This window comes from Mus musculus, chromosome 2 (assembly GCF_000001635.26).
Source record: "Mus musculus strain C57BL/6J chromosome 2, GRCm38.p6 C57BL/6J".
NCBI classification, from domain to species: domain Eukaryota; kingdom Metazoa; phylum Chordata; class Mammalia; order Rodentia; family Muridae; genus Mus; species Mus musculus.
Genome location: NC_000068.7, coordinates 112,102,024 through 112,174,112, shown reverse-complemented (window position 1 = coordinate 112,174,112; position 72,089 = coordinate 112,102,024). Strand labels below are relative to the sequence as shown.

The following is a 72,089-nucleotide window of genomic DNA, read 5'->3' as shown; positions in this document are numbered from 1 at the left end:
AATCTCCATTATACAGGCATATCTGAAAGGAGTCCTAGTCCTAGTGAGGATCCAGTGCTGATGGTGTAGAAGAGGCCAGAAGCCTAAAGCCAGACCAGTGACTCAGTGCAAGCAAAGAAATGTGAACAAAAGGGTGGGACAAAAATGGGACATACTGTGACACACTACAGCTTCCATGAGATCTTTTTCTCTTTTAGAGAAGAGGTTGCAAGGGCGTGGGTGGGGCAGATATGAAGGAATGGAGAGATGAGTGGAACTGGGATGCATGATGTGAAACTCACAAAGAGGAAATTAAAGAAAAAGAAACCTCAAAAAAATATAAAAAAGTGCTTTCTCCAGGCCAAAAAAAAAAAAAAAAAAAAAAAAAAGCGATTGATATGCTTCTCATATAGTATACTGAAAGTTAAATCTTTAATGTACTTGGAAAAACATATTTGTTATATTTTAAAAATATAATTTTGGCCAGATGGTGGTGGCATACACCTTTAACCCCAGCACTTGGGAGGCAGAGGCAGGCAGAGGACAGCCAGGGCTACACAGAGAAACCCTGTCTCGAAAAAAACCATATATATATATAAAATTTTGTAGGCACATCTTTTAGATGATCCTGAACTAAAAGAATTTTGGATATTAAATGTGCAATTCTTAAGAAACTGTGGTTTTTACTGGAGGATCCCACAATACCTCTCCTGGGCATATATCCAGATGTCCCAACCGGTAAGAAGGACACATGCTCCACTATGTTCATAGCAGCCTTATTTATCATAGCCAGAAGCTGGAAAGAACCCAGATGCCCCTCATCAGAGGAATGGATACAGAAAATGTGGTACATTTACACAATGGAGTACTACTCAGCTATTAAAAAGAATGAATTTATGAAATTCCTAGGCAAATGGTTGGACCTGGAGGGGCATCATCCTGAGTGAGGTAACCCAATCACAAAGGAACTCGAAAAATATGTACTCACTGATAAGTGGATATTAGCCCAGAAACTTAGTATACCCGAGATATAAGATACAATTTGCTAAACGCATGAAACTGAAGAAGAACGAAGACCAAAGTGTGAACACTTTGCCCCTTCTTAGAAATGGGAACAAAACACCCATGGAAGGAGTTACAGAGACAAAATTTGGAGCTGTGACAAAAGGATGGACCATTTAGTGATTGCCATATCCATGGATCCATCCCATAATCAGCTCCCAAACACTGAAACCATTGCATACACTAGCAAGATTTTTTAAAAAATGCCAATTCTTTTTTTTTTATTATGTATTTTCCTCAATTAAATTTCCAATGCTATCCCAAAAGTCCCCCACACCCTCCCCCACTTCCCTACCCACCCATTCCCATTTTTTGGCCCTGGCATTCCCCTGTACTGGGGCATATAAAGTTTGCGTGTCCAATGGGCCTCTCTTTCCAGTGATGGCCGACTAGGCCATCTTTTGATACATATGCAGCTAGAGTCAAGAGCTCCAGGGTACTGGTTAGTTCATAATGTTGCACCTACAGGGTTGCAGATCTCTTTAGCTCCTTGGATACTTTCTCTAGCTCCTCTGCTGAAAGGACCCAGATATACCTGTCTCTTGTGAGACTATGCCAGGGCCTAGCAAACACATAAGTGGATGCTCACAGTCAGCTATTGGGTAGATCACAGGGCCCCGAATGGAGATCTTCTTTAATTTCTTTCTTCAGAGATTTGAAGTTTTTATCATACAGATCTTTCACCTCCTTAGTTAGAGTCACGGCAAGTTATTTTATATTATTTGTGACTATTGAGAAGGGTGTTGTTTCCCTAATTTCTTTCTCAGCCTGTTTATTCTTTGTGTACAGAAAGGCCATTGACTTGTTTGAATTAATTTTATATCCAGCTACTTCACCGAAGCTGTTTATCAGGTTTAGGAGTTCTCTGGTGGAATTTTTAGGGTCACATATATACTATCATATCATCTGCAAAAGTGATATTTTGACTTCATCTTTTCCAATTTGTATCCCCTTGATCTCCTTTTGTTGTCGAATTGCTCTGGCTAGGACTTCAAGTACAATGTTGAATAGGTACGGAGAGAGTAGACAGCCTTGTCTAGACCCTGATTTTAGTGGGATTGCTTCAAGCTTCTCACCATTTACTTTGATGTTGGCTACTGGTTTGCTGTAGATTGCTTTTATCATGTTTAGGTATGGGCCTTGAATTCTGATCTTTCCAAGACTTTTATCATGAATGGGTGTTGGATCTTGTCGAATGCTTTTTCTGCATCTAACGAGATGATCATGTGGTTTTTGTGTTTGAGTTTGTTTATATAATGGATTACATTGATGGATTTCCGTATATTAAATCATCCCTGCATCCCTGGAATGAAACCTACTTGGTCAGGAAGGATGATTGCTTTAATGTGTTCATGGATTCCATTAGCGAGAATTTTATTGAGGATTTTTGAATCTATATTCATAAGGGAAATTGGTCTGAAGTTCTCTATCTTCGTTGGATCTTTCTGTGGTTTAGTTATCAGAGTAATTGTGGCTTCATAGAATGAGTTGGGTAGAGTACCTTCTACTTCTATTTTCTGGAATAGTTTGTGCAGAACTGGAATTAGATCTTCTTTGAAGGTCTGGTAGAACTCTGCACTAAACCCATCTGGTCTTGGGCTTTTTTTTTGGCTGGGAGACTATTAATGACTGCTTCTATTTCTTTAGGGGATATGGGACTGTTTAGATCGTTAATTTGATCCTGATTTAACTTTGGTACCTGGTATCTGTCTAGAAATTTGTCCATTTCGTCCAGGTTTTCCAGTTTTGTTGAGTATAGCCTTTTGTGGAAGGATCTGATGGTGTTTTGGATTTTTTCAGGATCTGTTGTTATGTCTCCCTTTTCATTTCTGATTTTGTTATTTAGGTTGCTGTACCTGTGCCGTCTAGTGAGTCTAGCTAAGGGTTTATCTATCTTGTTGATTTTCTCAAAGAACCAACTCCTCATTTGGTTAATTCTTTGAATAGTTCTTCTTTTTTCCACTTGGTTGATTTCACCCCTGAGTTTGATTATTTCCTGCCATCTACTCCTCTTGGGTGAAATTTCTTCCTTTTTTTCTAGGGCTTTTAGATGTGTTGTCAGGCTGCTAGTGTGTGCTCTCTCCAGTTTCTCTTTGGAGGCACTCAGAGCTATGAGTTTCCCTCTTAGAAATGCTTTCATTGTGTCCCATAGGTTTGGGTATGTTGTGGCTTCATTTTCTTTAAACTCTAAAAAGTCTTTAATTTCTTTCTTTAGTCCTTCCTTGATCAAGGTATCATTGAGAAGTGTGTTGTTCAGTTTTCACCTGAATGTTGGCTTTCCATTATTTATGTTGTTATTGATGATCAGCCTTAGTCCATGGTGGTCTGATTGATGCATGGGACAATTTCAGTATTTTTGTATCTGTTGAGGCCTGTTTTGTGACCAATTATATGGTCAGTTTTGGAGAAGGTACCATGAGGTGCTGAGAAGACGGTATATCCTTTTGTTTTAGGATAAAATGTTCTGTAGATATCTGTCAGGTCCATTTGTTTCATAACTTCTGTTAGTTTCACTGTGTCCCTGTTTAGTTTCTGTTTCCACGATCTGTCCATTGACGAAAGTGGTGTGTTGAAGTCTCCCACTATTATTGTGTGAGGTGCAATATGTGCTTTGAGCTTTACTAAAGTGTCTTTAATGAATGTGGCTGCCCTTGCATTTGGAGCATAGAAATTCAGAATTGAGAGTTCCTCTTGGAGGATTTTACTTTTGATGAGTATGAAGTGTCCCTCCTTGTCTTTTTTGATAACTTTGGGTTGGGAGTCGATTTTATTCGATATTAGAATGGCTACTCCAGCTTGTTTCTTCAGCCATTTGCTTGGAAAATTGTTTTCCAGCCTTTCACTCTGAGGTAGTGTCTGTCTTTTTCCCTGAGATGGGTTTCCTGTAAGCAGCAGAATGTTGGGTCCTGTTTGTGTAGCCAGTCTGTTAGTCTATGTCTTTTTATTGGGGTATTGAGTCCATTGATATTAAGAGATATTAAGGAAAAGTAATTGTTGCTTCCTTTTATTTTTGTTGTTAGAGTTGGCATTCTGTTCTTGTGGCTGTCTTCTTTTTGTTTTTTTGAGGGATTACTTTCTTGCTTGTTCTAGGGCATGATTTCCGTCCTTGTATTGCTCCTTTTCTGTTATTATCCTTTGAAGGGCTGGATTCGTGGAAAGATAATGTGTGAATTTGGTTTTGTCGTGGAATACTTTGGTTTCTCCATCTATGGTAATTGAGAGTTTGGCCGGGTATAGTAGCCTGGGCTGGCATTTGTGTTCTCTTAGTGTCTGTAGAACATCTGTCCAGGCTCTTCTGGCTTTCATAGTCTCTGGTGAAAAGTCTGGTGTAATTCTGATAGGCCTGCCTTTATATGTTACTTGACTTTTCTCTCTTACTGCTTTTAATATTCTATCTTTATTTAGTGCATTTGTTGTTCTGATTATTATGTGTCGGGAGGAATTTCTTTTCTGGTCCAGTCTATTTGGAGTTCTGTAGGCTTCTTGTATGTCATTCTTTAGGTTTGGGAAGTTTTCTTCTATAATTTTGTTGAAGATATTTGCTGGCCCTTTAAGTTGAAAATCTTCATTCTCATCAACTCCTATTATCCGTAGGTTTGGTCTTCTCATTGTGTCCTGGATTTCCTGGATGTTTTGAGTTAGGATCCTTTTGCAATTTGTATTTTCTTTGATTGTTGTGCTGATGTTCTCTATGGAATCTTCTGCACCTGAGATTCTCTGTTCCATCTCTTGTATTCTGTTGCTGATGCTCGCATCTATGGTTCCAGGTTTTTTTCCTAGGGTTTCTATCTCTGGCGTTGCCTCACATTGGGTTTTCTTTATTGTGTCTACTTCCCTTTTTAGGTCTAGTATAGTTTTGTTCATTTCCATCACCTGTTTGGATGTGTTTTCCTGTTTTTCTTTGAGGACTTCTATCTGTTTGGTTGTGTTTTCCTGTTTTTCTTTAAGGATTTGTAACTCTTTAGCAGTGTTTTCCTGTATTTCTTTAAGTGAGTTATTAAAGTTCTTCTTGATGTCCTCTATCATCATCATGTTATATGCTTTAAAATCCGGGTCTAGCTTTTCGGTTGTGTTGGGGTGCCCAGGACTAGGTGGGGTGGGAGTGCTGCGTTCTGATGATGGTGAGTGGTCTTGATTTCTGTTAGTAGGATTCTTGCGTTTGCCTTTCGCCATCTGGCAATCTCTGGGGCCTGTGCAGAATACACTCGGCGAGGTCCCGGAACCAAGATGTCTGCTGCCGATGCTCTGGCAAACCTTTCCCGGGCCAGTCGGATCTTTAACCTCTGGCTGGGAAAGTGGCCAGCTGTCTGGGCCCGAAAAGGGGGCTGCCTTAGAAGCTCCGTGGCTCCCCCCTGTCCCAGAAGCTTTTAGCTTCTGTATTCCGTACTCTCACCTGTGCAGAATACACTTGGCGGGGTCCCGGAACCAAGATGTGTGCTGCTGATGCTCAGGCAAAGCTCTCCCTCTCCGCTCGGACCTTTTTCCTCTGGCTGGGAAGGTGGCCGGATGTCTGGGGCCTGTGCAGAATGCACTCGGTGGGGTCCCAGAACCAAGATGTCTGCTGCCGATGCTCAGGCAGAGTGCTCCCTCTCTGCTCGGACCCCTTTCCTCTGGCCGGGAAGGTGGCCGGATGTCTGAGGCCTGTGCAGAATGCCTCTCCTGTATTTCTTTAAGGGAGTTATTTATAACTTTTTAAAAGTCTCCTATCACCACTCTGAGAAGTGCTTCTAGATCTGTATCTTTCTTTTCCAGTGTGATGGTGTATCCAGGACTTGCCATGATGAGAGAATTCGATTGTAATGATGCCAAGTAACTTTGGTTTCTGTTGCTTATGTTCTTATGCTTGCCTCCTGCTATCTGATTATCTCTAATGCTACCTGCCCTTGCTACATCTGACTGGGGTCTGTCCTTCCTGTGATCCTGGTTGTTTCAGAACTCCTCAGTATTCAGCTGTCTCTGTGATTCTGTGATTTTGGGATCCTGTGATCCTGAGATCCTGGGTGTGTCAGAGCTCCTGGGATTCAAGCTACCTCTGGGTTTCCTGAGATCCTGGTGTGGCCAAGCTCCTGTGATCCTGTGATCCTGAGGCTTTGTGCTTCCTTTAAAGATCATAAATCATTTTGGGTGCTATAATAGAGCAATCTCACAGGTCAGGCAATGAGAGATTGGCCAGCAGGAAGTACATGGGGGTTGGAGTGAGCAGTCACATGAACACAATGAGGAGATTTCCCATCAGACATGCCATGTAAAACATAGAAAAGAAAAAGAAGCAAAACTGGATTCCTCATCTATTGGAGAGTCTCAAGAACACAAACTCAGACACAATAGAGTGATTCTCTTTTATCCATTGATGTGGAGAACGAAGTTGTATCCATGAAAACCTGAAAAAGGCATTGAAGTGAAAAAGGAAGCTCTGTGTGGAGTTAGTAATTGTATCAGTTTCAAACTGTAACACATTCCTGCATAAAGCCAATACACCTCAGCATAACTTCTATGTGCATCTGTATAAGTTTGTCAGTTACTCAATGCATCTATCATTTTGTGGAAGATGTTTTCTGGCCTTTTGTATTGGAATCTTCTCTTGCTTCTATTCCTATTATTCGTAGGTTTGGTCTTTTCATTGTGTCCAGGATTTCCTAGATGGTTTGGATTAGGAGCTTTTTGATTTTTGTATTTTCTTTGACTGTTGTGTCAATGTTTTCTATGGTATCTGTGCCTGAGAATCTCTCTCCTATCTCATGTATTCTGTTAGAAATACTTGCATATGTGACTCCCAATCTCTTTCCTAGATTTTCCATCTCTAGGGCTATCTCCCTTTGTGATTTATTTATTATTTCTATTTCCATTTTTAGTTCCTGGATGGATGGATTAGTTTCCTGTATTTCCTTAAGGGATTTGTTTCCCCTTTAAGGGCTTCTACCTGTTCATCTGTATTCTGTATTTCTTTTTTTTCCCATTTTATAAGGTATTTAGCTCATTTACATTTCCAATGCTATACCAAAAGACCCCATACCCACCCACCCCCACTCCCCTACCCACCCACTCCCCCTTTTTGGCCCTGGCGTTCCCCTGTACTGGGGCATATAAAGTTTGCGTGTCCAATGGGCCTCTCTTTCCAGTGATGGCCGACTAGGCCATCTTTTGATACATATGCAGCTAGAGTCAAGAGCTCCAGGGTACTGGTTAGTTCATAATGTTGTTCCACCTATAGGGTTGCAGATCCCTTTAGCTCCTTGGGTACTTTCTCTAGCTCCTCCATTGGGAGCCCTGTGATCCATCCATTAGCTGACTGTGAGCATCCACTTCTGTGTTTGCTAGGCCCCAGCATAGTCTCACAAGAGACAGCTACATCTGGGTCCTTTCGATAAAATCTTGCTAGTGTATGCAATGGTGTCAGCGTTTGGATGCTGATTATGGGGTGGATCCCTGGATATGGCAGTCTCTACATGGTCCATCCTTTCATCTCAGCTCCAAACTTTGTCTCTGTAACTCCTTCCATGGGTGTTTTGTTCCCAATTCTAAGGAGGGGCATAGTGTCCACACTTCAGTCTTCATTCTTCTTGAGTTTCATGTGTTTAGCAAATTGTATCTTATATCTTGGGTATCCTAGGTTTGGGGCTAATATCCACTTATCAGTGAGTACATATTGTGCGAGTTCCTTTGTGAATGTGTCACCTCACTCAGAATGATGCCCTCCAGGTCCATCCATTTGGCTAGGAATTTCATAAATTCATTCTTTTTAATAGCTGAGTAGTACTCCATTGTGTAGATGTACCACATTTTCTGTATCCATTCCTCTGTTGAGGGGCATCTGGGTTCTTACCAGCTTCTGGCTATTATAAATAAGGCTGCTATGAACATAGTGGAGCATGTGTCCTTCTTACCAGTTGGGGCATCCTTTGGATATATGCCCAGGAGAGGTATTGCTGGATCCTCCGGTAGTACTATGTCCAATTTTCTGAGGAACCGCCAGACTGATTTCCAGAGTGGTTGTACAAGCCTGCAATCCCACCAACAATGGAGGAGTGTTCCTCTTTCTCCACATCCACGCCAGCATCTGCTGTCACCTGAATTTTTGATCTTATCCATTCTGACTGGTGTGAGGTGGAATCTCAGGGTTGTTTTGATTTGCATTTCCCTGATGATTAAGGATGTTGAACATTTTTTCAGGTGCTTCTCTGCCATTCGGTATTCCTCAGGTGAGAATTCTTTGTTCAGTTCTGAGCCCCATTTTTTAATGGGGTTATTTGATTTTCTGAAGTCTACCTTCTTGAGTTCTTTATATATGTTGAATATTAGTCCCCTATCTGATTTAGGATAGGTAAAGATCCTTTCCCAATCTGTTGGTGGTCTTTTTGTCTTATTGACGGTGTCTTTTGCCTTGCAGAAGGTTTGCAGTTTCATGAGGTCCCATTTGTCAATTCTCGATCTTACAGCACAAGCCAATGCTGTTCTGTTCAGGAATTTTTCCCCTGTGCCCATATCTTCAAGGCTTTTCCCCACTTTCTCCTCTATAAGTTTCAGTGTCTCTGGTCTTATGTGAAGTTCCTTGATCCACTTAGATTTGACCTTAGTACAAGGAGATAAGTATGGATCGATTCCCATTCTTCTACACGATAAAAACCAGTTGTGCCAGCACCAATTGTTGAAAATGCTGTCTTTCTTCCACTGGATGGTTTTAGCTCCCTTGTCGAAGATCAAGTGACCATAGGTGTGTGGGTTCATTTCTGGGTCTTCAATTCTATTCCATTGGTCTACTTGTCTGTCTCTATACCAGTACCATGCAGTTTTTATCACAATTGCTCTGTAGTAAAGCTTTATGTCAGGCATGGTGATTCCACCAGCGGTTCTTTTATCCTTGAGAAGACTTTTAGCTATCCTAGGTTTTTTGTTATTTCAGATGAATTTGCAAATTGCTCCTTCTAATTCGTTGAAGAATTGAGTTGGAATTTTGATGGGGATTGCATTGAATCTGTAGATTGCTTTTGGCAAGATAGCCATTTTTACAATGTTGATCCTGCCAATCCATGAGCATGGGAGATCTTTCCATCTTCTGAGATCTTCTTTAATTTCTTTCTTCAGAGATTTGAAGTTTTTATCATACAGATCTTTCACTTCCTTAGTTAGAGTCACGCCAAGATATTTTATATTATTTGTGACTATTGAGAAGGGTGTTGTTTCCCTAATTTCTTTCTCAGCTTGTTTATTCTTTGTATAGAGAAAGGCCATTGACTTGTTTGAGTTTATTTTATATCCAGCTACTTCACCAAAGCTGTTTATCAGGATTAGGAGTTCTCTGGTAGAATTTTTAGGTTCACTTATATATACTATCATATCATCTGCAAAAAGTGATATTTTGACTTCCTCTTTTTCAATTTGTATCCCCTTGATCTCCTTTTGTTGTCGAATTGCTCTGGCTAATACTTCAAGTACTATGTTGAAAAGGTAGGGAGAAAGTGGGCAGCCTTGTCTAGTCCCTGATTTTAGTGGGACTGCTTCCAGCTTCTCTCCATTTACTTTGATGTTGGCTACTGGTTTGCTGTATATTGCTTTTATCATGTTTAGGTATGGGCCTTGAATTCCTGATCTTTCCAAAACTTTTATCATGAATGGGTGTTGGATCTTGTCAAATGCTTTTTCTGCATCTAACGAGATGATCATGTGGTTTTTGTCTGTGAGTTTATTTATATAATAGATTACATTGATGGATTTTCGTATATTAAACCATCCCTGCATCCCTGGAATAAAACCTACTTGGTCAGGATGGATGATTGCTTTAATATGTTCTTGGATTCGGTTAGCGAGAATTTTATTGAGTATTTTTTTTAAAAGGATTTATTTATTTATTATATGTAAAGTACACTGTAGCTGTCTTCAGACACTCCAGAAGAGGGTGTCAGATCTCGTTACAGATGGTTGTGAGCCACCATGTGGTTGCTGGGATTTGAACTCTGGACCTTCGGAAGAGCAGTCGGGTACTCTTACCAACTGAGCCATCTCACCAGCCCTCTTATTGAGTATTTTTGCATCGATATTCATAAGAGAAATTGGTCTGAAGTTCTCGATCTTTGTTGGGTCTTTCTGTGGTTTAGGTATCAGAGTAATAGTGGCTTCATAAAATGAGTTGGGTAGAGTACCTTCTACTTCTATTTTGTGAAATAGTTTGTGCAGAACTGGAATTAGATCTTCTTTGAAGGTGTGATAGAACTCTGCACTAAACCCGTCTGGTCCTGGGCTTTTTTTGGCTGGGAGACTATTAATAAGTGCTTTTATTTCTTTAGGTGATATGGGACTGTTTAGATGGTCAACTTGATACTGATTCAACTTTGGTACCTGGTATCTGTCCAGAAATTTGTCCATTTCGTCCAGGTTTTCCAGTTTTGTTGAATATAGCCTTTTTTTTTTAGAAGGATCTGATGGTGTTTTGGATTTCTTCAGGATCTGTTGTTATGTCTCCCTTTTCATTTCTGATTTTGTTAATTAGGATTTTGTCCCTGTGCCCTTTAGTGAGTCTAGCTAAGGGTTTATCTATCTTGTTGATTTTCTCAAGGAACCAACTCCTCCTTTGGTTAATTCTTTGAATAGTTCTTCTTGTTTCCACTTGGTTGATTTCACCCCTGAGTTTGATTATTTCCTGCCGTCTACTCCTCTTAGGTGAATTTGCTTCCTTTTTTTCTAGAGCTTTTAGATGTGTTTTCAAGATGCTAGTATGTGCTCTCTCCTGTTTTTTCTTGGCGGTACTCAGAGCTATGAGTTTCCCTCTTAGAAATGCTTTCATTGTGTCCCATAGGTTTGGGTACGTTGTGGCTTTATTTTCATTAAACTCTAAAAAGTCTTTAATTTTTTTTTTATTCCTTCCTTGACCAAGGTATCATTGAGAAGAGTGTTGTTCAGTTTCCACGTGAATGTTGGCTTTCCATTATTTATGTTGTTATTGAAGATCAGTCTTATGCCATGGTGGTCTGATAGGATACATGGGACATTGTCAATATTTTTGTATCTGTTGAGGCCTGTTTTGTGACCAATTATATGGTCAGTTTTGGTGAAGGTCCCGTGAGGTGCTGAGAAGAATGTATATCCTTTTGTTTTAGGATAAAATGTTCTGTAGATATCTGTCAGGTCCATTTGTTTCATAACTTCTGTTGGTTTCACTGTGTCCCTGTTTAGTTTCTGTTTCCACGATCTGTCCATTGATGAAAGTGGTGTGTTGAAGTCTCCCACTCTTATTGTGTGAGGTGCAACGTGTGCTTTGAGCTTTACTAAGGTGTCTTTAATGAATGTGGCTGCCCTTGCATTTGGAGCATAGAAATTCAGAATTGTGAGTTCCTTTTGGAGGATTTTACCTTTGATGAGTATGAAGTGTCCCTCCTTGTCTTTTTTGATAACTTTGGGTTGGAAGTCGATTTTATCTCATATTAAAATGGCTACTCCAGCTTGTTTCTTCAGACCATTTGCTTGGAAAATTGTTTTCCAGCCTTTCACTCTGAGGTAGTTTCTGTCTTTTTCCCTGAGATGGGTTTCCTGTAAGCAGCAGAATGTTGGGTCCTGTTTGTGTAGCCAGTCTGTTAGTCTATGTCTTTTTATTGGGGAGTTGAGACCTTTGATATTAAGAGATATTAAGGAAAAGTAATTGTTGCTTCCTGTTATTTTTGTTGTTAAATTTGTCATTCTGTTCTTGTGGCTGTCTTCTTTTAGTTTTGTTGAGGGATTATCTTCTTGTTTTTTCTAGGGCATGGTTCCCGTCCTTGTATTGTTTTTTTTCTGTTATTATCCTTTGAAGGGCTGGATTCGTGGAGAGATAATGGGTGAATTTAGTTTTGTCGTGGAATACTTTGGTTTCTTCATCTATGGTAATTGAGAGTTTGGCTAGTTATAGTAGCCTGGGCTGGCATTTGTGTTCTCTTAGTGTCTGTATAACATCTGTCCAGGCTCTTCTGGCTTTCATAGTCTCTGGTGAAAAATCTGGTGTAATTCTGATAGGCTTGCCTTTATATGTTACTTGACCTTTTTCCCTTACTGCTTTTAGTATTCTATCTTTATTTAGTGCATTTGATGTTCTGATTATTATGTGTCGGGAGGAATTTCTTTTCTGGTCCAGTCTATTTGGAGTTCTGTAGGCTTCTTGTATGTTCATGGGCTTCTCTTTCTTTAGATTTGGGACGTTTTCTTCAATAATTTTGTTGAAGATGTTTGCTGGTCCTTTGAGTTGAAAATCTTCATTCTCATCCACTCCTATTATGCATAGCTTTGGTCTTCTCATTGTGTCCTGGATTTCCTGGATGTTTTGAGTTAGGATCTTTTTGCATTTTCCATTTTCTTTGATTGTTGTGCCGATGTTCTCTATGGAGTCTTCTGCACCTGAGATTCTCTCTTCCATCTCTTGTATTCTGTTGCTGATGCTGGCATCTATGGTTCCAGATTTCTTTCCTAGGGTTTCTATCTCCAGCGTTGCCTCACTTTGGGTTTTCTTTATTGTGTCTACTTCCCTTTTTAGGTCTAGTATGGTTTTGTTCATTTCCATCACCTGTTTGGATGTGTTTTCCTGTTTTTCTATAAGGACTTCTACCTGTTTGGTTGTGTTTTCCTGTTTTTCTTTAAGGATTGTAACTCTTTAGCAGTGTTTTCCTGTTTTTTTTTAAGGACTTGTAACTCTTTAGCAGTGTTCTCCTGTATCTCTTTAAGTGAGTTATTGAATTCATTCTTTATGTCCTCTACCATCATCATGAGATATGCTTTTAAATCCAGGTCTACCTTTTCAGGTGTGTTAGGGTGTCCTGGACTGGGCGAAGTGGGCGTTCTGGGTTCTGATGATGGTGAGTGGTCCTGGTTTCTGTTAGTAGGATTCTTACGTTTACCTTTCGCCATCTTGCAATCTCTGGAGTTAGTTGTTATAGTTGTCTTTGTTAAGAGATTGTTCCTCTGTTGATTTGGTTACCCTCAATCAGCAGGCGTGGGAGACAAGCTTTCTCCTCTGAGTTTCAGTTGTCAGAGCAGTCTGCAGGCAAGCTCTCCTCTTTCAGGGAAGGTGTACAGTTATCTGGTGATTGGACCTCCTCCTGGCTGAAGGTGAAGGCCCAAAACAGGATCTTTCCCAGAAGCTGTGCTGCTTTGGCCAGGAAGGTGGCCGGTTGTCTGGAGTCGAAGATGTCGCCGCCTCAGAAGCTCTGTGGCTCTCGCCAGGAAGGTGGTCGGCCGTCTGGAGCCGAAGATGGCGCCGCCTCAGAAGCTCTGTGGCTCTCGCCTGGAAGGTGGCCGGTTGTCTGGAGACGAAGATGGCGCAGCCTCAGAAGCTCTGTGACTCTCGCCCGTCCCAGAAATGGCTGGCCTCTGTATTCCACACGGTCTCCCGTGCAGCCTGCCCTCCGCGGAGTCCTGGAGCCAAGAAGGCTCCCGCCGGCCCCTGTGACACAAACCTCTCAGGCCGGGCAGACCCCCATGCTCTCACCAGGAAGGTGGCTGGCTGTCTGGAGCTGAAGATGGCGCCGCCCCAGAGGCTCTGCGACTCTCGCCCGTACCAGAAACGGCTGGCCTCTGTATTCCACACGGTCACCCGTGCAGCCTGCCCTCCGCAGAGTCCCGGAGCCAAGAAGGCTCCCGCCGGCCCCTGTGACACAAACCTCTCAGGCCGGGCAGACCCCTGTGCTCTCACCAGGAAGGTGGCCGGCTGTCTGGAGCTGAAGATGGCGCCGCCTCTGCCCTGTATTTCTTTAAGGGAGTTATTTATATCCTGTTTAAAGTCTTTTACCATCTTTATGAGATGGGATTTCTATTTAAAAATCTTGCTTTTCAAGTATGTTAGGGTATGCAGGGCTTGCTGTGGCAGGAGAACTAGGTTCTGATGGTGCCAAGTGGTTTCTGTTGCTTATGTTCTTGTGCGTGTCTCTTCCAGTCTGGCTATCTCTGGTGTTAACTGGCCTTGCTGGCTCTGACTGGAACCTGTTCCTCCTGTGAGCCTATGAGCCCGAGAGTCTGTGAACCCAGATTTGATGGGGCACATGATCTGCTCCCTGGGCTTAGTTGCAGATCAGAAGGAACATGTGTCACCAGCAGGGCAAGAGGGCAGGAGCTCCTGTGTCCTCTGCACCCTGGGAAGGGGGGGCGAGTACCTCTTAGGCCAGGTCGGGTAGGGTGGGTTGGGATCGGGTATCTCACCTGTGAGCCTTGTTGTGATGGACCTCCTGGGTTTCAAGCTGTCTCTGGGTGTGGGTGGATGGGTGTGGGGTGCCAGATCACAGTATTTGCCTCAGGGCACAGTTGTGGACTGGAAGAAGTATGTGTCTCTGTCGAGGTGGGAGGTCCTGTGTCCTCTGGGGTGGGGGCTGGGGGTGTCTCTGTTAAGCTAGGCATTAGGGAGGGAGGGGCTGGAGCATACAATCTGCCATTGGGCACAGTTTTGGATCAGAAGGAAGATGTATCTCAGGTGGGACGTCCTGAGTCTTGAAAACACTGATTCTTAAAACTACTCACTTTTGCCACAAATACCAGCAAAGAATTGGCAAAGAATTCACACGTTTCACTAACATGAAATAATATATTCATGTTAATCCAAACATCAGTGCCTTGCCACTCCTACAGAAGAAATGTAGAGGAAGAATTGGAATATTCTATGGTAGATGGTTCATCAAGAGGAGTTGCATGGTCAGATTTTCAGAGAATCTTTGGTAGATTTACCAAGAGGCTCAATTCTGAGATGGAATCAGGACATTAAAGATAAGAGAGTAACTAAGAAAAGTGAGATTAATCGACACAATGCAATGTTAGAAAGAACTGACAGAAGACTGACGATGCAGTTCACTGCTTGTCCAATGCAAGCGAAGTTCAATTCCTAATTCAGAGTGCTAGGGATTTATTATGTTGTCTAAATGAATGCTTAGCTTCTTAGAAATACTGGGATTAATTTCCAATGTGTTGTGTGTCCAGTGTGATGTGCTAGGTGTCTATTGTATTGTGCTGTGTGTTTGTGTGTGTGTTTGCATTTGTGAGTGTGCTTGTGTGTGTCTGTGTGTGTTTGTGTATGTATGTGTGAGTGTAGGTGCATATGTATTTGTGTGTATGTACGTGTCTGTGCATGTGCATGTATGTATGTATGTATGTATGCATGCATGAATGCGTGCATGTAGGTGTCTGCAAAACAAAAAGCCAGATCCAAGAAAATCCAAATCATACCAAAACAAGGAAAAAGGAACCTAGGAAATGGATAACAGAATCTAGATATTTTTTGCAACTAAGGTTGATAGTTATGCCAAGTTGGAGACAAGCAGAAGAGTCAGGGCATTATGGGAAACTGACAATCTTATTATTATGCTATACATACAATTTTTCTTTCAGTATTATTGCCTGGAGTTTAAGACAGAAACCCACACTGGAGCCTTTGGAGGATGTTTCAGAGGAATGTTGAAGTAGTTGGCTCTAGAAAGGAGTGCCAGCTCATCTATTTCCAAGTTCACAATGCTCTGATACTGTAGCTGAGGTTCAATGGAGTGATTATACAAGACATCAATGAAAGATACTAATTGAAGCTCTCAGCATTGTCCTTCTGCTGATTTTCTCATAGTTTCTTGCAAGGAGTGCTGCAGGTAATTTGGGAACCCATGCATGGCAGGTCTGTTTCTTGTCAGTTGTATAACCCAAACATGACAAAACAGTGTATTCAGGTGACACCTGGTTTGAATCACCTGGTAATACAATTAGTGAGGAAACTTCCCTCAAGTTTGTCTTAACTGCAAAGATTATATGTAAAGAAATCATATGTTATATGAAAAGCATAATATATTTCTCATCTTGTTTTAATATTTCTATTTTTAATAGTTTGTAATTATTTTCTATCCTAATTTCTGTACTTTTTACATAATTATAAGCAAGGCCTACAAAATATTATTTTGTATTTTATTGATAATACAGTATTTTCACCTTTTAGCTACAAAATATTCAAAGTATTCATACGGACCCTACAAGTCACACATACTTCTTTGTCAAAACAATGACTAGACAAAGAGAAGATGTAACATTTTTCATATACATACGTGCAATAGTAATCTACATTGTATAGTCTCAAAAATATGCAGTCTAAAATTATTAGATTTTTCCTGTTTTTCTCTGTAATTGACCACAAAGCTTAATTTTCAATTATAACTTCATGTAAAACTGTTAGAAATGGTCAAATCTGCCTGTCAGTGAACTAATTCAGATGATAGAAGTCTTGAATTCTTGAATTTATCCAGCTTAAAAAAATATTTATTTTGTTTATTTCTGTTGCTGTACAGATACCGAACAATTCTCAAGGCTTGAACTGAGGTTGCTGTGCAGTTTAGAAGCGCTACCTCTGTCTCTGAGGACTAGTGTCAAAGAGAAGTTTCTAACATTTGAGATAACAACACGTGTTCAGTGTGTGAGGTTCCAGAAGTTGCCATCTCTTCCATAAAAGACACAACATCTGATGTAAACTATATTTTAGGATGAATTTACTGCTTTTTAATATGTTCAGCATTCAAAAGTTCTTTAGCAAAATCTAATCAGATCTGCAGAGAATACTTGATGAGGTACTTCACAGTAGCTTTTTTATTTTATTTTATTTTATTTTATTTTATTTTATTTTATTTTATCTTATTTTATTTTATTTTATTTAATTTTTGAGACAGGGTTTCTCTGTGTAGCCCTGGCTGTCCTGGAACTCACTTTGTAGACTAGGCTGGCCTCGAACTCAGAAATCTACCTGCCTCTGCCGCCCAAGTGCTGGGATTAAAGGCATGTGTCACCATGCCCGGCTCACAGTAGCTTTTTAAAACACTAAGTTGAAGAGACTTTTGAAACTTTTTAAGCACTAAATAAAAATATTTAATTAAAATATATTCAGTTAAACTACAGATACATATTTAATTTCTTCTCATACCCTCTTATGTCTGACAACTCTTCACTATCAAATTAAAGGCCTCATCTTCTTTTATTATTTTCACATAGACATAAATTTTACACACACGTACAGACATATATATCTATATGTATATACATATGTATCTATAAATATGTATATATGTGTATGTATACATGCCATATGGCATGTAAACTTCTGGGTCCATTCAATTTTGCTTGTATATGTTTCTTCAGAAGAGCATGCAGTACAGTATAAAAAATGATTTATCCTCAAGAATGTTTTAGTTTAACTCAAATCTCTTAAACTGCTAATAAAAAAATTTTTGAAATGTAAAGCCCTAATAAATAGTCTCCTCATCGCAACCTTCATCTCATTATTTCTAAGTGTATAGATGAGAGGATTCATAAAAGGAGTGATAATGACATCGAAAATTGCTAAAAATTTATCTATGGGTAAAGTCGGGAAAGGCCACACATAGACAATAATGCAAGGACCAAAGAAGAAAACGACCACAGTGATGTGAGCTGAGAGAGTGGAGAGGGCCTTGGAGGAAGCACCTGAGGAGTGTTTACGAACTGTGACCAGAATGAAGATGTAAGACACAATCAGGATGAAGAAGGTGGCCATGGAGATGAAACCACTGTTGGCAGCGACCAGGAACTCCAGTCTGTATGTGTCTGTACATGCGAGTTTGATGAACCGAGGAAAATCACAGTAAAAGCTGTCCATTTTATTAGCTCCACAGAAGGGTAAATTTACAACAAAAGCCAATTGGGCCACAGAATGGATAAGGCCAATGATCCAAGCAAGAGCCAAAAGAACAATGCACATTCTGAGACTCATGATGGTCAGGTAGTGGAGGGGCTTACAGATAGCAATGTACCTGTCATAGGCCATGACTATGAGCAACACCATCTCTGTTCCCCCAACAGTGTGGATGAAGAACATCTGAGTGATGCATCCGTTCAAGGAGATGACTTTGTGCTTTCTGAAGAGGTCATAAATCATCTTTGGAGTAGCGATGCTGGACACACCTGTATCAATGAAGGAGAGGTTTGCCAGCAGGAAGTACATGGGGGAGTGCAGGTGGTGGTCTGAGATGATTGTGAGCACAATGAGCAGGTTCCCCAGCATGCTTGCCACATAAAATACTGTGAAGAACAGAAAAAGGAGAATCTGAATTCTCCATGAATTGGTGAGGCCTAGCAACAAAAATTCTGATACCATTGAGTGATTTCCTCCATCCATCAACTTGTGCAAGCTTGACCATGAGTTGACTATCACCTGAAGGGCACAAAAGAGGAAAATTAAGTTTTAACTAAAGGGTTTTCTTGGTTGTAAAGCAATGACTCAAATACAAAACCCCAAGACAACCTGCTGCTTTATAGTGGTATTATACAGAATCACAGAGAGCTGAGGTACAGAATTTTCCTATGCTTACATATTTTGGGTGACCTGATCACTTAAACCTAAATTTACTATTATAGTTTACAACTACGAGAGGAAAAATAGAAGCAAAGCACTTGAACATCTAAGGTGAGTCAAACAAGCTGTACAGGTTCTTGTCCTCACCACTTTCCTCATGAGAAATTAGTACTTTACCTGGATGCACAGTAAAAGAAATTTGTGCTTTCAGCCCTTGTACCTTGCTTCCTTAATTTGTTCTGGAATTTATTTTGTTTAAATGATTGATACATTTTGTTTTCCTGGCTTTGCACTATTCTCATAAATGAAAATTATACATTTAAAAATATTAAATATCTGTTTGCTTAACCTAGTGCTTTTCAGTAATTAAATTTTCTTTGATAATTTTATACATGTACGCAAATGCATATTGGCCACCCTCATTCCCATCTCTTACTATCTTCTATCCACCCATTCATATCTTCTAACAAATTCCTTCATTTTCATATACATTTGTTTTGTTTTGTGATCCACTTAGTTTAATCAGTTTTACCTGTTTAGCTATAGGTCTGGTGCTCTGTTTTGGAAGTCAGTGTGCTCAGCAGTGTGTACACAGCTGGAGACAATGATTCTTCCTTTCCGGAATCTATCAATAGCTAGTAAGAGTAGTGTCCCATGTCCTTCTCTCCCTTCCATGGAGGTTGTGTGCAGGATTAGTCTGAGGCCCACTGCAGATGACTGATTGATTACCAAAAGAATACAAATACTAAGGAAGATAAATATACAACTTTATTTTGATCCTGAACAATGACTCACACTGAAGAGTAAAAATGTCATTATTTTTTGCCAAAAAGATATTACTTAATCTATCACTTTCCTAAAGAATTATGAGAAAATGAGAAGCTCTAATCATGTGAGAGCTGTAATTCTCAAAGGGAAAAACAGGAATTCCTTTGACCGATGATTCGAAGTAAGAAATGAAGACTGTACAAAGGAAAGAAGCTGAAAGTAGAAGTTAGAAAATACTGCTATGAAAAACTAAAAGGGTAATAAAAAGAAAGGAATATGGAATATAAAATTGAAAATTTTATGCACTTCTCTAAAGCTTTTTTTTTTTTGATAAGTGTCCTACCTTTAGTTTATAGCCAGCTTGGAGCCTCCTGAACATCTTCTCCAAAAGCATGAGCAAACGTCACACATGCTCATTTGATCCTCTTCTCTCTGCTTCTACAACACACAAAGGAAACATGTCAAGAATAAATTGTAGCTTAATATGAGGTCAAATAATTTATGACCAATAGTTGTAGGCAGATTCTCTGTCCATAGGTAGGTTGTACTGATATCTGCTCGGCTGTGAACCGAGCACATGTCTTTTAGTTACATGGCAATGCTTTAAGTGGGAGAGATTCTCCAGGTTTGGAGGAGGATAACTTCACATTCTGACTGAGAGCATCACCTTTTCCAAAACAAAGAGCTTTATGTTGTTTTTCCCAGTAAAAGTCTTCTAATTAGTGTGGTCCACTGAGTCTACACTGTCACCCAGGGAATAAAAAGGACAAAAGACATGAAGAACAAAAGCAGCTCATACATAGATGTTCAGAATAATTTTTTGCCTCAGAATGAGTGATTAAAGTAACTGATGAGAAAGCCAACACCTCAGAAATCTGAGAGGCAGAGATGCTAGAAAAAAGAGCCTGCCACCTCTTGTAGAATTAGCAATGAAAACTCATTAAATAAGAAACAAGGGTAGGCCAAGCTGCCAGTCACTTTGGCAATCTATGTCTTCCAGTTCCATACAGTTGCAAGTCCCAGACCTTAGGCTGTAGATATTTCCTATCAGAAAGATAGTCAAATAATTGAGTGCTCATTATTAAGGAGTAGAGTATTGTTATGCCTCAATATTTTCAGACAACTCTGTGACTATATTTAAGAAGACTTTCCCTCCACATTTTATTTTACTTTTTTAAATTTTTTTTTCCCATTTTTATTAGGTATTTAGCTCATTTACATTTCCAATGCTATACCAAAAGTCCCCCATACCCACCCACCCCCACTCCCCTACCCACCCACTCCCCCTTTTTGGCCCTGGCGTTCCCCTGTACTGGGGCATATAAAGTTTGCGTGTCCAATGGGCCTCTCTTACTTTTTTTATTTTATTACATTATATTTTATCTTATTTACATACAACCAAAATTTTATTAGGATGTTCATAACATTGCAAGTAAACAAATTTTATTTCGAGAATTATGGAAATTATTTTTCCTTGGATATTTTCTTTTATATTTCAAATGTTATTCCTTTTCCTTATTCTCTGCCCCCCAAATCCTCTATCTCATCTCCCCTCCCCCTGCTTCTATGAGGATATCCCCTGATCCACCTACCCACTCTCACCTCCCCACCATGGTATTCCCCTACATTGGGGCCTCGCACCTTCACAGGACCAAGGGCTTTTCCTCCCATGGATACCCAACAAGGCCATTCTCTGCCTTGCGGCTGGAGCCAGGGGTCGCTCCATGTGTACTCCTTGTACCTTAGTGGTTCTCCACTTTTCTAATGTGTGGCCCTTTAATACAATTCCTTATATTGTGGTGACCCTAACCATAAAGTATTTTCATTGTTACTTCAAAATTGTATTTTTTTAACCTTATGAATCCTACTGTAAATATCTGCTTTACAGGATATATTTTCATTTAACACAATTAAAGCATAGTGATTAACTACAAATCAATATATAGTTAAAGATTGTGAAATATTTATTTCTAATTACAATACATAAAACTTTGTCTTGGTGTAAGCATGAGTTTTAGTATAACAACAAGAAACTACATTGCTACATTTTCAACATTATGTGTAAAAATTCTGCTTCAGTGTTAACGTTGAGATTGCTTCTTTCTCACTAGAACAGAAATTCTTCACAGAGCTTTTGCAAGAGCACAAGGAAGATCATCTACCACAGATCTACTGCATGGTATTGGTACAGTGACAGGCAGGTCACTGGAACAGAATTGAAGACCCAGAAATGAACCCACATACCTATGGTCACTTGATCTTTGACAAAGGAGCTAAAACCATCCAGTGGAAAAAAGACAGCATTTTAGACAAATGGTGTTGGCTCAACTGGCAGTCAGCATGTAGAAGAATACAAACCAATCCATTCTTATCTCCTTGTACAAAGTTCAAGTCCAAGTAGATCAAGGACCTCCACATAAAACCAGATACACTGAAACTAATAGAAGAGAAAGTGGGGAAGAGCCTCTAACACATGGGTACAGGGGAAAATTTCCTGAACAGAACACCAATGGCTTATGCTCTAAGATCAAGAATTGACAAATGGGACCTTATAAAATTGCAGCTTCTGTAAGGAAAAGAACACTGTCAATAGGACAAAATAGCAGCCAACAAATTGGGAAAATATCTTTACCAATCTTACATCCAATAGGGAGCTAATATCCAATATATATAAAGAACTCAAAAAGTTAGAATTCAGAGAATCAAATGACCCTTTTAAAAATGGGATACAGAGTTAAACAAAGAGATTTCAACTGAAGAATATAGAATGGCTGAGAAGCACCTAAAAACTGTTCAACATAGTCACCAGGGAAATGCAAATCAAAACAACCCTGAGATTCCACCTTACATCAGTCAGAATGGCTAAGATCAAAAACTCAGGTGACAGCAGATTCTGACAAGGATGTGGAGAAAGAGGAATACTCCTCCATTGCTGGTGGGATTGCAAACTGGTACAACCATTCTGGAAATCAGAATGGCAGTTCCTCAGAAAATTGGGCATAGTACTACTGGAGGACCCAGCTATACCAGTCCTGGGCATGTACCCAGAAGATATGCCGACATGTAATAAGGACACTTGCTCCACTATGTTCATAGCACCCTTATTTATAATAGCCAGAAGCTGGAAAGTACCCAGATGTCCCTCAGCAGAAGAATGGATATGGAAAATGTGGTACATTTACACAATGGATTACTATTAAAAATAATGAGTTCATGAAATTCTTAGGCAAATAGATGTAACTATAAAATATCATCTTGAGTGAGGTAACTCAATCACAAAAGAACACACATGAAATGCACTCACTAATAAGTGAATATTATCCCAAAAGCTCAGAATACCCAAGGTATAATTCACAGACCATATGAAGATCAAGAAGAGGGAAGACCAAAGTGTGGCTGCTTCAGTCCTTAGAAGGAGAACAAAATATTCACAAGATAAATATGGAGACAAAGTCTAGACAGAAACTGAAAGAAAGGCCATTCAGAGACTGCCCCACCTGGGGATCTATCCCACATACAGACACCACACCCAGACACTATTGTGGATGCCAAGAAGTCCAGGCTGAAAGGAGCCTGATATAGCTGTCTCCTGAGAGGCCCTACCAGAGCCTGACAAATACAGAGGCAGATGCTCATAGCCAACCATTGGACTGAGCATGGGGTCCCCAATGGAGGAGTCAGAGAAAGGACTGAAGGAGTTGAATGTGTTTTCAGTCCCATAGGAAGAACAACAATATCAATCAACCAGACTCACCTCCCAGACTTCTCAGGGACTAAATCACCAACTAAGGAGTACACATGAAGGGACCAATGGCTCCACCTACATATGTAGCAGAGGATAGCCTTGTTGGGCATCAATGAGAGGAGAGGCCCTTGGTCCTGTGAAGGTTTGATGCTTCAGTGTTGGGGAATGTTAGGGTGGTGAGGCAGGAGTGGGTGGGTGGGTGAGGGAACACGCTCATAGAAGCAGGTGCAGGGGTGATGAGATAGGGAGTTTCCAGGCATGGGGGAAAAACCGTGAAAGGGGATAACATTTTAAATGTAGTGAAGAAAATATCCAATAAAAATGCAAGTTACAAACTATTAGAGAGGTTTAGCAATATGAATTAATATTCAGATAGTCAATCTCATGGTCATTTTAGATATTAATTTAATTAAGTACAATAGCAAATCAGATAACAAATCATTAAGAATAAAGAATATTTGACAATTCAGATATACTATAGATCAGAAGTTGGTCTTCAAAAACTTCAGAGACCCACAGAATATGGCATATAAATTGTTTCATTATTAAAAGATCTTGTGTTTATGAGAAAGGGCTGCTCTTGACAGTACCCCCTCTCCACTTCAAAGAAGATGATGAGCACTACTAACCTCCATAGGGAGTTGCTTCAATATGGCATGCTAGCCAGTGGGCAAAGAAAAGGCCTATGTTTCAATTGCAGGTAAATACTTTCCAGAAAGGACAAATGGACACAGGGAAGTTGACTATCAAGCTCTTCCAAGACAGGGTAAGCAAGTACTTCATAATTACTGCTTCACAAAATGTTTTTAAGATATTCTGGGCCAGAAGCCTTGAGATCTATGCTCCAATGTCATAGAATTTGGGGACTATCCAGGCAATGAACTGTTTCTGTCATTTCTATAATATTTGGATGCTGCATTCCTGCACTTCCTTTATATCTAGATAATATTTATTCCTTCAGAGGCTGAGAAGGAATTGAAGACTAGATAGTCAAAGTCTTACTATGAGATTAAATTGTTTAGGATTTAAGAAAATGTTTTAGGTTTAAGAAGATGTTTTTAAGCCAATCCTTGGACTGAGCATGGGGACCCCAGTGGAGGAGTTGGGGGAATGACTGAAGGAGCTGAAGGAGTTTGCAATCCCATAGGAAGAACAACAGTGTCAACCAACCGGACCCCCCAGAGTTTGCAGGGACAAAACCACCAACCAAAGTGTATTCATGGAGGGACTCATAGCTCCAGCTGCATATGTAGCAGAGAATGGCCTTATCTGGCATAAATGAGAGGGGTGGCCCTTGGTCCTGTAAAAGCTTGATGCCTCAGTGTAGGGGAATGTTAGGGTGGTGAGGCAGCAGTGGGTGTGTAGGTGGGTGAGTACTCTCATAGAAGCAGGGGGGAGGGTGTGGTTAGGAGGTATTTGGAGGGGAAACCGTGAAGAGGGATATCATTTGAAATGTAAACGAATAAAAAAAAAACCAATAAAAAGTTAAAAAAGATGTTTTTAGGATGATAATGCAAATTAGAATAGACACTGAGTTAAGAACAAAGCTTTAAACAGACTAAAATAGGATAGAAAATTGAATATTTTTTAATAATTTTTTTATTAGGTATTTTCTTCATTTACATTTCCAATGCTATCCCAAAAGTACCCCCAATGCCCTCCTCTCCACTCCCCTCCCCCCACTCCCACTTCATGGCCCTGGAGTTCCCCTGTACTGAGGCATATAAAGTTTGCAAGACCGATGGGCATCTCTCTCCAATGATGGCCAATTAGGCCATCTTCTGATACATATGCAGCTAGAATCACGGGCTCTGGGGTGGGGGTGGGGGGGCGTGTACTGGTTTGTTCATATTGTTGTTCCACCTATAGGGTTGCAGACCCCTTTAGCTCCTTGGGTACTTGCTCTAGCTCCTCCATTGGGGGCCCTGTGATCCATCCAATAGCTGACTGTGAGCATCCACTTCTGTGTTTGCTAGGCCCTGGCATAGCCTCACAAGAGACAGCTATATCTGGGTCCTTTCAGCAAAATCTTGCTAGCATATGCAATAGTGTCAGCATTTGGAGGTTGATTATGGGATGGATCCCCGGGTATGGCAGTCTCTAGATGGTCCATCCTTTTGTCTCAGCTCCAAATTTTGTCTCTGAACTCCTTCCATGGGTGTTTTGTTCCCAATTCTAAGAAGGGGCAAAGTGTTCACATTTTGGTCTTCGTTCTTGAATTTCATGGTTTTTTTTTTTTTTTTTTTTGATCAATGCCAAATAAACTTTATTAACTGAAGGAAGAATGCTCCCCTAGAGAGTTTTTTTTTGAAATAAAGGTTTATATGATTTAGAATTTTAGTAAGAAAAGAAAAATTCAAGTCCATTCATTTCATATTTATAACCACACTACATCAATTAACTTTTAAAATTCTTGCTGGGAAATTCTTGCACTGTGAAGAATAGTATGCCAGGTCAGCCCACAGGAATCAGTTCCCATGGGAACTACAAGGCCATGCCATTTAAAGAAATCATTTTATTTCTATAATCCTCCATTTTCTAGTTCAGAAAATGGGTAAAGTCTCCTAGGGTATAATTAATATAAAACTAATATGATGCTTTATAAAAACTCTTTGTTGAAGATATAATGCATGATACAGTACTTGCTTACTAAGTGAGTTTGATGCCTTGACTTTGATAACCAGCATGTCAACCAATTCAAGTCAAATCAAATAAAAATCACAACAACAACAACAACAACAACAACAGCAACCCTACAGTACACTACACTACACTATACTACACAAAACAAAACCATTTTGCTAATGACAAAACACTATTTAGGACAAGCTTATTACTTACATGCTGATCATTTTATTACTAAAAGTATCATCCATACACAACATAACAATGCAGTTGTAATACAAGCTACATTTTATTGACAGCAAAAAAAAAAAACAAAACAAAAAAAAAAAAACCCAAAAAAACAAAAAAAACAAAAAAACCCAAACAAACCAAAAAAACAAAAAAACCAAAAACCAAAAACCAAAAACAGGTAAAATCACCACTGGCACTTGAATCTTTTTTTTTTTAATTGGGTATTTATTTCTTTTAAATTTCCAATGTTATCCCAAAAGTCCCCCACACGCTCCCCCACCCACACCCCAACCCACCCACTCCACTTCTTGGCCCTGGCATTTCCCCTGTACTGAGGCATATAAAGTTTGTACGACCAATGGGCATCTCATTCCACTGATGGCAGACTAGGCCATCTTCTGACTCATATGCAGCTAGAGACATGAGCTCCGGGGGGGTATTGGATAGTTCATATTGTTGTTCCACCTATAGGATTACAGATCCCTTCAGCTCCTAGGGTACTTTCTCTAGCTCCTCCATTGGGGGCCATGTGATCCATCCAATAGCTGACTGTGAGCACTCACTTCTGTGTTTGCCAGGCCCCGGCATAGTCTCACAAGAGACAGCCATATCTGGGTCCTTTCAGCAAAATATTGCTAGTGTATGCAATGGTGTCAGCATTTGGAAGCTGATTATGGGATGGATCCCCATACATGGCAGTCTATAGATGGTCCATCCTTTCATCTCAGCTCCAAACTTTGTCTCTGTAACTCCTTCCATGGGTGATTGTTTTCAATTCTAAGAAGGGGCAAAGTGTCCCCACTTTGGTCTTCGTTCTTCTTGAGTTTCATGTGTTTTGCAGATCGTATCTTGTATCGTGGGTATTCTAAGTTTCTGGGCTAATATCCACTTATCAGTGAGTACATATCATGTGAGTTCTTTTGTGATTGGGTTACCTCACTCAGGATGATGCCCTACAGGTCCATCCATTTGCCTAGGAATTTCATAAATTCATTCTTTTTAATAGCTGCAATAGTCACAAATAATATAAAATACCTTGGCGTGACTCTAACTAAGGAAGTGAAAGATCTGTATGATAAGAACTTCAAGTCTCTGAAGAAAGAAATTAAAGAAGATCTCAGAAGATGGAAAGATCTCCCATACTCATGGATTGGCAGGATTAACATTGTAAAAATGGCTATCTTGCCAAAAGCAATCTACAGATTCAATGCAATCCCCATCAAAATTCCAACTCAATTCTTCAACAAATTAGAAAGGGCAATCTGCAAATACATCTGGAATAACAAAAAACCTAGGATAGCAAAATCTCTTTTCAAGGATAAAAGAACCTCTGGTAGAATCACCATGCCTGACCTAAAGCTTTACTACAGAGCAATTGTGATAAAAACTGCATGGTACTGGTATAGTGACAGAAGAGTAGACCAATAGAATAGAATTGAAGACCCAGAAATGAACCCACACACCTATGGTCACTTGATCTTCGACAAGGGAGCTAAAACCATCCGGTGGAAGAAAGACAGCATTTCCAACAAATGGTGCTGGCACAACTGGTTGTTATCATGTAGATGAATGCGAATCGATCCATTCCTCTCTCCTTGTACTAAGGTCAAATCTAAGTGGATCAAGGAACTTCACATAAAACCTGAGACACTGAAACTTGTAGAGGAGAAAGTGGGGAAAAGCCTTGAAGATATGGGCACAGGGGAAAAATTCCTGAATAGAACAGCAATGGCTTATGCTGTATGTAAGATCGAGAATTGACAAATGGGACCTCATAAAACTGCAAAGCTTCTGCAAGGCAAAAGACACTGTCAATAAGACAAAAAAGGCTATCAACAGATTGGGAAATGATCTTTACCTATTCTAAATCAGATAGGGGACTAATATCCAATATATATAAAGAACTCAAGAGGGTGGATTCCAGAAAATCAAATAACCCCATTAAAAATGGGGCTCAGAGCTAAACAAAGAATTCTCACCTGAGGAATACCGAATGGCTGAGAAATACCTGAAAAAATGTTCAACATCCTTAATCATTAGAGAAATGCAAATCAAAACAACCCTGAGATTCCATCTCACACCAGTCAGAATGGCTAAGATCAAAAATTCAAGTGACAGCAGATGCTGACGAGGATGTGGAGAAAGAGGAACACTCCTCCATTGTTGGTGGGATTGCAAGCTTGTACAACCATTCTGGAAATCAGTCTGGTGGTTCCTCAGAAAATTGGACATAGTACTACCGGAGGATCCCGCAATACCTCTCCTGGGCATATATCCAGAAGATATCCCAACTGGTAAGAAGGACACATGCTCCACTATGTTCATAGCAGCCTTATTTATAATAGCCAGAAGCTGGAAAGAACCCAGATGTCCCTCAACAGAGGAATGGATACAAAAAATGTTGTACATTTACACAATGTAATACTACTCAGCTATTAAAAAGAATGAATTTATAAAATTCCTAGGCAAATGGATGGACCTGGAGGGCATCATCCTGAGTGAGGTAACACAATCACAAAAGAACTCAAATGATATGTGGATATTAGGCCCAGAAACTTAGTATACCCAAGATATAAGATGTGAGGAGCTGCCCTCACATTCGCCATTACAAGATGGCGCCGACATCCTGTGTTCTAAGTAGTAAACAAATAATCTGCACATGTACCGGGTAGTTTTCCACTCCATGTGCTCTGCCTTCCCCGTGACAACAACTCGGTCGATGGGCTGCAGCCAATCAGGGAGCAACACGTCTGAGGCGGAGGACAATCCTCCATAAAAGGGACGGGGTTTTGCCATTCGTCCCTCTTCTCCTCTTGCTCCTGAAGAAGTAAGCAATAAAGCTTTTGCAGCAGAAGATTCCGGTTGTCCTGAGCGTGTTCTTGCCGGTGGGGACAAAAGCTCAGGATAATAAGATACAATTTGCAAAACACATGAAACTGAAAAAGAACGAAGACCAAAGTGTGGACACTTTGCCCCTTCTTAGAATTGGAAACAATCACCCATGGAAGGAGTTACAGAGACAAAGTTTGGAGCTGAGACGAAAGGATGGACCATCTAGAGACTGCCATATCCAGGGATCCATCCCATAATTAGCCTCCAATCGATGATACCATTGCATACACTAGCAAGCATTTGCTGAAAAGACCCTGATATAGCTGACTCTTGTGAGACTAGGCCGGAGCCTAGCAAACACAGAAGTGGATGCTCACAGTCAACTATTGGATGGATCACAGGGCCCCCAATGGAGGAGCTAGAGAAAGTATCCAAGGAGCTAAAGAGATCTGCAACCCTGTAGGTACAACAACATTATGAACTAGCCAGTACCTCGGAGCTCTTGACTCTAGCTGCATATGTATCAAAAGATGGCCTAGTTGGCCATCACTGGAAAGAGAGGCCCATTGGACATGCAAACTTTATATGCCCCAGTACAGGGTAATGCCAGGGCCAAAAAATGGGAATGGGTGGGTAGGGAAGTGGGGGAGGGTATGAAGGACTTTTGAGATAGCATTGGAAATGTAATTGAGGAAAATATGTAATAAAAATAATATTAAAAAAAAGAAAAAAGAGAAAAAAAATCCAGTGTGTCATTTATCATACATAGTCATTTATATGAATGTGGTTATGTGTGTATGTGTGTGACTGTGTTTGTGTGTGTATATATGTATGTGTGTGTATGTATATGTATGTGTTTGTGTTATGTGTGGGCCTGTGTGTGTGTATGTCTATACGTGTTTGTATGCAAAATAAGAAACTAAAGCTGACAGCAACTAAACCAGAACAAAATAAAATGCAGAGTCTAGAAAAGAAGGAGCAGAATCTAGGTTTCCTTTGCAACTAAGACGGATTAGTTATGCCAAGATCAAGGCAAGCAGAAGAGCCAGCGCTCTATAGGAAAGTGACAATCTTATTAGTATGCTATACATGTAATTTCTCTTTCCTTATTATTTCCTGAAGTTCAAGACAGAAGCCAGCATTGAGCCTTTGGAGGATATTTCAGAGGGGTTTTGAAAAAATTGTCTCTAAAAAATTTTGTCAGTGCAGCTGTTTTCTAGTTCATGATGCTCTGATACTGTAGCTGAGAGTCAATGGAGTGTTTGTGCAAGACATTAATGAAAGATACTGTTTGAAGCTCTTAGCATTGCTTTTCTTCTGTCTTTCTCATAGATTTTTTGCAAGAAGAGCTGTAGGTAATTTGGGAGTCCATACATGACAGGTCTGCTTTATATCAGTTGTGTAACCCAAACTTGAAAATTCAGTATATTCAGGTGACACCTGGTTTGAATCATTGGTAACATAAGTTGGGAGATACTCTCCCTAAATTTTGTATTAATTATAACAAGTATATGTAAAGTAAACAATATATTATATGAAAAGCATAATCCATTTCTTCCTCATTTTATACATCTATTTATTAATAGTTTGTCATGCTTTTTATATTATAATTTCTTCATTTTTCTTCTTATATAGTTCTAAACAAGGTTTATAAAATATTATTATTTTGTAGTTTACTACTAAATCAGTATTTTCACATTTTAGCTAGAAAATATTTAAAAACATTTATAATGACTTACAGGTTGCACATATTTCTTTGCAAAAAAAAACTAGAAAAAGAGGGAGTGTAATATTTTTCATATACATATGTGCAATATTAACCTACATCTTCTAGTCTCAAAAATATGTACTATCTAAAATTATTAGATTTTTTCCTCTGTAATTGACCACAAAGCTTACTTTTCAATTATAACTACATGTAAAACTGCTAGAAATAGTCAAATCTGCCTGCCATTAACTAATTCAGATGATAAAAGTCTTGAATTCTTGAATTCATCCAGCTAAAGATCTTTATTTTGTATATTCCTGTTGCTGTACAGATACTGAGCATTTCACAAGGCATGAATTAAGGTGGTTGTGCAGATTAGAAAGAGCTATCTCTGTCTCTGAGGACCAGTGCCAAAGAGAAGTTTCCATCATTTGTGATGATAACAAAGCATGTTCAGTGTGTGAGATTTCAGCAGTTGTTGTCACTTTCATATGGCATCTGACAGAAATCATATTTTAGGTTCGATTTACTGCTTTTCAGTACTTTCAGAAACCAGAAATTCTTTAGCAAAACATGATCAGGTCTGCAGAGAATACTTGAAGAAGCACTGCACAGTAGATATTTAAAACATTAAGTTGAAGAGACTTTTCAAATAGTTTTTTTGTAAATTAAAAATATTTAATAAAATATATATTTAATTAAGCTACAACTACATTATTTATTTCTTCCATTTTCTCCTTTGTATCCCTCTCATGTCTGACAACTCTTCCATACCAAATTCAAGGGTTCAGTTCTTTTACTATTTTCACATGTACATATAAATTATACACACACACACACATGTATACATACTATATAAAATGTACATACAACATGCTGAGTCTATTCAACATTGTTTGCATGTATATTTGTCTAAAGAAGTCTACTCAGTACAGAATAAAAATGTTTTATCCTCCAGAATGTTTAACTTCAATTTGAATCTCTTAAGCTGTCAATGAAACTTAAAGCCCTAGCAAAGAGTCTCCTCATTGCAACCTTCATTTCCTTATTTCTCAGTGTATAGATGACAGGATTCATAGAAGGAGTGATAATGGCATCGAAAATTGCTAAAAATTTATCTATGGGTAAAGTCGGGAAAGGCCACACATAGACAATAATGCAAGGACCAAAGAAGAAAACGACCACAGTGATGTGAGCTGAGAGAGTGGAGAGGGCCTTGGAGGAAGCACCTGAGGAGTGTTTACGAACTGTGACCAGGATGAAGATGTAAGACACAATCAGGATGAAGAAGGTGGCCATGGAGATGAAACCACTGTTGGCAGTGACCAGGAACTCCAGTCTGTATGTGTCTGTACATGCGAGTTTGATGAACCGAGGAAAATCACAGTAAAAGCTGTCCATTTTATTAGCTCCACAAAAGGGTAAATTTACAACAAAAGCCAATTGGGCCACAGAATGGATAAGGCCAATGATCCAAGCAAGAGCCAAAAGAACAATGCACATTCTGAGACTCATGATGGTCAGGTAGTGGAGGGGCTTACAGATAGCAATGTACCTGTCATAGGCCATGACTATGAGCAACACCATCTCTGTTCCCCCAACAGTGTGGATGAAGAACATCTGAGTGATGCATCCGTTCAAGGAGATGACTTTGTGCTTCCTGAAGAGGTCATAAATCATCTTTGGAGTAGCGATGCTGGACACACCTGTATCAATGAAGGAGAGGTTTGCCAGCAGGAAGTACATGGGGGAGTGCAGGTGGTGGTCTGAGATGATTGTGAGCACAATGAGCAGGTTCCCCAGCATACTTGCCACATAAAATACTGTGAAGAACAGAAAAAGGAGAATCTGAATTCTCCATGAATTGGTGAGGCCTAGTAACAAAAATTCTGATACCACTGAGTGATTTCCTCCATCCATCAACTTGTGCAAGTTTGACCATGAGTTGACTATCACCTGAAGGGCACAAGAGGGGAAATTAATATTTATGCAAAAGAGTTTTCTTGATTATAAAGTAATGAGCCAAATACAAGAAACTAAAACAACCTGGTGTTTTACAGTGGTATCATACAGAATCACAGAGAGATGAGGTACAGAACTTTTCTATGCTTACATATTTAGGGTGAGTTGATCATTTAAACCTAAATTTACTATTATAGTTTACAACTAAGAGAGGAAAAAATAGAAGCAAAGTACTTGAACATCTAAGGTGAGTCAAACAAGCTGTACAGGTTCTTGTCCTCACTACCTTCCACATGAGAAATTAGTTCCTTCCCTGGAATTTGTGCTTTCAGCTCCTATGCCTTACTTCCTTAATTTTTTCTGGAATTTATTTTGTTTAAATTACTGATACATCTTGTTTTCCTAGTTTTTCAATATTTTCATAAATGAAAAAATATCAAAAATATTAAAAATATTTTCTCAGTTAAACTAGTGCCTTTTCCTTAATTAAATTCTTTCTTAGATAATTTTATACATGTGTACAATGCTTACTGACCACTCATCCCCATCCCTTATCATATTCCACCCATCCCATTCACACAGCCAACAAATTCTTTTAATGTTAATATATATATATATATATATTTGTTTTGTTTTGTTTTGTTTTGTGACACCCCAGATTTTAATCAGGTCCACATGTGTAACTATGTGCCTGAAGTTCTCTTTTTTAGAGGCTGGTGTGCTCACTAAAGCGCAGACAAGTGGGGGTATTTGCTTTTCTACACTTCCTTTCCTAGGATCTATCAATTGCCAATAAATAGTACCCTAAAAGTCTCTGATCTTTCCATGAAAATTATATTCAGGGTCAGTCTGGGACCCAATGACCTGATTGGCTGCCCCCCAAAATACAAAAGAAGATAAATATACAACTTTACCATGAGCTCCAGAAACAACTCTGAAGAATAAACATGTCAGTCTCGTTTGTGAAAAAGATAATGAAGCTCTTCCCTGAGTTAGTCAACTGAATCTGTCCTCAGTTGATGGGAACCACTCTCTCAAAGAACTAAGAGAAAATGAGAAACTTCAATCACGTGAGAACTTTTAATTCCCTAAAGGAAAAACTGTTAAGTGGCAGGAATGAAAACTACGAAGCACAGAAGCTAATAACAGTAGAAAATATAGTTATAAAAAACTAAAAGGGTAAGAAAAATAAGAAGGGAATATGGAACATAAAATATGAAAATATTATGCACTTTTCCCATGTAATGCCTTTTTGTGATAAGTATTCTACCTTTCTTTTATAACCAGCTTGGAGCCTCCTGAACATCTTCTCCAAAAGCATGAGCAAACGTCACACATGCTCATTTGATCCTCTTCTCTCTGCTTCTACAACATACAAAGGAAACATGTCAAGAATAAATTGTAGCTTAATATGAGGTCAAATAATTTATGACCAATAGTTGTAGGCAGACCCTCTGTCCATAGGTAGGTTGAACTGATGTCTGCTTTGTTATGAACTATGTGTTCACACTCGTGTTTTATTTACGTGGTAGTGCTTTAAGTGGGGAAGTTCTCCAGGTTTGGGGGAGGATAACTTCACATTCTGACTGAGAGCATCACCTTTTCCAAAACAAAGAGCTTTATGTTGTTTTTCCCAAGTAAAAAGCTTCTAATTAGTTTGGTCCACTGAGTCTACACTGTCACCCAGGGAATAAAAAGGACAAAAGACATAAAGAACAAAAGCAGCTCATACATAGATGTTCAGAATAATTTTTGCCCCAGAATGAGTGATTAAAGTAACTGATGAGAAAGCCAACACCTCAGAAATCTAAGAGGCAGAGATGCTAGACAAAAAGTCAACTACTAATTCAAGAATTAGCAATGAAGACTCATTAAATAAGAAACAAGGGTAGGCCAAGCTGTCATTCACTTTGGCAATCTATGTCTTCCAGTTCCTTACAGTCCCAAGTCCAGAACTTAGGTTTTATATAGTTCTTATCTGAAATATGGTCAAATAATTGAGTGATAATTCCTAAGTAGAAGAGGTATTGCTATGTCACAAAGTTTTCTACCAACTCTCTGTGACCATATTTAACAACAGTGTATTTAGATAAAATACTGTTTCTATCAGTACACAGATAAATGATCACCAATTTTTATGAGATGCAAAGTAATGGAAACTCATACAGAGTTGGTGGAAATAAAGACTAGTTTAGATGCTAAGTGAATATGTGGAGATTCCTCAAATAATATTGGAATGTCAATAAGATGCTTACATAATCATATCAATTGCTGAATTATTAAAATTACAATGCATTGTAACTAGTAGAAAGAAAGAATTTATTAAGTATTGGCTATATGTTCTACATTGGATGCTACTTCTTGCTTTCCTTCACAATTTAGGTTATAGGAGAATGTGGCAGTGGCCTTGAAGTTTGACAATTGTATGTTGTTATAGGAATTATCTTGGAACAGTAATATCTGAAGAATGATGGAAATTATAGAAACATAGGAAACATTTCTTTAGGAAAATGATAGAATGTACATAACTGTTGTTAAATATGGTCACAAAGAGTTGGTAGAAAACTTTGTGACATAACAATACCTCTTCCACTTAGAAATTAGCACTCAATTATTTGACCACATTTTAGATAAGAAATATATATACAGAAACTGTAGGAAATATTCTGAAAATATATATTCCAATACACTAGAAAATATAGGATGACAAAATATTTAGGGATGCCAGACCTACTGACATTAAACCTGGAGGGTGCCTACAACCTAGGTAAATATCTGGGCAATGAGATTGAAGCAATAAAGAATTTCCCATCTATGAAATGCACAAAGCCAGGGGAATTCACTGATGTATCCTATAATTCCATTATTGAAGGCCTAATACCAATGTGTTTCAGACTATTTTATAAAACATAAATGGCAAGAACATTTTCAGATCCTTGTTCAAAGTTAGTATTATCCTAATATTAAAACTAGAGAAGGACACAACAAAGGAAATTTTAACCAATTTGTTCTTTTTGTTCAAGAAGCAAAAATGTAAAAAAATGGCACTGAAAAGAAATCCAAAGGAATTATAATATGAACAACTTATAATTTGCGAACATGAAAATTGTCTTTGAAAATATAACATCCCATCTTAAAGCTAATTCCTGAAAAAACCTAGAAATAAAAAAATATACTTGAGAGTATGATCAGCTTTCTACAAAAGCTTGAGAGATAACATTGTATTAATGTGGAAGAAGTAAAAATAATTCTATTTTCAGGTATATGAATAGATCCATCTATCTATCTATCTATCTATCTATCTATCTATCTATCTATCTATCTATCTATCTATCATCCATCTATTTATAGAACAGCAAATATTCTCAATAGTGGTGGTGAAAACACCCTGGAAAGAAGCCTCTTTAATACGTGGTAAGGAGGGGGAGGGAAAAAAAGGGGGGAAGGATCAAGTATGGGAAGAGAGAGAAGTCCAGAGGGTCAAGAAAATGAGCAGAAATATGTAGCAGTGGGGGTGGGGTGGGGTGAGGAACCACTAAAAAGTCCCAGATGCCAGGGAAGTGAGAGATTCCCAGGACCCAACAGGGATGACATTAATCGAAATACCCAACAAAGGGGAGATAGAACCTGGAGAGACCACTTCCAGTAGATAGGCATGGCCCCCAGTTGAGGGATGGGGTCACCTACCCATCTAAAAAAAATAACCCAGAATTGTTCCTGTTTATAGGAAACACAGGGACAAAAAAATGGAGCAGAGCTTGAAGAAAAGGCCATCCACAGGCTGCCCCACCTAGGGATGCATCCCATCTGCAGACACCAAACCCTGACACTATTGCAGAGGCCAAGTAGTGCTTATTGACAGGAGCCTGGTATAGCTATTCTCTGAGAGGCTTTGTCAGCACCTAACTAAGACAGATGTGGATGCTTACAGCCATTCATTGAACTGAGCCTGGGAACCCCAATGAAAGAGTTAGGGGAAGGACTCAAGGAACTGAGGGGGATTGAAGAACACCAATATCAACTAACTGGAACTCCCAGAGCTCCTAGGGACTAAACCACCAACCAAAGAGTATACATGGATGGGTCCATGGCACTAGCTACATATGTAGCAGAGGATTGCCTTATCTGGCATCAATGGGGAGGCCCTTGTTCCTGTGGAGGCTTGATACTCGAGTGCATGGGGATGCTAGAGCGGTGAGGTGGGAGTGGGTGGTTGGGTTGGGGAGCACCCTCATAGAGGCAAAGGGGAGGCGGGATGGGATGGGAGGTTTGAAGCAGGGAGACAGGGAAGGGGGACAACATTTGAAATGTAAATAAATAAAATAACCAAAAAATAAAATAAAAGAAATATTGCTCCCTATTTTTTTTAAATAAGCAGTGCTTGAAAAACTAGATATCTCCATGAAGAATACTTGAAGTAGATCAAGTTTTTTTCATTTGTAAAAAAATCAATTTAAAATGAACGAAAGGCATTAATTTAACAATTGAAACTTATAGAGGAAAATATGATATATATATATATTCAAGATATATACACAGGCATTGAATTTTAAAATATGATCTCTATAGCAAAGGAAAAATTAGAGTAGTAGAAGAAATGGAACTAAATCAAATATATAGTTTCTATACAGAGTGAAGATGCAGAACCCAGAATGGGAGAGCTTTGACCTATCTACGTCTTAAAGAGAATCAATAGTCAAAACACACAAAAACTTAATATTAAGCCAAAAAAGAAATGATTTCACAAAAATGCAAACCAAGCATAGGGTACCTTCTTGCGGATTGTTGGCCAGAAAGGTCCTAGAAGCCCCCAGTCAGTATACCTTGCTTGAACAATATAGAGAAATGAAACTGGAATTAGGTTGAAAGGTTACTCCATGTACTTAGGTTTCACAGTGAGAGATGATTTTATGGAGGCTGCTAGGAGAATAAAGGCATCAACAGTCTTACCCAGCTTGAATGTTATGAGCTACAATATTGGTCTGCTATGTAAGATTGGTTTCCTCATGCAATAATGACCTGTTGTTACAGAGCTAACCAGCTGTGTTTGGATTGAAGGTGACCCCAAAGGAGGAAATCCATACTGTATGCTGTTTTGCTGTTCATTTTTATATGTGCAGTTTTTTTAATTTCTTTTTTATTTTTATTTGTTTAGATATTTTCTTTATTTACATTTCAAATGTTATCCCTTTTCCTAATTTCCCCTCTGAAAATCCCCTCTCCCCTCCCTCTGCTCCCCAACTCACCCACTCTCATTCCTGGAACTCACATCCCCCTATACATAGAGTCTTCACAGGACCAAGGGCCTCTCCTCCCATTGATGACTGAGTAGGCCATCCTCTGCTATATATATAGCTAGAGTTACAAGTTCCACCATGTGTCTTCTTTGATTGGCTCTGGGGGTACTGCTTAGTTCATATTGATGATCCTCCTGTGGGACTTCAGACCCCTTTAGCTCCGTGGGTACTTTCTCTGGTTCCTTCATTGGGAACCTTGTGCTCCATACAATGGATGACTGTGAGCATCCATTTCTGTATTTTCCAGGTAGTGGCAGAACCTCCCAGGAGACATCTATATCAGGCTCCTGTCAACAGGCTCTTGTTGGTATCTGCCTAATGTCTGGATTTTGTGGTTGTTTATGGGATAGATCCCCAAGTGGGGCAGTCTCTGGATGGTCATTCCTTCAGGCTCTGCTCTGAACTTTGAATCTGTAACTCCTTCCATGGTTATTTTGTTCTCCATTCTAAGAAGGAACGAAGTATTCACACTTTGGTCTTCCTTCTTGAGTTTCATGTATTTTGCAAATTGTATCTTGGGTGTTCTAAGTAACTGGGCTAATATGCACTTATCAGTGAGTGCATATCATGTGTGTTCTTTTGTGATTGGGTTACCTTACTCAGGATGATATCCTCTAGATCCATCCATTTGCCTAAGAATTTCATAAATTCATTGTTTTTAATAGCTGAGTAATACTCCATTGTGTAAATGTACCACATTTTCTGTATCCATTCTTCTATTGAGGGACATCTAGATTCTTTCCAGTTTCTGGCTATTATAAATAAGGCTGCTATGAACATAGTGGAGCATGTATCCTTATTACAAGTTGTAACACCTTCTGGGTATATGCCCAGGACTGGTATTTCTGGATCTTCTGGTAGTACTGTGTCCAATTTTCTGAGGAACCTCCAAACTAATTTCCAGAGTGGTTGTACCAGCTTGTGATCCCACCAGCAATGGAGGAGTGTTCCTCTTTCTCTATATCCTTGCCAGCATCTGCTGTCACCTGAATTTTTTATCTTAGCCATTCTGACTGGCGTGAGGTGGAATCTCAGGATTGTTTTGATTTGCATTTCTCTGATGATTAAAGTGGTTGAACATTTTTTCAGGTGTTCTGAGAAGTGCAGTGTTTTTTGACTATCTTTAATTATATAACAATGTGAGCGTTCTTTTAAATGGCTTTAAATTCAAAAATTTAACTTTTTTGGTATAGCATAATTTCTAAATTTACTATTGTTTTCAGTTTTTTCACTTTCAAATGTTAGTATTTAGAATGAAGCTTTGTACAATTAATTTATGTAGAAATCTATAGTTATATACGATATTAAAAGGAAGTCAAATATATTTTTATTTATTAAAGGAGATTGTTAAAGCAACTTTTGGAGTTTCTTTGGTGTATACTTATTTTTAGTCAATAATTACCTACTTTTAGAAATTAATTACACTATTTATAAATACATACAACAAAATTATACAATGATAAAACACTTCCCATTATTGCTTCCTGTTATATTTCTATTACGGTCTAATGAGATCTGAAATTCTTTGGTTGCACTGAATGAATCAGGTGGTCCTCCAGGGAAAAAGTCCCCAAACTACAAGCATTTTAAAACTGCATTGGTCATTGGCTACTAATATATGATTAGTTTTATATACTCATATATTTTGATATCACAGCCACTTTATATGTTGGAGAACAGAGAAATCTGGATCCATGAGGTTCGTGTTCACTCTATGCAGGTAAATGGTCACTGGAAGGAAATTCAGCAATAAGAATAGTGATTTATTTATTGATATGACTGCTTTTAGAATTGCTATGAATTTGAGTTATATATTAAACTAGTTGAGCAAGTCTAAAGCAAATAGATAGCATTTAGCAAAATCAACTGAACAGCACAGATCTACTTGTAAAAACTTTATAAACATTGCTATTTTATTACAAGAAATATTGTTGATTTTTAGGTTGAGCTGAAGTATCTTGTTACCTGGGGAAATGTAAAAGGCATAAGTAAACACCAAATAGCTTTATAATATTTTTTATTTAGCATACCTGATAATTACCTATTCAATTCTCTGATGATTCATGAATAATCTTAGCCTCTTCTAGTTGAAAAATAAGAAGTATTTATTGATACAAAAACTGAAATCATAAAAGTTATATTTTCCTATCTATTGACTTTTAAAAGAGTTGGGCATATTCTGATCATCTCTAGAACAGAATTAAGGTTATTGGAAGTGTTCCAGTGTGAAGAGTGTCATTGACACTTGCTAAAAACCTATCACTATGTGTAATGAGCATATGCCAATATATTCTTATGTATAACATAACTGAAGTTACTATATATTATTGTTAAAATTACATAGTTTCTAAAGGATAGCTCTGAAAAATCTATGCTTGTCATTCCCCATAAATTATCCATAATTTTTCTAAAGCTATCTGGTTTCTTTTTCTCCTCATAGTTGTACACATGCTATTCAATTTCCCCAGGAATGTTTTTAGATTTTCTTTTAATCTCACTTATTTCTACTTTTTCTCCAAATCTTTACATCTATAATCCCATAATTTTAATTATCACTTTATAATTATGGTCAGTCGATTTCTGTATCTTCTTTGACTACATAATAACACATTTTTATTATTTTAAGCATTAAGATGTCCTTTTTATGTTTCAACAAAACTTCATATCATGTTCTGTGTTTATGAGTTCTGTGGCACATTGGCTAGAAGAATGTTGCAGTCTTTAGGTTTATGGACATTATGGTCTATTTGGGAAGCGATTTTAATGAGTTAGATTTGTAGCAAACACTTAAAGAGGCACACAAATGTTCTTTGAAAGCAAATAATTTCAGATTTAAGTTTATGTTTTACTTAAACATAAATAATATGGATATTATATATTGTCAAATAGGAGCCCCTTATATTTTGAAAAATCTCTTATTAAAAGAAAAGTTAATATATTTTGGAATGTCTTTCAGTGAAGTTTTTTGATACTCACAGCTTGCTAATACTTTGTTTCTATTCATTCTTTTATACCATGAGTCCAGATCATTCATGTGCAAATGGAAAATATAAAATAAGATTAACTTTTACCAAACAGTTTTATATGGAATACTTACATGCTGGATATGTGATTATGTTCTTTAATTATGTTATTACTAATTGTATTATAAAATCTTTGATTTAAAAATATGTTCAATAGACAAACAGACTGAGAGTCAGGGTCTTATACCTACTACTAATTTGATGGTGGATGAACCACATGGTAATTTTTTGACCAGAATTCAAAGCTCATATCATGTTTATTGTATTATGTTTCTTCACTAAGTAACTATAATAAAATATGTTGTTGGAACATAATGTAGTTAACTACATTGTTCCTTTTAGATTGTTGTTTTCCAGGCACATACTGTGTACTCCAGCGTAGTGATTCTAACTTACCCCTACTGTTCCATGGACCAATGTCTTGAGTTTAAATTGAGGCATTTTAGTTGTGTTATGATAGAAATATTTCTAAGCACCTACGATTTCTGTGTCTGACATAATGCACACTGGGAACTGACAGTTACAGAAAGGCTTACACCTCACTTGTTAATTCTTTCAGAGAATACAAATACACATATGCCATGACATTTGTGTTCAATATGTTTTTTAGTATTTGGTTAGTATTATAAAAGATTTAGTCAATTTTAGGGATAGCAGAAAAAAATAAAAAGAGCCATGAGTTTAAAAGAGAGCAAGAAGATGTGTACAGGAGGGCTTGATGGAGAAAAGGATTAAGAAAAGTGATATAACTGGATTATAATCTCAAACTTAAAATAAATAATAAATGCTAATAATACAAAGACCTCATAGTTTGGTTATTCATTTAATAAACCTTGATGTTCTCTGTCTTCCAGAAGTATGAGCGTGGAAGAAGGGCTTATTTGCCAGCATAAGATTGTGTTACTGGACTTCAAAAGGAGGTTGTTTTCATGTGTGGAGCAGGCTGTAAATTAATCTTGAAACAAAAATCAATTATTTCCCTGTTGGCCAGCCTTCTCTCTCAAAAGGAATATATCTGTACCCACTGTGAGGGAAACAGAGGAACTTGAAATTCAGAGACATAATATGATAACACTGCAAAGTGCCACCCACTTCCCTGTGTGGTTGGCCAACTTTTCACGATTCCTAGGTGGTTTCCTCTCTCCAGTTTTATTAAGATATAACCTACTAATGACTGACTCTTATTTCTATGTAGAATCCAGTGTGATGTTTTGATGTGTATGTGCATTGTGAAACAATTAAACCAAACAACTTAGACGTCTCATACATTTATTTCCTGTGAGAACATTGACAATCTCATTTCAAACATTGAGCACAGCACTCAATGTATGAAACACAGTCAACCACAGTTATGATGATCCATGATGGATCTTCAGAAACAGAGGATCCTAGCAGAATATCTGTATCTTTTAACCAACATCTTCTCTTTCCACTTTCCAGTTATATTTTTTTTCTTCCCATTTTAGTGTTTGAATATGCTTGGCTCAGGGAGCAGCACTATATGAAGATTGGCTTTGTTGCAGGAGGTGTGGCCTTGTTGGAGAAAGTGTGTCACTGTGGCCATGGACTTTGAGTCCCTCATTCTTACTGCCTGGAAGCTGGAAGCCAGTCTTCTCTTAGTGGCCTTTAGATGAAGATCTAGAACTCTCAGCTCTTCCTGTACCATGCCTGCCTGGATGCTGCCTTGCTCCAGCCTTGATTATAATAGATTGAATCTCTGAGCTTGTAAGCCAGCCTTAATTAAATGTTGTCCTTATAAGTTTGCATTGCTTTTGATGGCTATTCACAGAAGGAAAATCCTAAGACATACATGGTATAACATATATTCACTTCTTTTCTGATCATGGTGTCTTTGGGTTCTATGTAATTGTGAGAATGCCAGTACTGACTTTTGTGTCTCTTTAATTTCATGTGTACCATTGACTCCTAGGAACAGGCAGATTTTTACAAAACAGGATTCCCTTCTTTTAAAAAAACTGAAGAATATTCCATTGTGTCTATATGTTAGTCTCTGTTTATATACTATTCAGTCAAAAGTCAATGAGAATTTAGATATTTCTGTATTGATTACTGTAAGTGATGTTGCAAGGAAAATGGGAAGAATTCATTTGCATATGATGGTGTAATTTCCTCAGGTTGCATAAGTTGTGGAAAACTGAGTATTGCTTAATCACATGGTAGCTTTAATAAAATCCTTCCTTCCCTCTTTACCTTCCTTTCTGCTCCCTCCTTTCCCTCTCTCTCTCTCTCCCTCCCTCCCTCCCTCCCTCCCTCCCTCCCTCCCTCCCTCCCTCCCTCCCTCCCTCCCTCCCTCTGTTCCTTCCTCCCTCTGTTCCTCTTTCCCTCCCTCCTTTCCTCTCCATTCCGAAAACATGGTCAATGCCTAATAAGTGTGTATGCTATTTCAAAGCTACCATATTTTGAAATTTTACGGATGCCTCATACAATTTTTTTGTAATGGAGTCTTAGTTTATATGCATATCAACAACTTAAAGATAGATCTATTTTTTTTTTTTACATCTACTCTGAGCTTTGGATAAAGAGTCTTTAACAGGTATAAAGCGATACTTACTTTTATTTTAAAGTTCATTCCTCAATATTAAGCAGTGTTCATTTTTCATATATCTGTCTTTAATTTGGTTTTAATGTTAGATTTTAAACAGGATTTCATATTTCTTCTTGATATATTCTATTAATATCAGCTATTGGTATATTATATTAATATAATTTATATTTTCCTGTTTCCTTCTCCAGGTAGTACTGACATACATGCTAATGGGGGGAGCAAACCTCTCTGTGGTATCAGAGTTTGTATTTCTTGGACTCACCAACTCCTGGGACATCCAGCTTCTTCTCTTTGTGTTCTCCTCTGTGTTTTATGTGGCAAGCATGATGGGAAACTCACTCATCATTTTTACTGTGGCTTCAGACCCTCACTTACACACTCCAATGTACTTTCTGTTGGCTAACCTCTCCTTCATTGACTTAGGTGTTTCTTCTGTTACCTCACCCAAGATGATTTATGATCTGTTCAGAAAGCACAAAGTCATCTCCTTTACAGGTTGTGTTATTCAGATCTTCTCCATCCATGTTATTGGTGGTGTGGAGATGGTTTTACTCATCGCCATGGCTTTTGATAGATATGTAGCCATATGTAAACCTCTCCATTACCTGACCATTTTGAGCCCAAGAATGTGTCTCTTCTTTGTAGTTATTGCTTGGATAGTTGGCCTTATACACTCTCTGGCTCAGCTGGTTTTTGTCATAAACTTACCTTTTTGTGGACCAAATGTGTTGGACAGCTTCTACTGTGACCTTCCCCGGTTCATCAAGCTTGCTTGTGTAGATACTCATAAACTAGAATTCATGGTCACAGCCAATAGTGGATTCATCTCTGTGGGCTCCTTCTTCATATTGATAGTTTCATATATTGTCATCATAATCTCTGTACAAAAGCACTCTTCAGGTGGTTTCTCTAAAGCCCTGTCCACACTTTCTGCTCATATCTCAGTAGTGGTTTTATTCTTTGGTCCTTTGATATTTGTCTATACATGGCCTACTCCCTCCGTACACCTGGATAAATTTCTGGCCATATTTGATGCAGTCATCACCCCTTTTCTGAATCCTGTGATCTATACATTCAGGAATCAAGAAATGAAGATGGCAATGAAGAGAGTGTTCAAACAGCTACTGAGTTATAGAAAGATATCTTAAGTGCTTGCCTTGTGAATGTAAAGTACATTTTCACTAATCTCAGTGGAAAAATTGCCTTTCTACACTCTGTCTCTATATATTAATATTTAATCTATTTTCTTCTGCTTAGGAGGGTGAGACAATCACTTCCAAAAATAGAAAAAAGTTACAGTCATTTACAAAGTAAATACTATAATAATACTGAGCCTCAATTCCCAAGGAATTTTTTTTTTCATCTAAAGTTTTGGATGTAAAGAAGCTGGAAGCCTATACCAAGACATTTAAAACAGAGAAATATAGGTTAAAAAAATAAATAACATATAGGAATTCTGGAAGTACATACTTGGAATATTTGTTTGTTTTTTAACCATACTTTTCATTCTTAAGAATTTCCTGCATGTATTCAATGAAATTTGATCTTTTTTTGTAATTATATATTTTCTTTATTTACATTTCAAACGTTATCCCCTTTCCTCATTTCGTCCCTGAAAATCTGCTATCCTCTCCTCCTGATCCCCAACCTACCCACTCCCACTTCCTGGCCTAGGCATTCGTTGGTACTGGGGCATAGAACCTTCAGAGGACCAAGGCCTCTCCTCCCATTGATGACTGACTAGGCCATCCTCTGCTACATATGCAGCAGTCTCTCATTGTGTTTTCTTTGATTGGTGGTTTAGTCCCAGGGAACTCTGGGGTTACTGGTTAGTTCATATTGTTCCTCCTAGGCGCTGTAAATCCCTTAATTGTTCTCCTTCAACTCTCAAACAGGATTAATTCCCAACTTCATCTCTCTCTCTCTCTTTTTTTTTGATAATTTGCTAAATTTTGTTAGTGCCTCCTGTGTGGGTTTAGGGCCATCTACTATAGCATGAGAAACCACCCATTGGGAACATTCCCTAAAAGAAAATTCTACTTTCCCTAGGAGCTATCAACTGCCAATGCCTTCTCAGTAAGGAATGAGGCCTGACAAGCATCCTTCCCATCTATTTTTGAAGTTTGGTTGGCTGACTCTTGGGTTCAACATGTGCAAGTAACTAGACGTTCATGATTATGACAGTTTTACAAAGTTCAGAAGGCAGTATTCCATTGCACTCTGCCTTATTCTTCTGATTTTCATTCTTTCAGCTTCTTCATCTACAATCTTCTTTGAGCCTTGGCAGTGTTGTGGATATTGATAATGATGCTCCATTTAGGACTGATCTCTTAGTCTTTTATTTTATCGCTTTGACCAATTATGCATCCCCGAATTGCTTTTGCCCACTATAAAGAGAAGCTTCTCTGACCATGTCTATGGATATAAAAATAACTATTTAGAAGTTAATGTGAAAGCAGAAGCATGGAGTGAAGTAAAGTAGCAAGCTGTACTATAGCACTCACGAGCTCCTCAGGCTTGAGTTTCTGAGGAGGATTATGCTCTCATGCATGCATGTAAATTTCTATTGTTAAACCTGCCTCAACTTCATCACAGATCCCTTAGTTACTCACATAACAATTGTGCCAACATGATACCACTGTTTGATCAATCATTATTACAATATGCAAGGTTCAGCACTGGGTAACACCATTGATTTTTTTTTTTTTTTATCTTCATGAGACCACATAGCATCTTTTGGCATTTTAAAATCCAGCTATCAGGAGGGTTTCCTTTTTAGTTCAAGAATGATTCATCTATACTCTGTGACCAAATGATTTGATGTCTTCAACAATAGGCTTTACCCATGTAGCTTTGGAGGGTAACCAAAGGCAATGTCATTAGCCTGTGTTTTTTTGGAATTCATTCCTTTTGATAGCTTTATCAGTTCTTATGGATATTATTTCATGTAGATGAATACTTGTGTATAGCCGACTTTTATATGTCTTCTTGCCAGATTTCAACAAATTACTTGCACAATCTGAAAACTATGGAAAGAAAGTGCAGCCATCTATATGTAAAAAGATAAATACATATAATGTGAAGCATAAGTAAGGTATAGAAGAGTCTATACCATAGGATGTTTTTCAATATAGAAAGATAGGGGACATGGATTACAGGCTATGATAAAAACATATTTGCCTATATGAATCATGTTTTAATTAAAAAATGAGAATAGATTCAAATACTCTGTGTAATTAGAAATTATTTTAAAAACCAATAATAGTACCCAATGATCTTTGCTTCTATTAGGTATTCTGTGACTTCAAATATTTAGTTTCATTTGCTCATGCTAACATTAGGTTTTAGCACTCATATTTAGGCATAGCTTTTGCCCTATCTAAAATTAAGCAGGTAATAAGTACATAGACAAGCATCACCAACAAAATACAAGAAATGGGAGAGAAAAACTCAGATATAGAAGATATAATTGAAGAAATCAATACATCGGTCGAAGTCTAAAATGTTACTGACATAAAACATCTAAAAAAAAAAATCTAGGACACTATGAAAAGACCAAACAGAGGAATAATAGAAATAGAAGAAGAAGACCTGAGGAAGTGCTCTGACCCCCTGACTCAGGGTAGATCACCATTTTCTCTCTGGCAACTCTCTAATGCCCATTCACTCAGGATTGCACATGCTACAGAAGCCGCACTCCAGCTGGGACAGCCCTGTTACTATGGGCTGTTTTTAGCCCTCTGTGCACCTTCCCTGCCAGAGGAGAGCTTGCCTCAAGAAAGTGTCTGACCCTGGGACTCAGGTGAGATCGCCATTTTCTTCCTAGTGACTATTTAATGGGCCCACCCAGTAGTGCACAGGCCGCAGAAGAGACAGAGCAGCTGGACAGGGTCCTACAGGCCTACATCTGCACCCAGGAGGTAGGACTGTGGCATAACCCTCTGGTCTCCCAGGAGTGCTGACACAGGCTTACAGACTCACAATTGGAACAAGCTCCAGCCGGAGACAGAAGGAACATCTAACACCAGAGATTACCAGATGGTAAAAGACAAACACATGAGTCTTACCAATAGAAACCAAGAATACTTGAAATCATCAGAACCCAGAACTCCCACCACAGTGAATCCTGGATACCCCAAAACACTGGAAAAGCAAGATTCAGATTTAAAATCATATCTCATGATGCTGGTAGAGGATTTTTAAAAAATTTTTTTATTAGATGGTTTCTTTATTTACATTTCAAATGCTATCCCAAAAGTTCCCTATACCCTCCCCCCAACCCTGTTCCCCTACCCACCCACTCCCACTTCTTGGCCCTGGCTTTCCCCTGTACTGGGGCATATAAAGATTGCAAGACCTAGGGGCCTTTCTTCCCAATGATGGCCAACTAGGCCACCTTCTGCTACATATGCAGCTAGATACACAAGATCTGGGGGTACTGGTTAGTTCATATTGTTGTTCCATCTATAGGGTTGTGGACCCCTTCAGCTCCTTGGGTACTTTCTGTAGCTCCTCCATTGGGGGCCCTGTGTTCCATCCAATAGCTGACTGTGAGCATGTATTTCTGTTTTTGCCAGGCACTGGCATAGCCTCCCAAGAGACAGCTATATCAGGATCCTTTCAGCAAAATATTGTTGGCATATGCAATATTGTCTGTGTTTGGTGGCTGATTATGGGATGGATCCCTGGGTGGGGTAGTCTTTGGATGGTCCATCCTTTCATCTTAGCTCCAAACTTTGTTGCTGGTAGAGGGTTTTAAGAAGGACATTAATAACTCGCTTAAAAAAATACAGGAGAACACAGGTAACAAGTAGATGCCCTTAAAGAGGAAACATAAATATCCCTTAAAGAATTACAGGAGAACACAAATAGGTAGAAGTCCTTAAAGAAGAAACACAAAAATCCATTAAAAAATTACGGGAAAACACAACCAAGCAGGTGAAAGAATTTAACAAAACCATCCAGGATCTAAAAATGGAAGTAGAAACAATAAAGAAATCACAAAGGGAGACAACTCTGGAGATGGAAAACCTAGGAAAGAAATCAGGAGACATTGAAAGCACACATTGCACTGCACACAATAATAGAGGGAGACTTCAACACCCACTCTAATCAATGGACATATCATGGAAAGAGAAACTAAACAGAGACATGGTGAAATTAACAGAAGTTATGAAACAAATGGCTCTAACAGACATCTATAGAACATTTCGTCCTAAAATAAAAGGATATACCTTCTTCTAAGCACCTCATGGCACCTTCTCCAAAATTGACCATATAATCAGTCACAAAATAGGCCTCAACAGATACAAGAATATTTAAATAATCCCATGAAACCTATCAGATCACCACGGAATAAGGGTGATCTTCAATAACAACATAAATAATAGAAATCCCACATACACGTGGAAGCTGAAAAACACTCTACTCAATGATAAGAAATAAAGAAGGAAATTAAAGAATTTTTAGAGTTTAATGAACATGAAGCTACAATGTACCCAAATTTATGGGACACAATGAAAACATTCCTAAGAGGAAAACTCAAAGTTCTGAGTGCCTCAAAAAAGAAACTGGAGAGAGCATACACTAACAGCTTGGTAGCACACCTAAAAGCTCTAGAGCAAAAGGAAGCAAATTCATCCAAGAGGAGAAGATGGCAAGAAATAATCAAACTCAGGGCTGAAAACAACCAAGTGGAAACAAAAAGAACTATTCAAAGAATCAACCAAACCAGGTGCTGGTTCTTTGAGAAGATTAAAAAGCTAAACCCTTAGCCAGACTAAAAGAGGGCACAGTGATAATATCCTAGTTAACAAAATCTGAAATGAAAAGGGAGACATAACAACAGACTCCGAGGAAATCCAAAACATCATCAGATCCTACTACAAAAGCCTATAATCAACAAAATTGGAAAACTTGGATGAAATGGACAATTTTCTAGACAGATTCAAGGCACCAAAGTTAAATCAGGATCATATTAATTATTTAAACAGTCCTATATTCCCTAAAGAAATAGAAACAGTCATTAATAGTCCCCCCGCCCCCCCCCAAAAAGCCCAAGACCAGATGGATTTAGTGCAGAGTTTTTTTAGACATTCAAAAAAGACCTAATGCCAATACTCCTCAAACTATTCCACAAAATAGAAACAGAAGTTACTCTATCAAATTCATTCTATGAAGACACAATTACTCTTATATATAAATCACATGAAGACCTAACAAAGAAAGAGAACTTCAGACCAATTTTCCTCATGAATATTGATGCAAAAATATTGAATAAAATTCTCGCAAACCCAATGCAAGAACACATCAACATGATCATCCATCATGATCAAGTAGGCTTCATCCTAGGGATCCAGGAATGGTTCAACATACAGAAATCCATCAATGTAATTCAATATATAGACAAACTCAAAGAAAACCACATGATCATCTCGTTAGATGCTGAGAACATTTGACAAAATCCAACACCCATTCATGATAAAAGTTTTGGAAATGATTAGGAATTCAAGGCCCATACCTAACATAATAAAAGCAATCTACAGCAAACCAGTAGCCAACATCAAGTAAATGGAGAGAAGCTGGAAGCAATCCCACTAAAATCAGGGACTAGACAAGGCTGCCTACTCTCTCCCTACCTATTCAATATAGTACTTGAAGTCCTAGCCAGAGCAATTAGACAACAAAAGGAGATCAAAGGGATACAAATTGGAAAGGAAGAAGTCAAAATATCACTATTTGTAGATGATATGTAGATGATATACTTAAGTGATCCCAAAAATTCTATTAGAGAATTCCTAAACCTGATAAACAACTTCAGTGAAGTAGCTGGATATAAAATTAACTCAAACCAATCAGTGGCCTTTCTCTACACAAAGGATAAACAGGCTGAGAAAGAAATTAGGGAAACAACACCCTTCACAATAGTCACAATTAATATAAAATACCTTTGTGTGACTCTAAAGAAGTAAAAAAATTTATGAGAACTTCAAGTCTCTGAAGAATGAACTCAAAGTTCTCAGAAGATGGAAAGATCTCCTATGTTCATGGATTGGCAGGATTAATACAGTAAAAATGGCCATCCTTCCAAAAGCAATCTACAGATACAATGCAATTCCCATCAAAATTCAAACTTTGTTCTTCAAGGGTTAGAAGGGGCAATTTGCAAATTCATTTGGAAATCAAAACCACCCCAAGATTCCACCTCACACCAGTCAGAATGGCTAAGTTAAAAAACTCAGGTGACAGCAGATGCTGGCGAGGATGTGGAGAAAGAGAAACACTCCTCCATTGCTGGTGGGATTGCAAGCTTGTACAACCACTCTGGAAATCATTTTGAAGATTCCTCAGAAAAATTGGGCATTGTACTACCTTAGGACCTAGCTATACCACTCCTGTGCTATACCACCCAGAAGATGCTCTTTTGTGTAAGAAGGACACATGCTTCACTATGTTCATAGCAGCCTTATTTATAATAGCCAGAACCTGAAAAGAATCTTGATGTCCCTCATCAGAGGAATGAATACAGAAATTGTGGTACATGTACACAATGGAGTAGTACTCAGCTATTAAAAACAATGAATTTATGAAATTCTTAGGCAAATGAATGGATCTGGAGGATAACATCCTGAGTTAGGTAACCCAATCACAAAAGAATACACATGATATGCACTCACTGATAAGTGGATATTAGCCCAGAAACTTAGAATACCCAGGATACAATTCGCAAAACTCATGAAACTTAAGAAGAAGGAAGACCAAAGTGTGAATACTTTGATCCTTCTTAGAAGGGGGAACAAAATACTCACGGAAGGAGTTATAGAGACAAAGTGTGGAGCAGAGACTGAAGGAATGACCATCCAGAGATTGCCACACCTTGGGATCCATCCCACACATAACCATCAAACCCAGACACTATTATGTATGCCAAGAAGTACATGCTGACAGTAGCCTGATATAGCTGTCTTCTGAGAGGCCCTACCAGTGCCTGACAAATACAGAAGTGGATGCCCACAGCCATCCATTGGACATAGCACAGGGTCCCCAAAGTAGGAGCCAGAGAAAGTAACCAAGGAGCTGAAGGGGTTTCTGCCCCATAGGAGGAACAATAATATGAACTAACAAGAAATCCCTGGGACTAAACCACCAAACAAAGAAATCATATGGTGGTACTAATGCCTCTAGCTGCATCTGTAGCAGAGGATGGCCTAGTTAGTCATAAATGGTAGGAGTGGCCCTTGGTCCTTTGAAGATTATATGCTCCACAATAGGGGAATTCCAGGGCCAAAAAGTGGGAGTGGGTGGGTTGTTTAGCAAGAGGAGGGGATAGGGAGTGGGGATTTTTGGAGGTGAAACCAAGAAAGGAGATAACATTTTAAATGTAAATAAAGAAAATAATAAAAAGAAAAGATAAAAAATTATAAAATTAAAAAAATCCAGCATGTCATTTATCATAGCCATTTTTATGAATGTGTTTACGTGTGTGATTGTGTTTATGTATATATATATATATGTATGTTTATGTGTGTATGAGTGTGTATGTGTATATGTGTGTGTGTATTTGTTTTTGTTTTTAATATTTTTTATTAGGTATTTTCCTCATTTATATTTCCAATGCTATCCCAAAAGTCCCCCATACCCTCCCTCCACTCCCCTACACACCCACTCCCACTTTTTGACCCTGGCGTTCCCCTGTACTGGGGCATATAAAGTTTGCATGTCAAATGGGACTCTCTTTCCGGTGATGGCCGACTAGGCCATCTTTTGATACATATGCAGCTAGAGTCAAGAGCTCCGGGGGGTACTGGTTAGTGCATATTGTTGTTCCACCTATAGGATTGCAAACCCCTTTAGCTCCTTGGGTACTTTCTCTAGCTCCTCCATTGGGGGCCCTGTGATCCATCCAATAGCTGACTGTGAGCATCCACTTATGTGTTTGCTAGGCTCCGGCATAGTCTTACAGGAGACAGCTATATCAGGGTCCTTTCAGCAAAAATTTGCTAGTGTATGCCATGGTGTCAGCATTTGGAGGCTGATTATGGGATGGATCCCTGGATATGGCAGTCTCTAGATGGTCCATCCTTTTGTCTCAGCTCCAAACTTTGTCTCTGTAACTCCTTCCATGGGTGTTTTGTTCCCAATTATAAGAAGGGGCAAAGTGTCCACACTTTGGTCTTTGTTCTTCTTGAGTTTCATGTGTTTTGCAAATTGTATCTTATACCTTGGGTATTCTAAGTTTCTGGGATAATATCCACTTATCAGTGAGTACATATCTGAGTTCTTTGTGATTGGGTTACCTTACTCAGGATGATGCCCTCCAGGTCCAATCATTTGCCTAGGAATTTCATAAATTCATTCTTTTTAATAGCTGAGTAGTACTCCATTGTGTAAATGTACCACATTTTTTGTATCCATTCCTCTGTTGAGGGGATTCTGGGTTCTTTCCAGCTTCTGGTATTATAAATAAGGCTGCTATGAACATAGTGGAGTATGTGTCCTTCTTACTGGTTGGGACCTCTTCTGGATATATGCCCAGGAGAGGTATTGCGGGATCCTCCGGTAGTACTATGTCCAATTTTCTGAGGAACCGCCAGACTGATTTCCAGAGGGGTTGTACAAGCCTGCAATCCCACCAACAATGGAGGAGTGTCCCTTCTTTCTCCACATCCACGCCAGCATCTGCTGTCACCTGAATTTTTGATCTTAGCCATTCTGATTGGTGTGAGATGGAATCTCAGGGTTGTTTTGATTTGCATTTCCCTGATGATTAAGGATGCTGAACATTTTTTCAGGTGCTTCTCAGCCATTCGGTATTCCTCAGGTGAGAATTCTTTGTTTAGCTCTGAGCCCCATTTTTTAATGGGGTTATTTGATTTTCTGGAGTCCACCTTCTTGAGTTCTTTATATATATTGGATATTAGTCCCCTATCTGATTTAGGACAGGTAAAGATCCTGTCCCAATCTGTTGGTGACCTTTTTGTCTTATTGACAGTGTCTTTTGCCTTACAGAGGCTTTGCAGTTTTATAAGGTCCCATTTGTCAATTTTCGATCTTACAGCACAAGCCATTGCTGTTCTATTCAGGAATTTTTCCCCTGTGCCCATATCTTCGAGCCTTTTCCCTACTTTCCTCTCTATAAGTTTCAGTGTCTCTGGTTTTATGTGTAGTTCCTTAATCCACTTAGATTTGCCCTTAGTATAAGGAGATAGGAATGGATAAATTTGCATTCTTCTACATGATAACCGCTAGTTGTGCCAGCACCATTTTTTGAAAATGTGTCTTTTTTCCACTGGATGGGTTTTGCTCCCTTGTCAAAGATCAAGTGACCATAGGTGTGTGGGTTCATTTCTGGGTCTTCAGTTCTATTCCATTGGTCCACTTGTCTGTCACTATACCAGTACCATGCAGGTTTTTTTTTTTTTTTTTATCACAATTGCTCTGTAGTACAGCTTTAGGTCAGGCATGGTGATTCCACCAGAGGTTCTTTTATCCTTGAGAAGAGTTTTTGCTATCCTAGGTTTTTGTTATTCCAGATGAATTTGCAGATTGCTCTTTCTAATTCATTGAAGAATTAAGTTGGAATTTTGATGGGCATTGCACTGAATCTGTAGATTTTGGCAAGATAGCCATTTTTACAATGTTGATCCTGCCAATCCATGAGCATGGGAGATCTTTCCATCTTCTGAGATCTTCTTTAATTTCTTTCTTCAGAGACTTGAAGTTCTTATCATACAGATCTTTCACTTCCTTAGTTAGAGTCATGCCAAGGTATTTTATATTATTTGTGACTATTGAGAAGGGTGTTGTTTCCCTAATTTCTTTCTCAGCCTGGTTATTCTTTGTGTAGAGAAAGTCCATTGACTTGTTTGAGTTCATTTTATATCCAGTTACTTCACTGAAGTTGTTTATCAGGTTTAGGAGTTCTGTGGTGGAATTTTTAGGGTGACTTATATATACTATCATATCATCTGCAAAAAGTGATATTTTGATTTCTTCTTTTCCAAATTGTATCTCCTTGATCTCCTTTTGTTGTCGAATTGCTCTGGCTAGGACTTCAAGTACAATGTTGAATAGGTAGGGAGAAAGCAGGCAGCCTTGTCTAGTCCCTGCTTTTAATGGGATTGCTTCCAGCTTCTCACCATTTACTTTGATGTTGGCTACTGGTTTGCTGTAGATTGCTTTTATCATGTTTAGGTATGGATCTTGAATTCCTGATCTTTCCAAGACTTTTATCAAGAATGGGTGTTGGATCTTGTCGAATGCTTTCTCTGTGTCTAAGGAGATGATCATGTTGTTTTTGTCTTTGAGTTTGTTTATATAATGGATTACATTGGTAGATTTCCGTATATTAAACCATCCCTGCATCCCTGGAATAAAACCTACTTGGTCAGGATGAATGATTGTTTTAATGTGTTCTTGGATTCGGTTAGTGAGAATTTTATTGAGTATTTTTGCATCGATATTCATAAGAGAAATTGGTCTGAAGTTCTCTATCTTTGTTGGATATTTCTGTGGTTTAGGTATCAGAGTAATTGTGGCTTCATAGAATGAGTTGGGTAGAGTACCTCTTAGTTCTATTTTGTGGAATAGTTTGTGCAGAACTGGAATTAGATCTTCTTTGAAGGTCTGATAGAACTCTGCATTAAACCCATCTGGTCCTGGGCTTATTTTGGTTGGGAGACTATTAACGACTGCTTCTATTTCTTTAGGGGATATGGGACTGTGTAGATGGTTAACTTTATCCTGATTTAACTTTGGTACCTAGTATCTGTCTAGAAATTTATCCATTTCGCCCAGGTTTTCCAGTTTTGTTGAGTATAGCCTTTTTTTAGAAGGATCTGATGGTGTTTTGGATTTCTTCAGGATCTGTTGTTATGTCTCCCTTTTCATTTCTGATTTTGTTAATTAGGATGCTGTCCCTGTGCCCTCTAGTGAGTCTGGCTAAGCGTTTATCTATCTTGTTGAGTTTATCAAAGAACCAGCTCCTCGTTTGGTTAATTCTTTGAATAGTTCTTCTTGTTTCCCTTTGGTTGATTTTGCCCCTGAGTTTGATTATTTCCTGCTGTCTACTCCGCTTGGATGAATTTCCTTCCTTTTTTCTAGAGATTTTTGGTGTGTTGTAAAGCTGCTAGTGTGTGCTCTCTCTAGTTTATTTTTGGAGGCACTCAGAGCTATGAGTTTCCCTCTTAGAAATGCTTTCATTGTGTCACATAAGTTTGGGTATGTTGTGGCTTCATTTTCATTAAACTCTAAAAAGTCTTTAATTTTTTCCTTTATTCCTTCCTTGACCAAGGTATCATTGAGAAGAGTGTTGTTCATTTTCCATGTGAATATTGGCTTTCCATTATTTATGTTGTTTTTGAAGATTAGCCTTAGTCCATGGTGGTCTGATAGGATGCATGGGACAATTTCAATATTTTTGTATCTGTTGAGGTCTGTTTTGTGACCAATTTTATGGTCAATTTTGGAGAAGGTACCATGAGGTGTTGAGAAGAAGGTATATCCTTTTGTTTTAGGATAAAATGTTCTGTAGATATCTGTTAAGTCCATTTGTTTCATCACTTCTGTTAATTTCACTGTGTCCCTGTGTAGTTTCTGTTTCCATGATCTGTCCATTGATGAAAGTGGTGTGTTGAAGTCTCCCACTATTATTGTGTGAGGTGCAATGTGTGCTTTGAGCTTTACTAAAGTGTCTTTAATGAATGTGGCTGCCCTTGTATTTGGAGCATAGATATCCAGAATTGAGAGTTCCTCTTGGAGGATTTTACCTTTGATGAGTATTAAGTGTCCCTCTTGTCTTTTTTGAAAACTTTGGGTTGGAAGTCGATTTTATTCGATATTGGAATATCTACTCCAGCTTGTTTCTTCAGACCATTTGCTTGAAAAATTGTTTTCTGGCCTTTCACTCTGAGGTAATGTCTGTCTTTTTCCCTGAGATGGGTTTCCTGTAAGCAGCAGAATGTTGGGTCCTGTTTGTGTAGCCAGTCTGTTAGTCTATGTCTTTTTATTGGGGAATTGAGTCCATTGATATTCAGAGATATTAAGGAAAAGTAATTGTTGCTTCCTATTATTTTTGTTGTTAGAGTTGGCATTCTGTTCTTGTGGCTCTCTTATTTTTGGTTTGTTGAGTGATTACTGTCTTGCTTTTTCTAGGGTGTGGTTTCTGTCCTTGTATTGGTTTTTTTCTGTTATTATCCTTTTAAGGGCTGGATTCGTGGAAAGATAATGTGTGAATTTGATTTTGTCGTGGAATATTTTGGTTTCTCCATCTATGGTAATTGAGATTTTGGCTGGGTACAGTAGCCTGGGCTGGCATTTGTGTTCTCTTAGTGTCTGTATAACATCTGTCCAGGGTCTTCTGGCTTTCATAGTCTCTGGTGAAAAGTCTGGTGTAATTCTAATAGGCCTGCCTTTATATGTTACTTGACCTTTTTCCCTTACTGCTTTTAATATTCTATCTTTATTTAGTGCATTTGTTGTTCTGATTATTATGTGTCGGGAGGAATTTCTTTTCTGGTCCAGTCTATTTGGAGTCCTGTAGGCTTCGTGTATGTTCATGGGCATGTCTTTCTTTATGTTTGGGAAATTTTCTTCTATAATTTTTTTGAAGATATTTGCTGGCCCTTTAAGTTGAAAATCTTCATTCTCATCAACTCCTATTATCCGTAGGTTTGGTCTTCTCATTGTGTCCTGGATTTCCTGGATGTTTTGAGTTAGGATCCTTTTGCATTTTGTATTTTCTTTGATTGTTGTGCTGATGTTCTCTATTGAATCTTCTGCACCTGAGATTCTCTGTTCCATCTCTTGTATTCTGTTGCTGATGCTCGCATCTATGGTTTCAGATTTCTTTCGTAGGATTTCTATCTCCAGCGTTGCCTCACTTTGGGTTTTCTCTATTGTGTCTACTTCTCTTTTTAGGTCTTGGATGGTTTTATTCAATTCCATCACTTGTTTGGTTGTGTTTTCCTGCAATTCTTTAAGGGATTTTTGTGCTTCCTCTTTAATGTCTTCTACCTGTTTAGCAGTGTTTTCCTGTATTTCTTTAAGTGAGTTACTACAGTCCTTCTTGATGTCCTCTACCATCATCATGACATATACTTTTAAATCCGGGACGATCTTTTCGGGTGTGTTGGGTTGCCCAGTACTGGGTGGGGTGGGAGTGCTGCGTTCTGATGATGGTGAGTAGTCTTGGTTTCTGTTAGTATGATTTTTATGTTTGCCTTTTGCCATCTGGTAATCTCTGGAGTTAGTTGTTAGAGAGTTGTCTTTGGTAGAGCTTGTTCCTCAGGTGATTATGTTAGCCTCTATCAGCAGACCTGGGAGACTAGCTCTCTCCTGAGTTTCAGTGTTCATTGTACTCTCTGCAGGCAAGCTCTCCTCTTGCAGGGAAGGTGCCCAGATATCTGGTGTTTGAACCTGCCTCCTGGCAGAAGTTGTGATCCACTCACCAGAGGTCCTAAGATCCTGTGGAGAGTCCTGTGGGGACCTTGGGGGTGTCCGCAGACTCAGTACCCAAGGTGCCCCAGTGCTGGCATGGACCGGAAGGGACTTATGACCCTGATCAGGCTGGGTTTTCTGCTTCCCTAATTAATGCAGTCTCAGGTCCCGCACGATTGGATTGGAGCAGAAGGTGTGTTCCACTCACTAAAGGTCTTAAGATCCCATGGAGGCTCCTGTGGGGACCTCGGGGGTGTCCACAGACTCTGGGCCCAAGGTGCCCCAGTGCTGGCGTGGAGTGGAAGGGACTTGTGACTCTGACCAGGCCGGGTTTTCTGCTTCCCTAATTAATGCAGTCTCAGGACCCGCACGATTGGATTGGAGCAAAAGTTGTGTTCCACTCACCAGAGGTCTTAAGATCTTGTGGATGGTCCTGTGGGGACCTTGGGGGTATCCGCAGACTCTGTGCCCAAGGTGCCCAGGTGCTGGCATGGACCAGAAGGTACTTGTTTTATGTGTTTTTGTATGTGTGTGTGCCTGTATGTGTGCATATGTAAAACAAGAAATCAAAGCTGACAGCAATTAAACCAGGACAAAATAAAATGCAGAGTCCAGCAAAAAAGAAGCAGAATGTAGGTTTCCTTTGCAACTAAGATTTACTAGCTATGCCAAGATCAATACAAGCAGAAGTTCCAGGGCTCTATGGGGAAGTGACAATCTCATTAGTATGTTATATATGCAAAATCTCTTTCAATATTATTGTCTGAAGTTCAAGACAGAAGCCAGTGTTTATGCCTTTGGACAATATTTCAGAGGGGCGTTGACATAGTTGGCTCTAAAAAGTGGTGCCAGTTCATCTGTTTTCCAGTTAGTGATGCTCTGATACTGTAGCTGAGGTACAACACCTTCCATTATTGCTTCCTGTTATATTTTCAGTATTGCATAATGGGTTCTGAAATTCTTTGGTTGCACTGAATGAATCAAATGGTCCTCCAGGGAAGAACTCCCTAGACTATAAGCATTTTAAAGCTGCATTGGTCATTGGCTACTAATATATGATTAGTTTTATATATTTATATGTTTCCATATCACAGCCACTTTATATTGGAGAATATAGAGAAATCTGGATCCATGAGGTTCGTGTTCATTCTATGCAGGCAAGTGGTCACTGGAAGGAATTTAGCAATAAGAATAGTAACTTATTTATAGATGTGACTCTGCTTTTAGAATTGCTATAAATTTGAGTTGTATATTAAACTGGTTGAGCGAGTCTAAAGCAAATAGATAGCATTTAGCAAAATCAACTGAACAGCACGGATCTACTTGTAAAAACTTTATTAAGATTGCTATTTTATTGCTAGAAACATTGTTGATCTTTAGTTTGAGCTGAAGTATCTTGTTACCTGGGGAAATGTAAAAGGCATTAGTAAACACCAAACAGCTTTATAATATTTTTATTTGGCATACCTGATAATTACCTATTCAGTTCTTTGATGATTAATTAATGATCTTAGCCTCTTCTAGTTGAAAAATTAGGAAGTATTTATTGATACAAAAACTGAAATCATAAAAGTTATATTTTCCTATCTATTGACTTTTTAAAAGAGTTGGGCATATTCTGATCATCTCTAGAACAGAATTAAGGTTATTGGAAGTGTTCCAGTGTGAAGAGTGTCATTGACACTTGCTAAAAACCTATCACTATGTGTAATGAACATATGCCAATATATACTTATGTATAACATAACTGAAGTTACTATATATTATTGTTAAAATTACATAGTTTCTAAAGGATAGCTCTGAAAAATCTATGCTTGTCATTCCCCATAAATTATCCATTATTTTTCTAAAGCTATCTGGTTTCTTTCTCTCCTCATAGTTGTACACATGCTATTCAATTTCCCCAGGAATGTTTTTAGATTTTCTTTTAATCTCACTTATTTCTACTTTTTCTCCAAATCTTTACTTCTATAATCCCATAATTTTTAATTTAATTATGGTCATTCGATTTCTGTATCTTCTTTGACTACATAATAACACATTTTTATTGTTTTAAGCATTAACATGTCCTTTTTATGTTACAACAAAACTTCATATCATGTTCTGTGATTATGAGTTCTGTGGCACATTGGCTAGAAGAATGTTGCAGTCTTTAGGTTTATGGACATTATGGTCTATTTGGGAAGCGATTTTAATGAGTTAGATTTGTAGTAAACACTTAAAGAGGCACACTAATGTTCTTTGAAAGCAAATAATTTCAGATTTAAGTTCATGTTTTAATTACTAAGATAATATGGATATTATATATTGTCAAATAGGAGCCCCTTATATTTTGAAAAATCTCTTAGATTTTCTTTTAATCTCACTTATTTCTACTTTTTCTCCAAGTCTTTACATCTATAATCCCATAATTTTTAATTATCACTTTATAATAATGGTCAGTTGATTTCTGTATCTTTTTTGACTACATAATAATACATTTTATTAATATATTAATAAAAAGAAAAAGTTAATATATTTTGGAATGTCTTTCAGTGAAGTTTTTTGATACTCACAGCTTGCTAATATTTTGTTTCTATTCATTTTTTTATACCATGAGTCCAGATCATTCATGTGCAAATGGAAAATATAAAGTAAGATTAACTTTTACCAAACAGTTTTATATGGAATACTTACATGCTGGATATGTGATTATGTTCTTTAATTATGTTATTACTAATTGTATTATAAAATCTTTGATTTAAAAATATGTTCAATAGACAAACAGACTGAGAGTCAGGGTCTTATACCTACTACTAATTTGATGGTGGATGAACCACATGGTAATTTTTTGACCAGAATTCAAAGCTCATATCATGTTTATTGTATTATGTTTCTTCACTAAGTAACTATAATAAAATATGTTGTTGGAACATAATGTAGTTAACTACATTGTTCCTTTTAGATTGTTGTTTTCCAGGCACATACTGTGTACTCCAGCGTAGTGATTCTAACTTACCCCTACTGTTTCATGGGCCAATGTGTTGAGTTTAAATTGAGGCATTTTAGTTGTGTTATGATAGAAATATTTCTAAGCACCTACGATTTCTGTGTCTGACATAATGCACACTGGGAACTGACAGTTACAGAAAGGCTTACACCTCACTTGTTAATTCTTTCAGAGAATACAAATACACATATGCCATGACATTTGTGTTCAATATGTTTTTTAGTATTTGGTTAGTATTATAAAAGATTTAGTCAATTTTAGGGATAGCAGAAAAAAATAAAAAGAGCCATGAGTTTAAAAGAGAGCAAGAAGATGTGTACAGGAGGGCTTGATGGAGAAAAGGATTAAGAAAAGTGATATAACTGGATTATAATCTCAAACTTAAAATAAATAATAAATGCTAATAATACAAAGACCTCATAGTTTGGTTATTCATTTAATAAACCTTGATGTTCTCTGTCTTCCAGAAGTATGAGCGTGGAAGAAGGGCTTATTTGCCAGCATAAGATTGTGTTACTGGACTTCAAAAGGAGGTTGTTTTCATGTGTGGAGCAGGCTGTAAATTAATCTTGAAACAAAAATCAATTATTTCCCTGTTGGCCAGCCTTCTCTCTCAAAAGGAATATATCTGTACCCACTGTGAGGGAAACAGAGGAACTTGAAATTCAGAGACATAATATGATAACACTGCAAAGTGCCACCCACTTCCCTGTGTGGTTGGCCAACTTTTCACGATTCCTAGGTGGTTTCCTCTCTCCAGTTTTATTAAGATATAACCTACTAATGACTGACTCTTATTTCTATGTAGAATCCAGTGTGATGTTTTGATGTGTATGTGCATTGTGAAACAATTAAACCAAACAACTTAGATGTCTCATACATTTATTTCCTGTGAGAACATTGACAATCTCATTTCAAACATTGAGCACAGCACTCAATGTATGAAACACAGTCAACCACAGTTATGATGATCCATGATGGATCTTCAGAAACAGAGGATCCTAGCAGAATATCTGTATCTTTTAACCAACATCTTCTCTTTCCACTTTCCAGTTATCTTTTTTTTCTTCCCATTTTAGTGTTTGAATATGCTTGGCTCAGGGAGCAGCACTATATGAAGATTGGCTTTGTTGCAGGAGGTGTGGCCTTGTTGGAGAAAGTGTGTCACTGTGGCCATGGACTTTGAGTCCCTCATTCTTACTGCCTGGAAGCTGGAAGCCAGTCTTCTCTTAGTGGCCTTTAGAGGAAGATCTAGAACTCTCAGCTCTTCCTGTACCATGCCTGCCTGGATGCTGCCTTGCTCCAGCCTTGATTATAATAGATTGAATCTCTGAGCTTGTAAGCCAGCCTTAATTAAATGTTGTCCTTATAAGTTTGCATTGCTTTTGATGGCTATTCACAGAAGGAAAATCCTAAGACATACATGGTATAACATATATTCACTTCTTTTCTGATCATGGTGTCTTTGGGTTCTATGTAATTGTGAGAATGCCAGTACTGACTTTTGTGTCTCTTTAATTTCATGTGTACCATTGACTCCTAGGAACAGGCAGATTTTTACAAAACAGGATTCCCTTCTTTTAAAAAAACTGAAGAATATTCCATTGTGTCTATATGTTAGTCTCTGTTTATATACTATTCAGTCAAAAGTCAATGAGAATTTAGATATTTCTGTATTGATTACTGTAAGTGATGTTGCAAGGAAAATGGGAAGAATTCATTTGCATATGATGGTGTAATTTCCTCAGGTTGCATAAGTTGTGGAAAACTGAGTATTGCTTAATCACATGGTAGCTTTAATAAAATCCTTCCTTCCCTCTTTACCTTCCTTTCTGCTCCCTCCCTTCCCTCTCTCTCTCCCTCCCTCCCTCCCTCCCTCCCTCTGTTCCTTCCTCCCTCTGTTCCTCTTTCCCTCCCTCCTTTCCTCTCCATTCCGAAAACATGGTCAATGCCTAATAAGTGTGTATGCTATTTCAAAGCTACCATATTTCGAAATTTTACGGATGCCTCATACAATTTTTTTGTAATGGAGTCTTAGTTTATATGCATATCAACAACTTAAAGATAGATCTATTTTTTTTTTTACATCTACTCTGAGCTTTGGATAAAGAGTCTTTAACAGGTATAAAGCGATACTTACTTTTATTTTAAAGTTCATTCCTCAATATTAAGCAGTGTTCATTTTTCATATATCTGTCTTTAATTTGGTTTTAATGTTAGATTTTAAACAGGATTTCATATTTCTTCTTGATATATTCTATTAATATCAGCTATTGGTATATTATATTAATATAATTTATATTTTCCTGTTTCCTTCTCCAGGTAGTACTGACATACATGCTAATGGGGGGAGCAAACCTCTCTGTGGTATCAGAGTTTGTATTTCTTGGACTCACCAACTCCTGGGACATCCAGCTTCTTCTCTTTGTGTTCTCCTCTGTGTTTTATGTGGCAAGCATGATGGGAAACTCACTCATCATTTTTACTGTGGCTTCAGACCCTCACTTACACACTCCAATGTACTTTCTGTTGGCTAACCTCTCCTTCATTGACTTAGGTGTTTCTTCTGTTACCTCACCCAAGATGATTTATGATCTGTTTAGAAAGCACAAAGTCATCTCCTTTACAGGTTGTGTTATTCAGATCTTCTCCATCCATGTTATTGGTGGTGTGGAGATGGTTTTACTCATCGCCATGGCTTTTGATAGATATGTAGCCATATGTAAACCTCTCCATTACCTGACCATTTTGAGCCCAAGAATGTGTCTCTTCTTTGTAGTTATTGCTTGGATAGTTGGCCTTATACACTCTCTGGCTCAGCTGGTTTTTGTCATAAACTTACCTTTTTGTGGACCAAATGTGTTGGACAGCTTCTACTGTGACCTTCCCCGGTTCATCAAGCTTGCTTGTGTAGATACTCATAAACTAGAATTCATGGTCACAGCCAATAGTGGATTCATCTCTGTGGGCTCCTTCTTCATATTGATAGTTTCATATATTGTCATCATAATCTCTGTACAAAAGCACTCTTCAGGTGGTTTCTCTAAAGCCCTGTCCACACTTTCTGCTCATATCTCAGTAGTGGTTTTATTCTTTGGTCCTTTGATATTTGTCTATACATGGACTTCTCCCTCCGTACACCTGGATAAATTTCTGGCCATATTTGATACAGTCATCACTCCTTTTCTGAATCCTGTGATCTATACATTCAGGAATCAAGAAATGAAGATGGCAATGAAGAGAGTGTTCAAACATCTAATGAGTTATGGAAAGATATCTTAAGTGCTTGCCTTGTGACTATAAGGTGTATTTTCACTAATCTCAGTGGAAATACTGCCTTTCTACACTCTGTCTATATACATTAATATTTAATCTATTTTCTTCTGCTTAGGAGGGCAAGACAATCACTTTCAAAAATAGAAAAAAGTTACAGGTATTTACAAAGTAAATACTATAATAATACTGAACCTCAATTCCCAAGGAATTTTTTTCATGCCTAAGTACAGGGGAATGCCATAGCCAACAATTGGGAGGGGGGGGGGGAGGAGACTTGGGGGGGGGGAAGGACATGGGGGACTTTTGGGATAGCATTGGAAATGTAAATGAAGAAAATACCTAATAAAAAAAAAGTAAAAAAAATTTGGATATAAAGAAGCCGGAAGCCTACAGAAGACATTTAAAACAGACAAAATAATGTTAAAAAATCACTTATAGTAATTCTGGAAGTACTTCCTGGGAATACTTGTCTTTCTTTTAACCATATTTTTTATCCTTAAGAATTTCATACATATATTCAATGAAATATGATCTTATCTATTCCTTAATTGTTCCCTTTCCACTCTCAAACGGGTTTCCCTCCCAACTTCATTTCTTTTTTCTTTTTTTGATAATTTACTAAATTTTGTTTGTGTTTCATATATGTATGGGTGTAGAACCATCCAAAATAGTATGAGAAACCACCCAGTGGGACCATTCTCTAAAAGATAGTTCTACTTTCCCTAGGAGCTATCAACTGTCAATACCTTCTCAGTAAGGAATGAGGCATGAAAAACATGCCTTCAATCTATTTTTAAAGTTTGGTTTGCTGACTCTTGGGTTCAACATGTCCAAGTAACTACATGTGGCTAGAGTTCATGATTATGACAGTTTTGCAATGTTCAGAAAACTCCATTGCACTCTTATTCTTCTGATTTACATTCTTTCAGCTTCTTCCTCTACAATCTTCTTTGAGCTTTGGCAGGGTTGTGGATATTGATAATGGTGCTCCATGTAAGACTGATCTCTTTGTCTTTTATTCTACCACTTTGACCAATTATGCATCTCTGAATTGCTTTTGCCCACTATAAAGAGAAGCTTCTCTGACCATGTCTATGGATATAAAAATAACTATTTAGAAGTTAATGTGAAAGCAGAAGCATGGAGTGAAATAAAGTAGCAAGCTGTACTGTAGCACTCATGAGCTCCTCAGGCTTGAGTTTCTGAGGAGGATTATGCTCTCAGGCATGCATGTAAATTATTCCCTTCCTTCCTTCCTTCCTTCCTCCCTCCCTCCCTCCCTCCCTCCCTCCCTCCCTCCCTCCCTCCCTTTCTTTCCTTCCTCCCTCCCTCCCTCCCTCCCTCCCTCCCTCCCTCCCTCCCTCCCTCCCTCCCTCCCTCCCTCTTTCTTTCTTTCTTTCTTTCTTTCTTTCTTTCTTTCTTTCTTTCTTTCTTTCTTTCTCTCTTTTTCTATATGGTTTTCCAATTCATTTTATTGAGTGTGACGTGTTTTCAGTTTTCCATTCAGTTTTCTTTCTTTCTTTTCTTTTTTTTTTAACTTTTTTATTAGATTTTTTTTATTTACATTTCAAATGCTGTCCTTAAAACCCCTATATACTCCCCCGCCCTGCTCCCCACCCCACACTCCTGCCTCCTGGCCCTGGCATTCCCCTCTACTAGGGCATATAATCTTCACAAGACCAAGGACCTCTCCTCCCAATGATGGCCCACTAAGCCATCTTCTGCTACATATGCTCTGGGGGTACTGGTTAGTTCACATTGTTGTTCCTTCTATAGATTTGCAGACCCCTTTAGCTCCTTGTGTACTTTCTCTAGCTCCTCCATTGGGGGCCCTGTGTTGCATCCAATACATGGGTGTGAGAATCCACTTCTGTATTTGCCAGACACTGGCATAGCCTCACAAGAGACACTTATATCAGGGTCCTTTCAGCAAAATCTTGCTGGCATATGCAATAGTGTCTGGGTTTAGTGGCTGTTTATGGGATAGATCCCTGGGTGGGGAAGTCTCTGGATGGTCCTTCTTTACATTTCAGTGCCAAACTTTGTATCTGTAACTCCTTCCATGGGTATTTTGTTCCCTATTTTATCCACAATTTGGCCTTCTTTCTTCTCGAGTTACATGTGTTTTGCAAATTGTATCTTGGATATTCTAAGTTTCTGGGCTAATATCCACTTATCAGTGAATGCATATCATGTGAGTTCTTTTGTGATTGGGTTACTTCACTCAGGATGATATCCTCCAGATTCATCAATTTGCCTAAGAACTTCCTAAATTCATTGTTTTTAATAGCTGAGCAGTACTCCATTGTGTAAATGTACCACATTTTTTCTATCCATTCCTCTGTTGAGGGACATCTGTGTTCTTTCCAGCTTCTGGCTATTATAAATAAGTCTGCTGCATGTAAATTTCTTTTGTTGAATATGCCTCATAGCCATCAGAGATTCCTTAGTTACTCATCTAACAGTTGTGTCAACATGACACCACTGCCTGATCAATCATTATTACAATATGCAAGGCTCAGCACTGGGTAAGACCATTGATTTTTTTTTAATCCCCATGAGCCTACATAGCACCTTTTGGCATTGTAAAATCTATCAGGAGGGTTTCCTCTTCAGTTCAAGATTGATTCTTCAATACTCTGTGGCCAAATGAAGGGATGTCTTCAACAATAGGCTCTTCCCATGTAGCTATGGAGGGTAATCAAAGGAAATGGTATTTTCCTTTGTTTTGGAATTCATTCGTTTTGATAGCTTTATTAGTTCTTATGGTCCTACATGAATACTTGTGTATAGCTGACTGTTAATATGTCTCCTTCCCAGATTTTAACAAATTACTTGTACAATCTGAAAACTGTGGAAAGAATGTGCAGCCACCTATATTTAAAAAGACAATTACATATAAATGTAAAGCACAAGTAAGGTATAGAAGAGTCTAAAAGAGAGGATGCTTTTCAATATAGAAAGGTAGGGGACATGGATTACAGGCTATGATAAAAACATATTTGCCTTTATGAATCATGTCTTAATTTTAAAAATGAGAATAGATCCAAACACCGTGTATAATTAGAAATTATTTTAAAAACCAACAATAGTAGCCAACGATCTTTGCTTCTATTAAGTATTCTGTGACTTCAAATATTTAGTTGCTTTTGCTCATACTAAAATTAGGATTTAGCACTCACATTTAGGCATAGCTTTTGCCCTATCTAAAATTAAACAGGTAATAAGTACAGAAACAAGCATCACCAACAAAATACAAGAAATGGGAGAGAAAATCTCAGATGTAGAATATACAATTGAAGAAATCAATACATTGGTCTAAAATGTTCCTGACATAAAACATCTAAAAAAAAATCTAGGACACCATAAAAAACCAAACAGAGGAATAATAGGAATAGAAGAAGGAGAAGACTCCAATCTTCAAGGCCTAGAAAATAGTTTCAACAAAATTAAAAAAAAATTCCCCAACTTAAAGAAAGAGATGTCATAAATATACAAGAAGCTTACAGAACACATAACAGATTGGCCCAGTAAAGAAAATTCTCCTTCCACATAATAATCAAAAGACTAAATGGACAGAACAAAGAAAGAATATAAAATGCTGCAAGGGAAAAAAAGCTATGTAACATATAAAGTAACATATAAAGGTAACCTATTAGAATTACACCCAACTTCTCTATATTAAGTCTATAAGCCAGAAGGACCTGGGCAGATATCTTGTAGACTCTTAAGACCACAGATGTCAGTGCAGACTACTAAACCCATTAAAACTACTTAAACATATTTTTTGAAATTAAATTACCTTTTTCATTTATTCACTTTAGATACTGCTCACTGCCCCCTGCCAATCACCCCTTCCCACAGTCTTTTCTCCATTTCCCTTCCCTTCTCTTCTCGATAGGTGGGGGCCCCCTTAGGTATCCCATACACCTTGGTACTAGTCTCTTCGAGGCTAGGTACTTTCTCTCCCTCAGAGGCTAGACAAGGCAGCCTAGCTACTGGAACATATCCCACATTCAGAAAACAGTTTTTGGGATAGCCCCCACTTCAGTTGTTCAGGACGTACATGAAGGTCAAGCTGCACATCTGCTACATGTGAGTGGGGAGGCCTAGGTCCAGACTGTGTATGCTCTTTGATTGGTGATTCAGACTCTGAGAGCCTCAACGTTCTAAGTTAGTTGACTCTGTTGGTCTTCCTATGGAGTTTCTATCCCCTTTGGAGCCCAAGTTCTTCCTTCTATTCTTCCATAAGAGTCCCCAAGTTCCATACATTGGGTGTCTGTATCTGTATAAGTTAGCTGCTGGGTAGATCCTCTTGGAGAATACCATGTTCCTGTCTGAAAACATAATCAAGTATCATTAATAGTGTTAGGGATTAGGACTTGCCCATGGGATGCATCTCAATTTGGATGGTTACACCCTCATTTGCTGCTCCCTTCCCCATGCCTACATTACTTGTAGACAGGATAAATTTTGTGCTGAAAGTTTTGTAGGTGGGTTGAGGTCTCTATTTCTTCACTGGTGTTCCTGCCTGGACACAGGAGGTGGTCTCTTCAGGTTCCATATCCTCAGTGTAGTGAGTCACAGCTAAGGTCACCTTATTGATTTTTAGGTACTTCCCTTTTCCCTTGTCATATCTCATTCTGGACATGCTCACCAGCAAAAGATTTTTTTTTTTAAATTTAAAAATTTTAAATGGTCCCATGAAGGTTCTATGCCCCAGTGTAGAGAAATGCCAGGGCCAGGAAGCAGGTGTGAGTGGGTTGGTGAGCAGTGGGAGGTTGGAGGGAGGGGATGGGAGTTTTCAGAGGGAAAACCAGGAAAGGGGACAACATTTGAAATGTAAATAAAGTAAATATCTAATAAAATAAAAAATTAATTTATTTACTTACATTTCAAATGTCATCCACTTTCCCAGTTTTCCCTCTGCAAATGCCCTATCCTATCCCACCTTAACCTGCTTCTATGAGGGTGCTCCCCTACCCATATACCCATTTCTGCCTCACTTCCCTAGCATTTCTCTACACTGGGGCATCAAGTTTTCACATGACCAAGGTCCTCCCCTCCAATTGATGCTAGGTAAGGCCACTTCAGCTCCTTTAGTCCTTTCCCTAACTCCTCCATTGGGGTCCCTGTGTCAGTCCAATGGTTGGATGCGAGCCTCTGCTACTGTATTGGTCAGGATCTGGCAGAGCCTCTCAGGAGACAGCTATATCAGGCTCTTGTCAGCAAGCACTCCTTGGCATCCACAATAATGTCTGGGTTTGGTATCTGCATGTGGGATGGATTCCCAGGTGGGGCAGTCTCTGGATGGCCTTTCCTTCAGTCTCTGCTCCACTCTTTGTACCTTTATTTCCTTTAGACAGGAGCAACTCTGGTTTAAAACTTTGGAGATGGGTGGGTGGTCCCATCTCTCAACCTGGGTGGGGGAACCTTTAGATGTGGTCTCGACAGGTTCCCCCTCCCCTTTGTGGGATATTTCAGCCAATGTTATCCCCATGGGGTCCTGGGAGGCCCTTGCTTTTCTGGTATCTGGGACTTTCTGCTTGCTACCCCCAGCTCACCATCCCCCATTGCTACACACCTATGTTCAAATTTCTGATCCTTTGTTCATCTCCTCCATCTGTTTCCATACCTGGTTCTTCCCCTCTTTTACCCCATCCCTCTTTTCTTACTCCAAACTCCATCCCACCCTCTACTTCCCTTGGTTATTTTTTTCCCCTTCTAAGTAGGACTGAAGCATCCACTCTTTGGTTTTCCTTCTTCTTGAGCTTCATGTAGTCCATGAGTTGTAGTGTGGGTATTCCACTCTCTTTGCCTAATATCCATTTATCAGTGAGTACATACTATGTGTGGTCTTTTGTGACTGAGTTACCTCACTCAGGATGATATTTTCTAGATCCATACATTTGCCTGCCAATTTTATGAAGTCATTGTATTTAATAGCTGAGTAGTATTCCATTGTGTAAACGTACCACATTTTCTGTATCCATCCCTCTCTTCTGGCTATTATATATATGGCTGCAATGAACATAGTGTAGCATGTGTCCTTATTACATGTTGGGGCATCTTCTGGGTATATGCCAAGGAGTGATATAGCTGGATCCTCAGGTAGTACTATGTCCAATTTTCTGAGGAACCACCTGACTGACTTCCAGAGTGGTTGTACCGGCTTGCAATCCCACCAGTAATGGAGGAGTGTTCTTCTTTCTCCACATCCTTGCCAGCAACAGCCAAACTTTTAATCACCATAGATGGAGAAAACAATATGTTCCATGACAAAACCAAATTTAAATGATATCTATATACAAATCTATCCCTTAAGAAGATACTTGAATGAAAACTCCAACACAAGAAAACAGAAAAAATTAATAACTCCATACCAGAAAAATCCAACGAAGGGAAATACACACACACACACACACACACACACACACACACACACACACACACTCATCACCACCATCAAAATAATAGGAATTAACAATCATTTGTTATTAATATCTCCCAACGTTAATGGACTCAATAAAAAGCCACATTGTATCATAATGGATATGAAGTAGGATTCTTTCTGCTGCATACAAGAAACACACCTCAGCAAGAAAGATAGATATTACCTTAGAGTAAAGGAGAAATGTTTTTAAGAAAAAGGAACCAAGAATAAAACTGAAATAACCATTCTAATATCTATTAAAATAAACTTTCAACAAAAATTAATCAAAAGGGTTGGGAAGAACACTTCATACTCATCAAAGAAAAAAATTCATCAAGATGGTATCTCAATTGTAAAAATCTATGCCCCAAGTACAAGGGCACTGACATTTGTAAAAGAAACATTACTAAAGGTTAAATCACACAAATATTAATAGTGGGAAACTTCAACACCCCACTTTCACTAATGCACAGATCATCGAGACAGAATCTCAGCAGGGAAATAATAAAAATAACAGAGGTTATGAACCAAGTGGACCTAACAGATGCCTACAGAACATTTCACTCAAACACAAAAGAATCTATCTTTTTCTCAGCACCTCATGGAACCTTCTCCAAAACTGACCATATAGTGGGTCACAAACAAGCCTCAACAGATACAAGAAAATTAAATTAACTCTATGAGTCTTATCAGACCACCATGGATTAAAGCTGGACTTCAACAACAACAGAAAGAATAGAAAGCCTACAAACTTAGGGAACTTGAACTCTCTACTTAATGATCACTGTGTCAGGAAAGAAATAAGAAAGAATTTCAAGATTTTCTAGAATTCACTGTAAACGAAGGTAAGACATACTCAAACTTATGTGGCACAATGGAACTAGTGTTAAGAGGAAAATTTATAGCACTAAGTGCCTTCAGAAAAAATTGGAGAGATCTCATATTAGTGACTTAATAGCACATCTGAAGGCTCTAGAACAAAAAGAAGCAAACATACTCAGGAGGAGATGACAGGAAATAATCAAAATCAAAAGGCTAATGAGAATATCAACAAGATAGACAAACCCTTAGCCAAACTAACTAAAAGGCAGAGAGACATTATTAAAAATAAGAAAATCAGAAATAAAATTGGGGACATAACAACAGACACCAAGAAAAAGCAATGAATCAATGAATCATCAGGTCTTATATCAAAAGCCTGTACTCCCTCAAATTGGAAAGTCTAAACAAAATGGATGATTTTATTGATAGATACCACTTACTAAAATTAATTCAGGATCAGGTAAATAATTTAAATAGTCCTATATCCCCTTAGGAAATAGAAGCAGTCATTAAAAGTCCACCACCTCTCAAAGCCCAAGGCCAGAAGGTTTTAACACTGAATTTTACCAAATGTTCAAAGAAGAGATAATACAAATAATCCTCAAATTATTCAGCAAAATAGAAACAGAAAGAACATTGCCAAACTCATTTTGTTAGGCATCAGTCACACTGATACCTAAACCACAAAAAGACTCAACAAAGCGAATTTAAGATCAATTTCCTTTGTGAACATAGATGCAAAAATGCTCAATAAAATACTAGCAAACAGAATCCAAAAACACATCAAAATACCACCCACCATGATCAAGTAGATTTCATCCTGGGATGTAGGGATGGCTCAATCAAAATCCATCATATATATCAATATAATTCACCATATAAATAAAGAAATAAACCCCACATATCATCTCTTTAGATGCTGAAAAAGCCTTTACAAAATTCAACACACCTTAATGTTAAAAGTCTTGCAGAGATCAGGGATACAAGGTGCATACCTAAACACAATAATGGTGATATATATGGCAAGCCAATAGTCAAC

General features: G+C 38.3%; 3 protein-coding genes and 2 pseudogenes across 3 annotated transcripts; 2 read left to right on the top strand and 3 right to left on the bottom strand.

Annotated features, from left to right (window-relative positions):
* Window positions 6,131–6,388, bottom strand: Olfr1319-ps1 (olfactory receptor 1319, pseudogene 1; annotated as a pseudogene).
* Window positions 17,106–18,215, bottom strand: Olfr1318 (olfactory receptor 1318). Its single transcript, NM_001011802.2, has one exon. The coding sequence runs from the start codon at window positions 18,158–18,160 to the stop codon at window positions 17,198–17,200; it is 963 nt and encodes a 320-aa protein (NP_001011802.1). The 5' UTR covers window positions 18,161–18,215; the 3' UTR covers window positions 17,106–17,197.
* Window positions 18,216–31,215: 13,000 nt separating this feature from the next.
* Window positions 31,216–32,166, bottom strand: Olfr1317 (olfactory receptor 1317). Its single transcript, NM_146448.1, has one exon. The coding sequence runs from the start codon at window positions 32,164–32,166 to the stop codon at window positions 31,216–31,218; it is 951 nt and encodes a 316-aa protein (NP_666659.1).
* Window positions 32,167–43,297: 11,131 nt separating this feature from the next.
* On the top strand, window positions 43,298–44,242 carry Olfr1316 (olfactory receptor 1316). Its single transcript, NM_146742.2, has one exon. It carries the CDS (start codon window positions 43,298–43,300, stop codon window positions 44,240–44,242), a length of 945 nt encoding a protein of 314 aa, NP_666953.1.
* On the top strand, window positions 63,298–63,801 carry Olfr1315-ps1 (olfactory receptor 1315, pseudogene 1; annotated as a pseudogene).

What these genes read in the sequence shown, in the direction of transcription:
- Olfr1318 (NM_001011802.2), bottom strand. Translation starts at nt 18,160, where the DNA reads ATGGATGGAGGAAATCACTCAATGGTATCAGAATTTTTGTTGCTAGGC.
- Olfr1317 (NM_146448.1), bottom strand. Translation starts at nt 32,166, where the DNA reads ATGGATGGAGGAAATCACTCAGTGGTATCAGAATTTTTGTTACTAGGC.
- Olfr1316 (NM_146742.2), top strand. Translation starts at nt 43,298, where the DNA reads ATGCTAATGGGGGGAGCAAACCTCTCTGTGGTATCAGAGTTTGTATTT.